General features: G+C 45.9%; 2 protein-coding genes across 2 annotated transcripts; both read left to right on the top strand.

Annotated features, from left to right (window-relative positions):
• The first annotated feature begins 37,852 nt into the window (after nt 1-37,852).
• Nucleotides 37,853-46,055, top strand: LOC119432510 (beta-1,3-galactosyltransferase 9-like). Its single transcript, XM_037699677.1, has 3 exons — nt 37,853-38,055; nt 38,265-38,437; nt 45,931-46,055. Exons 1-3 carry the CDS (start codon nt 37,853-37,855, stop codon nt 46,053-46,055), a joined length of 501 nt encoding a protein of 166 aa, XP_037555605.1.
• A 19,368-nt stretch (nt 46,056-65,423) lies between these two features.
• On the top strand, nt 65,424-67,968 carry LOC119432509 (neprilysin-1-like). Its single transcript, XM_037699675.2, has 2 exons — nt 65,424-65,663; nt 66,256-67,968. The coding sequence occupies exons 1-2, from the start codon at nt 65,424-65,426 to the stop codon at nt 67,966-67,968; spliced, it is 1,953 nt and encodes a 650-aa protein (XP_037555603.2).
• Nucleotides 67,969-72,089: the final 4,121 nt, after the last annotated feature.

Below are 72,089 nucleotides of genomic sequence, written 5' to 3'. Positions count from 1 at the left end.
AAACATTAGCTTGGTTCTGTCCACCTACGTGGCATTTGCATATTTAAAATTTTGGAGCATGATAGTTGGGACACCCTGTATAGAAAGCGACTGCCGCGCGAATTTACTGCAGCTTCTGAAGAAGGTCAGTCCACCAACCGGCAATGTGGGCAAGAGAGAGAGAAACAGTAATTAAGACTCCTATTTTTATTCATCTTAAATAACAACTGTATAAACTATAACGTTTAGGTGACTCGCGACAAACTTTCCATTTAACTTACCAAAGTGTATTGTTGCGATGGAGAGCGTTGCCGATACGGTATGAGTAACTAAATTTTATTTATCGATTTAGGCGGCATGCTGCAATTGCAGTATTGAAGGTAGCCAATACGCAAAGCATAACATTTTTCAGGAAATTTCCGGCCCAGCACCAGTTTATAAAAATGTGGCTCCTACACATGCTTAGAAATGCTTGCCATTTCCGCTAACAGTTTTTTGTTCGGCACTTTTTCGCTCTTTGAGAGCATAATAACTTGACAGAGAAGCACTACTAAACACGCAATTTATATAGGTTAAATAACTTCAAGTCTTCACCTAGCTGTGAGTTATGATGTGGAGCTAAGTAGGGAACTCTATGCATACGATGCTTATTCAGGCACGAATCTACGAGGTAATCTGCTGTGAAAGTTAAACCTAGGCCGAGAAGTACAAAAACAGAATTTCTGGTAGCAGTTTTAAAGTTACTCACACATGCACAATCATACATTTATATACAGGGTGTCCCAGCAATCACGCAGCACGATTTAAAAAAAGAGGAACGGCGTTACGCGAAGCAAACCCAGTGCGTATTGTTTCCAGTACAGTGGAGTAGCTGCCAGTAATTTTTTCGTTACTGAGATTCAATTAATGAATTGTAATTAATTATCGAACTTGAGAAGTACTGTCCTAATATCAAAGTGTCAATGAGAAAGTTGTAGAGCAACATGAAAAACTCCGATAGAGCTTTCTGCTGCTCAATACGTGCTACATAAAAGTGTTTTTCCGAGTGTGAAAGAAGCCCGCGAATACACGCAGAATTGCCACACGACTGGCCGCTCGAGGCACTTCGCGTGTATTTACGGGCTTCTTTCACACTCGGAAAAACACATTTATGTAGCACGTATTGAGCAACAGAAAGTTGTATCGGGAGTTTTTCCAAGTTCTCTGCAACTTTCTCATTGACACTTTGATAATTAGGACAGTACTTCTCAAGTTAGATAATTAATTACAATTAGCTAATTAAATCTAAGTAACGAAAAAATTACTGCCGGCTACTCCACTTTACTGGAAACAATACGCACAAGGTTGGCTTCGCGTAACGCCGTTCCTCTTTTTTTAAATCCTGCTGCGTGATAGTTGGGACACCCTGTATATATAAAGAGAGAGACAGAGAGAGTCAATTAGAAGTCCACGCTGAAGCCCGAGAAGATATTTTGAAAGAAAGGCTCGCACGTTTAACAACAAAAAATTATTTTACTGATGTTTTGGCCGGTGGTCCGGCCTTCCTCGGAGTGCATGGGCATACACAAGACGTTCGTTCCCAAAGAGTCAGAAATTGGAAAGACAAATGCAAAGTGCAAGTGGCTCCAAACAAACTGTAAGGCAAAACGTATAAAAATAAGAATAAAAATAAGCAACAAAACACACGTTTTTTGTTCCTTTTTTTAATTAGTGATTAACGCATGGACAGAGCAAAACACATAGATGGCTGCGATGAGTCACGGACGAGGAGGCGTTGTCCTAACCGTCGAAGAAGCGGAAGAAAGTCGTTTCTGCGGAGGCGGAAGGGGAAAGCGCGTTCTCCAGTCCCGAGGGACCACCATCGTTTAAGATAAGGAGACTGACACTCTACCGCTGACATGCTTTGCGAAGGGGGCATGCGACACAATAGCGGCTCCAGAATGAAAAAAGAGAGAGGATCTGCGGACGTGTCAGCACGAAGCAAGGCCATTTTACATGCGTCGCAGCTAGATTACAAGGAAATTACTTTCGGCTTTAACCACATTGTTCTAATCTGAAGGAAAGCACGTGAGTTTCCCGGTGCTTTCATTAATACCCGAGACGGTGGTATTAAACTTATAGATAAGATTCGCGAACTTCCCGCTCGTGATGTGAGCGAAAGCCTGATTCCAATATTGTCGCTTTTGAGAGATTGAAAGAGCAACCGGGAAGGTTTACAAGTTGAGATACGGGAAGGTTCAAAAGAAATTTTGTGTCTGACCTGTGGGTGTTAAATCTTATCCTGAAACGTGTGTCTGTATCACCAATATACTGTGGATTACAAATTGTACATTGGAAAAGGTAGATCACATTGGCGGTGTCATATGTAAAGTTTTCTTTTGTTTGAGCAGTGAAGTTGGACGCGGTACTGATTGCTTTCTGTGTAGTCCTAATGTGAGGACAAAACTGGCAACGTTATTAGTTGCAAGGCATACAGCCTGTGCCACGGCTAGGATTTAGGGTTGGCCTTTTCAAACCCTTGCGTAAATTTTTATTTTTGCTATTCACGGCGCGGGGCGGATCTACAAAGAAGCGCTTAGAGCGATCGCTTTGCGCAAGGATGTTATGCTGCTTTTTAAGAATAGCTGAAACCTTCAGCACCGACCCAGAGTGTGTAAGGGTTAATTTGCACATTGTTCACTATTAGGTGGTTTAGCTTTAAGTATATCATCTGCAACCTTCGGTTTGCAGATGACATTGTCCTATTCAGCAACAATGGAGACGAATTACAACAAATGATTCAGGACCTTAATCAAGAAAGTGTAAGAATTGGGTTGAAGATGAATATGCAGAAGACAAAGATAACGTTCAATAGCCTGGCAAGGGAACAAGAATTCAGGATCGCCAGTCAGCCTCTAGAGTCTGTAAAGGAATACGCTTATCTAGGTCAATTACTCACAGGGGACCCTGATCATGAGAAAGAAATTTACAGAAGAATAAAATTGGGTTGGAGTGCATACGGCAGGTATTGCCAAATATTGACAGGGAGCTTACCACTGTCGTTGAAAAGAAAGGTGTACAATCATAGCATTCTGCCGGTGGTAGCATTTGGGGCAGAAACTTCGAAGTTAAAAAAGAAGCTCGAGAACAAGTTAAGGACCGCACAAAGAGCGATGGAACGAAAAATCTTAGGAGTAACATTAAGATACAGAAAGAGAGTGGTGTGTATCAGAGAACAAACGGGGATAGCCGATATTCTAGTTGACATTAAGCGGAAGAAATGGAGCTGGGCAGGCCATGTAATGCATAGGATGGGTAACCGGTGGACCATTAGGGTTACAGGATGTATTCCAAGAGAAGGGAAGCGCAGTCGAGGTCGTCAGAAGACCAGGTGGGATGATGAAGTTAGGAAATTCGCAGGCGCAAGTTGGAACACGCTAGCGCAAGGCAGGGGTAATCGGAGATCGCAGGGAGAGGCCTTCGTCCTGCAGTGGACATAAATATAGGCTGATGATGATGTCGGCACGGTTGAGCTTGCCAGCTCACCTTACAGTATCATCAATTTTCTGCTCCAGGTATTTCTGCTTCGGAAGGACGTCTTCCCTTAACGCATAAATAGCACTGATATCTTCTTTGTTCGAACATACATACGCCTAAAGTGCTGTGCTTGGCAGTATAGAATGCTCATCTTACAGTATCTGACATGACTGTTATAGAAATGCAAACACTGCTGGGTGTCTTTTGGCTTCCTGTAAAGTTTCATACTTAATCTGCCTCCAGACAGTGAGACGCTTACATCCAGAAAGTTGACACTGTCCTCCGCAAGTAGCGGGTAGAAAAGGAAATAGTGGGATGAGCCGACTGAAGGGACATAAAATTTAAGGCGTGAGGCCGAATAATAAAGATGACATCAATAAAACGCTTGTAACACACTGTACTTAAGCTGCGAGACGCGAGTTCTTCTAGTGCAGCGACCAAAAATTCAGAGCCCTTCCACTACTGTGAAGATGTGACTGTGCCAGCAAAGGTCAGTGAAGCTGTGACTATGTTGGGTCTGCTATAGTGAATTTATATATTACCGCTATTGACTACATTAAGCGCCTTCGGCATGTTCGTGAAAGGGCAAGGACACCGGCGTATTGTTTTCGCCTGCTGCGATGGCAAAGGAGTGCGTTTGCTGCGCCAAGTCCTCCCCATCGTCATAGAATAGTGCATGAGTCACATCGTTCATTGTCGCGGCACACTGCACAGCATCGTCAGGATCCTGACGTCAGAACCCTCGAAGATGTGTTTAAAGAAGCGTACATCCCATAGTGAGTCCAAAGGGCAACTGCTCATAATAGCGCAAGCGCGATCTCTATTTCACGAGACAAAGGGACACAACGATTGGTGGGACGTGGCACCGCCAAGTATCGCGACACTTGTGAAAGAGGCATCGACGGTGCGGAGGGGTATAACACACGGGTCATTCAATCATCTGTTTTGACACCTGCGCTAAGGCACAACCGGCGGGAAACCACCACGCAGATGAAGCCAAACCCCCACGAACATGGAGCCGGAGTGTTGTTCTACGCATCGTTTTGTCCGCCGACGCGATCCGCCAGAACCTAGCCATATGAAGCTTCGCTGTAATATATTGGCGTAGTTAGAACAAATCCTGGTTCCCATGGATATTCCGCTTACTTGCTCGTAATGTACCTCGTTAAACTCAAAATTGTTTAGTTCGAGAACAAATTCAAGAAGTGTCCGTAGCGTATAGCAGTCGACAGGCTTATCGTCTTCATATGCTGATAGCAACGCCATGGCAAGAGCTCAGTCAAGCGCCGACAAAGCAGCTTTTTTCTCTTGCCACCTATTTTCGTTCTATCGTGTACACGAAAGACGGAAATAAACAGATTGATTGATTGATTATCCCATCAGAATGAGAGATATTTGTGTACAGAGAACAAACATCGAAAGTAACAAGTAAGCATTCTGGAGGTACTTCTATGTCCATGATGCCAGAAAGCAAATTGTTGCAATCCTCTACAAAAGTCGTTCATGTAATTGGTAATGTGTGAATTAGGCTGTCAACGTAGCGTGATATGTTTTCAGTAACAGTGCCTACACCGGAAACAATGTGTCGGCCTGGGTTGTGTTCTTTATGAATCTTGGGTAACCGATGAAATCTTCCCGCTACGGGACTGAGCCGTATTAGAGATTCACCGACTGCTGTTTCCAACTTCTTATCTTTTACAACTTCGGTGATTCTATCATTTATCTCGAGTTTAAAATCTTTTTTTCCCGTTACGTCACCGTGGAGATGACGTATTCCCGCTTCTTCGAGGGTGAAGACAACTCCTCGTGCGTGACTCATCAAAGCCATCCATGTGTTGTGTTCTGTCAATGTGTTAGTCCCTCGTTAAAAAAAGTGTGCTGATGTTGTTTATTTTTACTTTTTATTTTTTCCCCTTACTCGTTGTTTGGAGCCACATGCCCTTTCCACATGTCTTTTCACTTTCCGACACTTTGGGAACAAACGTCTTGTCTATTCCGGTTCACTCCGATGAAGGCCGGACCACCGGCCGAAACATCTGTAAAATAGTAGTATTTTATTGCGATAGCAATTATATGGACACTTCAAGCGGATTTCTGCCGTCGGCGTCGCCGTCGCCGTGAGGTTCCGTATAAAGTCCAAGGGCGATAAAATCGTCGCCGCGCGCCGTATGCGCGAATGAAAGCGCGCGAGGGACTCGCGCTATCTCGGAGTGCGAACGGACACCGGAGAGCAATCGCGACTTCCGTCGCGCGAGAGGCCATGGGGGTATGGGAGGGAGGGGGGGCGACGCAGTTCGGCGGCACCAAATGCGTATCTTGCAACCGGGCGCAAGGGGAATTGGCGACACAATCTACCACGCGAAAGGGGGATAACGGGAAGGCAGCAGGGGAGGGAGGGGGACGGGGGCTTTACTCTGCCAACAAATGTGTTATTTTACTTTGCGCCGGCGGCAGTGGGACGCGTAGAGCTGCCGGCGATGGCGTTTCCCCGCGTTCGCACCGAACTTACCCGGTGTCCGTGACTGCAGCCGATGCCTCTGGCGGCGGATCAGCAGGTTTCGACCAGAGAACTGGACACTCATCGCTTCTGAAAGACAAAAGCGAGAGCAAGGGAAGCTGAAACCAAGCGTCGCAGAAGAGATGATCCTCGGGTTTAGATTGAGGAAAGCCGAGAGTTCGCGTAGGTGACATGAAGATTCGGAGGCTCGTGAACGTGGCCGGTTGAATTCATCGCGATACTATCCACAACATCGCGAAGAAATCCTCAGCGCCAGGAAACAGAGGAGGCTGGAAGATCCTGGGTTGTGGGCGCTAAGGAACTTTCGCAACATGCAACGACGCGGTTTGCTACTACATTACTAGGCTTTGCCCAACTCCGATGGTCTCTGGTGTTCGCGATAGTAAAGCCAAGCATATAGTATTTTTTTGCGCGTTAGGGACTCCCAAATGAATGAACAGCCACTGTGCCTGGGGCTAGGCTGCCAGGGATCCATCGCTGGAGGAAAATCTTCCGAGATCCCCGGCAATGGCCCCGGCCCGCAGGAGGGCCCAGCGCTGGTGAACTACTTCGTTCCCTATTTCTCTGAACTAACTTTAAAGAAAATACAGACACCCACGTAAGTTTTCGTTGTCTCACTGCAATCGGAGCACGTTACCACTTTCAAACTCGGTTATCTACTGAGCACGCGCCAACATTAGGAAAGTTCTGAACTCTGCAGAACTGACGCATACTCACTGTTTCTTCCAAACAGTGAGGCGCCTGCTCTGCATTCCTCACGGTAGCTACGTAAACAATCGCACGCTTCCCTGATGAACTAAATAAGGCGTCACTTCGATCATTTGGTTTGCCAGCGTTTCGGCGCAGTCTGTATTTCTAGCGCTCAGGAAAACAGCGCAGATGCTAAATGTTGCCTAATATATTCTGCGCATTCTATCAGTAAATATAACATTTATAATGGAAATATTATTGTGAAAATAATTCTTACCGTGTAAACGTTCTAGTGTGTATAAAGTGAACGTTATAAAAAAAACTCGAAGGAACACAATCAAGCTTTGTCCATTTAAATATGTGCAAGACGCTTCTCGCATTTCAGGAGTAATCGGACAGAGGAAAATTTTTGGATTTCTGAGCACGTGACTTTGTTGAGAAAGTTCTCACCGAAACTGTGATTTAAGGCTTGCGTTAGGGCTAGCTTGAATCACATACATGTATTTATAAAGCACGTTTATATGTGTGTTAGGGCTAGCTTGAATAGCATACTTGTACTTATAAAGCAGGTTTATATGTACAAGTATTATAGAGTTGCTTTTAGCAAATTAGTACACCAGCCTATAAAACTAGCACCTTTTCAACGCTCGAAATACCACCTGAGCGTCTAAGTTTACCGTAAGCCGCACTTATCGTGGCAAGCACTGAAGAGCAAAAGCTCATACGGCAATATTCACTTCAATTTTCACCAAATAGCTAGTTATTCGACGCTATCTGTTACTCATGCTTACTTAATCTTTTCAAAGTTGTGAGCTTTGTTATGCCCAAAGTATCAACGGCAGACTGTCTGTACGGACAAGCCGGTGCGTTTTATGCATTATTAAGAACAACCACTGCTGGCAGGCAGTGTGCGTTTGCGTATACTGTACGTATAAAAAGCAAAAAAAAAATGAAGCTTAATGTTTATGGATTGCGTGCTACTCTGTTACTTAGTTACCATAACGTGAATTTATGGCTATGTGTGAAGTAACTGCTAAGATTAAAGAAAGGTCAAAATGTCCCTCGTGTGAATTTATTCATACAGGGCAACCATATTTGCCACTCCGGATCATTAGACTGTCTTCCTAATCGTCACGTTGATTCAGATTACAGGTATTAGGAACCCGCTTTTCTGTACGGTGTGGTGGCGACCGAATGAAAGCATAGAAAAAGAATAAAAATTCGCAAGGGAGCGTTTTTCATATTCAATTGGAATATGTTTTCTTTAGAGGCAATATTTTTCGAGTCTGCACTCTCGTAATCACTGCACAAGATATTTTCAGAGCGTTTCACCAACGAGTTCCGTACGTTAGGCATGAAATGTTGAGTATTGGTAGCAATGAATTAACCGGTCGCCTCGTAATATTTTCAGGCGGGAAAACACTCCGTCACTAGATGCTAACAAAAATGCGTTAGTCTAAACTAATCCGCTTCCCGTGCCGCGTCAACGGCTGCTTGTAAAAGAAAACGGCTCAGCCGTGCATCATCCACACTCGCCACACTTTATTCTTGCTTTGCTTGTCTTCTTGTCAGTCTACCGAACATTCTTTCGCATCGCTAGCTTTAATAGTCTTGTAATGCTCAGGAAACGTTCTTGGAAAAGAGTCTCCTTAAGTACCTGAATGTTATGTAATCCTCACAGATGCATTAGCCAGAGCGTACGAAGTGAGTGCACTCTCGTCTAGCACTCCGTAGTGAGTGGTGGGAATTCAAGTACGGCAAAAGATGAAAGGGCAGTGGATTTAAGTAAGACGCCGTCTGCTCATGGAACTCCTTAAGGCATAAAAGCATGGAAACTCCCACTGTACACCTACGGTACAGTGGGTGCTTTCTGCATTGTAGTTTCCAGCACAAAAAAAAAAAAAACTGGCCTTAAAGTCCTGTATTTTCTTTCACTGTATTAATATGTGTATCGCCATAACGACGCTCCCTTTGTTCCACAACACTGCAACAAGCACACGAGCCCGAAATGGCTAACGCTCATTGCAGGATATTCAATACGATAACCTCGGCATCTTCCTATCAAATTTGCCTTTTGTGTGTGTGCGTGTTCCTGGAAAGAACCTTCCGTTCTCAAGCCGATATTTTGATTAAAACTCTAATGTTGACGAGGCAATTCCATTTAGGCTCTAGTAGAAATTATCGACAAAGAAAGAGAAATATATTCTTTAATATACCATGTATGCGCTGCGATCAAAGACTGCTGCGTGTCTTAATGCTGCTTGTGGAGGGTAAGATGAATGGAGTTAAAAAGCCAGCGCATTAAGAAGGTATTAAGGAGGCCCGTTCGAGATGTACATGCAAAAGAAGCCGCTGTTCATTAAAGTTCCGCAAGAAACAGCAGACAGTGCAGATTGTTGTCATTTGCATCTTTAAGTAAATATAAATGAATGTGGCTAAACGAAACGTTCAGAAGTAGCCGGCGCACCATACCCTGTCGGCAAATTATTTGTGTACAGCGACGTAAAAGCAGAGGAGGGTTTGTTGAGCACGTTATAGTAGGCTAATTACTTTGACTAACATGTAAAGTGGTTCGCTGTCAAAAACTTAGCGTATTGTTTTTGTAACAAGCAAAATCTGAAGTGTTGCTTAATTATGAAGGATTTCATTAGCTAATTACAAGCTCAATATTCCTTATCACCACAATTTCTATCGGCCTATCTTTGTCGGAAACGTACGGCTTGCTACATTCAGCGTGTTTCGTTGTAAAAACATTGGCACATGTCTGGCTTTATGGTTCATCCGCCGCTCCATGCTTGAGAAACAAAGGAAATCGCGAAGACGGCAAGGAGGCCTGGAATTCAGGCCGTTCGTGAAACTGAAAATCCTGTTGCAAGCTCTATTGCGCTTCGTGACATCGACCACCCTGTGTGAACGCCTTTAATTCGACCGCCTTTTCTGCTACATGTTCCTGTTCCTGTTTTCTTTTTCTCTCTCTCTTTTTGCCCTCTTTCCAACCCCTAGATACCCGACCCCAGTGCAGGGTAGCAAACCGTAAACTTGCCTCTGGTTAACGTCCCTGCCTTTCCTCTCTCGATGTCTCTCGCTTTTCAAAGTGTGAGACAGCCTCCCTAGCGGAACAACGGCGCAACAAGCACCGCAACGTTGTCTCACATCATTGCGCGTATGTAGGATCAGATATTTAGGAATAAAGAAGGAAAAAACAAATTTTGTTTTCTCCACGCCCAGTGTTTCTTTCAACATCATAGACTGTTATCAAATGAAATATTAGGGGGTTTTACGTGCCAAAATACGATCTTATTACGAGGCACGCCGTAGCAGGGTCTCCGGAATAATTTTGACTACCTGGGTTTCTTTAACGTGCACCTGAATCTAAATACATGGGTGTTTTCTTTTCACCCCATTTGAAATGTGACCGCCGTGGCCGGGATTTCATACCGCCACTTTGTGAATAGCAGCCCAACACCATAGCTTATTTAACCTTGATAAAGGTGTGGCCGTAACGCAGTTGTCCGACTATTCTCAATTTAATATTGGAACTAAGACCGCAGGGGTCAGTATGTTAATCCATAGGAGAAACCTTCTGAAGGGTTGGAAAAACCTGGGGTGCTACGTCGACCAAAGTAGAGATTTAGTAGAAAGGACTTTTCGGCTCCTCTATACTTTGGTTGGCGTACCCCGGGTCATTACTACCCTTCACGACCTTTCATTCTCACTAGAAGGATTTCCGTGGAACCTTGAACATCGTACGAAAAAATAGGCCTCTCAGCGAACATTCCTCAAAATTTCAATTGGAAGTCGCTACCTTTAGGCCCCTCCCACTGGCAGCGACCACCGTTTTGGCGAAGACTACGTTACGTTTTGCGACTCAGAAAGACTGGGAGCCCATGTTATTCTGTCACCACTCAATGTTTCCAGACTATTTTACGCTTGAACACTGATATAAAGAAATTGAAATACAAATTTTCCACACCACCGAAAGTGTCTAAAAGTTGTCTGCTTGCTGTGGGACGTTTAGGGTTTCATATCCAATGCGTACTTCAAGCTCGTAAATTTGGGTGATGGCACCTTTAAACGTAACCCTTGATATCGTCATTCAATGTATAACGGGTGCTGATAACGATGTATTGTTTTTTTTCGCTTGCCTACTTATAGCAATGAGAAGTGCAATATTTAAAACAGCAAGCATTGTCCGTGTAGTGGTAGTCATTATATTAATAAATGTAAAAAGATGTGACACCTGCGCTGCGTATAAATTTTGCTTGCGTGTGTCGCTCGTATAAAGCAAGGTTTAGGTCTAGCGAAACAGAGTTACAACTCTCTAACCACCACCATTGCTTCCCATGAATGTGAAAACGTGTGCCTGTAATAATTTACCCTGATATGATGGAATAAGAAAGTTGAGCGCTGAAATATTGTAAATGCAATAAATCTATGTTGGTTTTCAGCCTCTTTTATACACGCGGCTTCATGCTTAATATATTCACTCCAAACTACGATGGGTGCAATACTTCGATATTACCTAACATGCAAGGCCTGCGGTTACTAATTAAGGATCGTATGACTAACGGAAGCCTCTATCCTTTGCTCCCATTTTTATCATTGAGTATGAAACGTATTAGCGCGCCGCTTGAAGGCGCCCGTTCGTGTGGCGAGCGTCGGCGTCGGCGTGCCCGAACGAACGAGCGCCGCGAAGGATGAAAGAGCAAGCGCGGAGCGCAGCGGGGGATGACAGACTCGAGGAGGAAAAGCGGAGAAGGAGGGTGCAGCGGAACCATGAGGCGGAATGCGGAGGAGGAGGGTATGCCGAAAGTGTGAGAAGAAAAGCGTAGTAGCGGCGGCGGCGATGGCTACGAGATGGCGCCAGATTAACGCGCGACGTCTGGGAGGTCTCTCAGCAGCGGTTGCTGTGAATCGCGCCCACACGTCACCCATGCGCTGGCTCTCGCCATCTCCAGATTAGCGGGGCGGTCGCGCGACGCTTCGCTCAGTCTGCAACGTGTCTGTCCGGGCGAGCCAATATATCACGAAATGAAAACACGTGTAGGGCTGCGTTCAAATTTCGCATTAGGGAGTGTTGTAATCGTCGGTGAATGTTTTATACAGCGACAAATTATTTTACCGATTAATGAAGTATGGTGCTTAGCGAGATATATAGTCGTTGAAGCGTATTGCAGATGTTTTTGTGCTTCCTTTACCACCAGATTACATGCTCAAGCAGCACCCCCCCCCCCCCGCCCCATTTTCCCTTATGCGCTACCCTCCACAGAACATATTTTTATACCCTTCACGGTGCTTTTTTGCCCCATTATTGTACTTTACCATTAAGTAACATTGAAGAAATAGTAGATCAATCTAAATCCGAAAATGTTTCGTACAGAAATCTATCATTGTTTTCTCTGGGCCCATATATTACTTTGTTATGCAGAAAGTTGTCTCCGAAGGTCCTGCTGCTGCTGCTCAGTTTGAACCACCCTCGTGTAGCGGCTCGGAGCAGCGTTTAGGCCAGGAACCCTCCAACCATAGGCATGAGTACGTACGGAAGCAGAAGCGAAAGAAACAGCGTGAAAGCTGGGGACGTGCGGAGCAGTGATTCGCCGGAGTTTACCTTGTGTTTTCCTTGTGTTTATCTTGTTTTACCCTGTGTTTATCTTGTGTTTAGCAATCTATCATCCGTTTTGACACATGTGCTAAGATACAACTGGTGGAAAACCACCACGCACATGGAGCCACACCTCTACGCTTATGCAGCCAAAGCTTTGCTGATGATTGAAGCGATTTTAACGAATTTCTGTTCATTAATATGCTTAATGCTTGATTATTCCTGTCTTTTGAATTATTCTGAATCGTGATAGTTTATTTTAAACCGGTTTGGATCAATTCTGCTCGTGTTTTGACCCTGTTTTGAGCACTTGTTTTTGAGCGTGATCACGCGACAGACGCCAACAGCCCGGGCCCTTAAAGTGTTTGGCACTTGAAAGAGTTTATTTTGTATATTTAGACGGGCTCCAGATATGGAAGCCCACTCCATCTAGGAGTATGCCTTAGCTCACTACATGTCTGAACCCACATCAGGACACGTCAGGACATACTTCACAGCATCAACGTTGTTCGCTTTTAAAGCAGTTCCTTTCCGTAGGTGACCAGACGAGGAAATCTGAGGACCGTGTCTTGGCCAATCCTAATCTTCGAACTATTCTCAAAATCCCTCTCTTGACGTCGGACCATTCCGCCGGACTCCCCCTCTAATGTCGCGCGATCGCCCCCGCATACGAGGCAACTACGTGGCAATTTGGGAACATGAAGTTGACGCAGTTCACGTCGAAGTCGTCGACGTTGTCTCGTTACATGAATGAAAATCTATCATGTACAGAAATGAGCGGGATCTCCATGACGGTCAGCTTGTAGCCACCTACGAAGCCTGGCCTCCACGGTCGTTACCGCGTCTACAAAATCCGGTGGTCGTTGTCACCTTGAGGGAAGCTTCTTTGTTGACCCGTCAACAGTCGGCGGCAGGGCTGCGTCGACGTATGGGAGGGTGCTGATGAAAGGGCTGCCTCGTTGGAAGTACCTAATGCCCTTTGCCGTTTTGAGACGTACCACCTTTCAAAGCAGACGAGTTGACGTCATCCCCACGTGAACTCCCTCTAAGCCTCCTCGGTGATTCAGCCAGTGTTGAGGCCACAGGTGGCACCGCAATTTTTTCATCTTTTTTAGTTTCCCACTTAACATAGCTCTGTTCTAGCTACAAATGTCGAATTCGCTATCACAATAGCGTAATATTTTGTTTTAGAGTCCCCTTAAGGTGAAGATCGAATCTTTCCTTTATGGGACTAATGACTCTTTTTTTATTTCTTAATTTTTTACTGGGCAACTATGCATACAGCAACCTTGTAGTGGCGTGCGCCAAACATTCATAGCATAGGCGGAAGGCAGAACGCTGCCCTGGCTTAGCCTTCGCCGTGATTGCGCGAAGCTTTGGCGGTTTGTCGACTTCGCTTCTTCTTTGTTGCAGCCAAACGTACTCCCCGTCACTGCAAGCCCCTCATCACACCGCGCGCGAATCGCGCATGCGCCGTCTAGTGGCACAGCTCGACAACGACGGTGGCGACCGCATTTTTGCGTGTCCAGGGCCCATATAATTGCTGCCATAATATTAATCTCGGGATTCTCAGCCGGCCAGTGCTGTTTTCATGAGCGTCATGGGCAACCTAGTGCAAAAAGAAAGTTGTGAAGCAGAAACTTTAGTGTATTCTTCTTTACCCCTTCACTATAGACTCCGTCTGAATGACCTCTACAAATGAGGTGAAAAAACAAAATCAAGACATTATCAAACCGACAAGTTGGAGCCACTCATAGCATGCTAGATGGTTTAGTTTTGTTGCTTATTGCTCCTTTAAATCAGTTTTGGCCCCGCTGATGCCGCGGCGCGTGGTCGCAGATTCACGTGGAAGTTTTCGCATTTCGCGCGCTGCGAGTAAGGCATGAAAAAAAAATGATTACGCAGAAAAGCTGCGCTGATAACGACTGAATGCGTGGTTTTAGGCTGTGATAAGAGCTTTCCCAACAGAAGTCACGTCCTCACTTTAAAGAAAAATAATGACTTGCGTCTAGAGAGAAGTTTATTAGAAGTTTATTAAAAGTTCATAATAGAGAAGTTTTATATTTAATAAACTTCTCTAATATTACAATGAGATGAAAATTGTCAATGATAAAATTGTGGAGCAGCATGAAAATCTCCCGATACAGCATTCTGTTGCTCAATACGTGCTACATAAAAAAATGTGGGCAGCTTGCATTAGTGGTGCAAGGCTGGAGTAAACAGCGGAGCTGGTGATCGACCTAGCTACTTCCAGGTTTTCCTAGGCTTGGCTCAGTTTTGCTAGGAAATGGTAAGTGCTGCTAGGCACGGTATTCAGAATCGGCTCGCCGCTGACGCCCAGATTCTCGCTTGGCGTCGCGACGCGCTTCAAGGTGAGCGTCTTCTTCCTCGGGTGTCCGGATCTTCTTTGGTCGTCCCATGTCAAGGCTACACGTTCGCCACAGAGTTAACGAGAGTTCTGCCGCCATCGCGGTGGCTCCGAGCTTTATCTGCCCGGTGAGGTCGCGGCCACGCTGCGCCTCCATACTTGCTGGGACTTGGCTGGTCGAAACCTGGGGCCGTATTCTGAAACGTTCGCCTAGGCGAAATTTCTTTTTTCGCTTTCAGGCGTGCGCCAATTGGCTGTTTTAGCAAAATTGGATGAGCTGATTGGGTAGTTGAGCCCGACGTCATTCAATTTGCTCAACCAGCCAATCAGCGCGCATGCTGATTTCGCCTAGGCGAAATTTCGCCTAGGCGAACGTTTCAGAATACGGCCCCAGCCGAGCCGCCGCCAGAGGCGCCGGCTGCAGTCACGGACACTGCGCGCGTTCGGCGCGAACGCGGGGAAACGGGGAAACGCGGATGGCGTCGGTAGCAGCTGGGCGCGTTGCCTCGTTGGCGCTGCTATTATTTCTTTCTGTCGCTCTCATTTTCTCTTTCTATCTCCCGAGCATACCGCGCGCCACGCGCATGCTCTCGTTCCCTCTCCTTAACGTCGCATGTCTAGGCAACATGTGCACGGCACGTAGAGGAGGCGAAGCACACGCCACTCCGCGCGGAGGTTTGACGCGCGGTGACGTCATCGCCCGGAGCAGTTTTTGTTTGCAATCTGCGGCGCAACCAATAGCTCCAACAGCTCGGCTGTTAAAAGGTATTTTCTGAGCGTAAAAGAAGCCCACGAATACACGCAAAATTGCTGCGTGACTGGCCGCTCGAGACCCTTTACGTGTATTCCCGGGCATCTTTCAGTAACTATCTTCCGTAGTAGACTTAGGAATGAGCTCCAGTTTACAACTGCTGCAGATATATCTGCACATCAGGCGTGATGTGCAGAATTTTTTTGAAGTGTGTAGTCTATTAACGACAAGAGACAGTGGCGAACTCGGGAAACAGAGTCATCCTTAGCACTTTCTTGAACACTCACTTGCCGGGTATTTTTGTGTTTGCTTATACGGCGAAAGCCATACCTGTATGTAACAGTGCGCGAACTTTACCGCGAACTAAAGCTCCACAATTGAATAATTGAATGCCTCCGTCTTTATTTCCGCTTGGCGGTGCACTGCCACCTCCGATGCACGACCCACGTTGCGACATCTGTTTTTCAATTTGGTGACGGCTTGGACAGTGGCTTCCTACTTGCACGCTGAGCAGAATCTATTCGATGATGTATAGAATATTTTAAAGAAAATACGTAGAGCCACCTCTGCATGCTTCATTTGCAGTGAAAGGGCGACACCACTGGAATTTCGTGAGATCTGCATTATTAAAGAAAAAGTGAAATTTGGAATCTTGGGCTGATGTCTTCCGAATGAATTGTCCATTTCTATATATGTCTGTCGAAATCTGTGCACTACTTTACTTCGTATATTTCAAAGCCATAAGGCATGCAGGCCTTCTTTCTATTCTAACACGTGTCACCCATGTAGAAAAACGACGCTTTTCGATGATAGTAATGCATTGCGAGCATTTTGTTTTTAAGAGGCACGCCGTAGTGAAGGGCTCCGGATTAATTTTGACCACCTGGGGTTCTTTAGCGTGCACTACAACCCAAGCACACGGGTGTTTTTGCATTTCGCCTCCATCGAATCCCGGCCGCAGTGGCCGCACTTCGATGGAGGCGAAATGCAAAAACGCCCGTGTGCTTGCGTTGTAGTGCACGTTAAAGAACCCCAGGTGGTCAAAATTATTCCGCAGCCCTCCACTACGGCGTGCCTGATAAGCAGAACTGGTTCTGGCACGTTAAACCATAGAAAGAATTGTTTTCAAGTTTGTTTTACTATTCTAAAGTGTGATGTCCATGGCGATAATTGAGCATGAAATTGACGCGGCATCAAACTTCCCGCAACCAATGAACCAACGTGCTTGGAAATACTACTCAAGGCCTCAGTATGATCTCATTTAGTACCGTGCTATATACACTGCTCTCAAATGATCTAACAGTGCACGTCAAACTAGAAAGATCTCATGCTTTCACTGGCTGCTAACAAGGCCGACAAATACTCCGTCGGTTGCATTTTGTGTAGCATCCATGTGCGACGCCTGTAACACCACTTCCGGCGTGCCTCATTGCGCCATCTGGAGAAGATTCGTTGTATTTGCTTTGACACTGTGCATGCTGCGCAGCAGTCATGGTCTCGCGTGCCGAGCCGCAACATGTCGCCTCCACGTAATGGGAGAACGCCGTCCTAGGAGCTCTAGCTCGAAGACAACCTTGCTATCGCGGTTCAGTGTTCGAATTTCTGGCGAAACTGCCACTGTTTTTCTCCTGTAGATAATTATTGCAGACTCTCATTGGTCACGTTCCCTTTTCGTTAGGTAACGTCGCCTTAAGCATTTGGTATGCAGAGTAGCAACTGTTGTTGCTGCTCATTCTTCATCTTATACACGTCATCATTTTAACGTGACATCATTAAGGGCCCCGTGTCGCAGAAAATCCGGCGTCGGTGTCGGCGTTCCGTGGCTGAGAAAAATCATGCCACACCACCCCAATCACGCAGGCCCTCCACGTGGCGCAGAGGTATTGGTGAACTTAATAATAAATTTCTCACAGTACAATCCGTCAGAACAATCGTAGAGTACGACGTAACCACAACCTACAGACATGATAGCCTCGGATTGTAATTTGAATGCACGAGGAAACATAATTCTGTTACGAGAAACCTCAAACACAAGCCCCTTTTCCAGCATTTCTACCATACCAAAAGCGGCGCGACCGGGTAGGTTACTTGCAAAAACACCATCCAGATGGCGTTCCCCTCCTCGGCAGCGTAAAATGGCAGCGACTCGCAAAGACGAAGGTGGGGAAAAAAGAAAGCTGCAGTTGCCGGGAAGCCTGACAAGCATTCAGGGATCTTTGAATGCTATCGCGTTCCACTCTTAAAGGCGAAGCTTAAGTGTTCTCGATTAATATATACAATGACAATTTCTTTGTCGAGTGTGTCAATTCTGAGAGGAGTGCAGTCGTTGCCTGCACGCTAACCAACATTTTTTTTTGTTTTTGTTTTTTGCAAGGCGGAAGTTGTCCACTAGTACCATTCAGCAGTAATAGACATATAGAACCGTCAATCACGCGTTTCGTGTTTTCTTATTTTTGTTTATTCGAAAGTTGTAAAGTCCGCTCACTGATGAATATGCCTGTAACCAAGACACCCTCGTGTATTCCCGGTTTTCGTGCGAGTATTCATATAAAAATAATGGTTCTGACATTCTATCTATTTCAGCTGTGCATGTTTGAGCCCATAAAACGGGCATTCAAGTGGAAACATGAAACAAATTTTGAAGACCACCGGAGCGCATCTGCCAGGTTATAACTCCCTCTACAACTCAAGCAGCACAAAAGGGCTGCAGCAGCTGCGTATATGCGGGCCGAGATCAAAATCGTTTTGCTGAGTTTTCGCTCTTGCATCGCGTTGATTGTACTACATCGGAAGAATGTGGACAGCTTTGGAGGAGGAACAGACGATGCTATATTTTTTACCCTGTTATTGCTAAACTCTGCGAGTTCTTTTCTTCCAATACACCGAGGAACCTGAATGCGCTGCTTCTGCGGCGATGCAGCTTGCCTTAAAACCGTATGTTGCTTTCTTGAAGCTTCTATGGTTGCAACGTTGCTGTGCAGAAAGAGAACCACAGAATGCGAGCGCTGACGCCAGATTGTCAAAGTTGCTTTAAGACGATCCGTGGTTTCCGCTTTCGATGCATAGCGTGTCAGTGAGGCCCTCATATAAAGTCAAAAAGGTTTGCAAGTCAGCATAAAATGGGATCGTTTTATTTTTATATTTCTTACGATACACACATATCGGCTATCATGAGACAGACGCACGTAACCGGGTTGCTCATAACATTTTCGCTATCACCCTATTTTTCAGAAGGCTCTGGTTTCAATTTTTTTTCGTGCACTAAATCTGACTTGAGTTCGTTATTAAATATCCTGGTACGTCTGCAAAACATTTTATTAGGTACTCCTGCTGCAAATTTTGTTTGTTTTGGTCCTTCTTTTGTAACTTTTCAAAGGACAGAAATTGAATAATGCATCCTTTGCATTGTTGCGAAGGGAGGCATCCGCTGGGCCCTTGCAGCAGCACGCTCACTATTGACGCCCCTCCCTTTACAAGCGTAGCACAGTCGCTCGTTTAATTGTCAATACGCCCGAGAAGTGCTGAAATAATCTTTATGAATTAAATAGAATTCTGCGGTTTTACTGGCGAAAAATGGTTTTATTATAAAACACGCCGTAGTGGGCGACTGCGGATCAATTTTGAACACCAGGGGATCTTTAACGTCCCCCCAATGCACAGAATACAGGCGTTTTTGCATTTTGCCCACATCGAAAAAGAATCTTTTTGTTTTCTATATTGAAATGCTGTCTTTTAGAACCCTGCCGCCACATAGACCCCACGTATGTGTTCATTGTACACCCTATCAACGCATATAGTAGTTAATACCTTAATTATTTATTTCTCTCTCTACTACTCTCATCATTTTCCATGATGAGAGGAGCAGGTATTTGTTTCCTGCGGAGCCGTGGGCCTAGCCGTAGTGCGCTTGACTCGGCTGCGGGAGGTTGTGGGTTCGATTCCCACCGCCGCCGGCCACCCACTGTTCAGAGGTGATACGCTTGGGAAAGGAGCCTGCGCCATAAATTCCTGTCGAAACCCTCGTGAGCACAAAAAAATTACGCATTTGATCCTGCTCAATAGACATGGGCAACTGAATGAACACTTCTGCGCCCATTCTCTAATATGTGTGTAATGTGCAGGGAAATGTTCTCAGAATTCTGAGTGCCGCAACAGCATCCGACTGTGGTACGTAGGATCCATTAACTCTCAGTTGAGTAAGGTCTATTCTTCCGGCCCGCATTTAGCTTGAGCACTTTGCATGAATCCCCACAAACGTGCATCAAGTATTGTGCGCGTCCATGGCGCCCCGCCAACGTACACACACATGTACCCGGCACCGCAAATGTTATTGTAGTAGGGGCTAGTCATAACACTATAAAGTAAAGTAACTTTCTTGTCGGTGTGCTCATGCACGCGAAAGCGCGCTCTTGAACTACAGTGCAATCCCTCACAAACAAAAGGAATACATGTTCAGTGCAATCTTACGTTGACTGAGTCAAAGCTTTATCTATAGAAGCTATTGAGAGAAAATAGGTGTAGCCTGGAATTGTCCATAAATCCATCTTGTAATGTTACCAATATGGTTAGTGCCTCACCGGCTGATATTATTCGCTGTGTTTAGCCCGTTACGTATCGTGCCATTTTCGTCGCAGGCGACGCAAAATACCGGTCTTAGACGTCACTACCTAACGTGACTGCTCAGTAGCGCTATCATGCAAGATTTGCGCGAGTTCTTTATTCCAAATGTGGAAGCATATCTATGCCTGACCAACGAGAAACCTGTCCGTCATCTAAGACGAATGCAATGGCTCATACCCCTGTAAGGCTGAGGCTGCAAGCACTCAGCAAAGTGAAGTGAACAGTGCATACATTCATTGAAATCACCCATACAACACACAGAGCCGCATACGTTTAAATCAACAACAAGCTCAAAACAAGTATCCGAAGCATCATAAAGCACTGCATACCCCCCTCACCAGTTTTAGTGGTGCTTTTGCAGCACCTTTGCTGGACATCCACTTTCGGAGGTCGATAACAACCCATAAGGGTCGAATCGAGTACGATAAGGGTGATAACAACAGATAACGTTTGATAAGGGTCGGACGTAGTCCGACAAGATTGATAATGACCGATAAAGCTTGATAAGTGTTTACTCTAGTCGGATCAAGTTTGATAAGAGTGATAATAACACCGCCCTGCGTGGAGATGAGCAAGTGGCACAATGCTTACGCATGCTTGGACAACTCCAGTGGACTAGGGGCACACCATGCAGTGGGACGAAAACACAAAATGACACGATAACCTGCGCTCACTTTACCTACTTCTACTGATAATGAAATCATATTTATATATGTGCCTCGTGTGCTGATGTCACGCTAAAAGAAAACAAGTCTGCAAGATTGAATGCAAGAAACAGATAACATTAAACAGACAAACACACCAATGGGATGAAATGGCCTGCGCTATGAATACAATATACTGCATAGGTTAACGATAATCTACTCTTTTTTTCGGAGAGCAATGACAAAGGTGTGCATACACACTTATCGCCTGTCGCGTGCGTATAAATACAGTTTTGGTTATCAATATTGCTAGTTGGAAGTCAGTGCTCGTCCTCGTCAAGTGTGTTTTCGTCTTCGGTTACGCATTCGTAACAATGCCCGCCAGAAGACTCGCACGTATCTCAAGCTAGCAAAGCAAGCATGCAGGTGTCGCCTCTTGCCGAACGTCGTACTATGTAGAAAATTATACGAACCGCAGAGCAGAGAACAGGGAACGTTGACGCAGGCAGTTTTGCTTACTTTGCATAATGGTGGACCGTACTTTCCGGTATACTAGTCTGAATAACGACTGCAAGCATCGCTTTGCCGTCGGGTTTCTTTTCCAGCACGCAGCTTCTTCAACGTGAGTGGGCGCTTCGCCCGAGAGGACCTCCGAAAGAACCCTGCCAGCTATTTTATCCAGTTCAAGCTTGCGTGCCATTTTAAGAGGACACGCAGTTCAAACGAGAACGTAAGAAAAAAAATAACGTTGGTATAGAGGATACGACGTTGCAACCGAGATGCCTGCTGTGCAACACTTGAGCGAGCATCGAAGGAGTTGAAGCTGGCCTGCCAGCGCGCTCTTCTCATCCGCGAGTCGTTTCCCACTCGAACGTGCACCGCGTGTAAGAAATTTTTGGGAAGTGCTTGTTGTACTTTAGCTTCCGTGCTGAGTGGCCATCAGCTGGACCTCGTTTTTTTTCTTTTTTAGCCTGAAGGAAGGCTGCTTCAGCCGTACGCACGCCATACAAGTGGTTATGTTTGTCTCGTGATAGCCTGAAGTGAATACTGCTGGCCAGCAAGATGAAAATTTGTATCCATGGGAGTTCTTCGAATATACATTCAACTTTTAAGCTAGGGAATTAAAAATGTTAAACGTAAATGAATACACAGGCTTCCGAGGGCGAGAGTTAGGCTGACGGTGCGTCGGAAAGAGAAGGAGGAATAAACATTCATTCAAGGGAAAAGTTTAGCTTGGGAAACAAACGGGAAATTTCGCCGCTAGACACGCCACCGGCTTTTTCGTTCAATGGGACATTTGACGCTTTCGCATCAATACCTTTCACATTTTTACCATCAACTTAGCCTTCCCTGTCGTCAATGTCTTGAAGCCGGGGTCTGGCAACATTCTTTCAGAGGCAGAGATGATAAAGGAGCCAGGGCATATTAATATGTTTGTTGACGTTTAAGAATAGGCTAGGTTGTTTTCGTCATTCTATTTTCAGGGCGTCTAAACTATCCTTCAAATGGAGCAAGCGCTAACGGTGGACAGCTGCATTCTTCACGACACTGCAAGAGACCCCACTTTCCTCACATCATTTTCGTCACACGTTCACAACACGGTGCGTCTTTGTTCATCGCCTTTTGTCCGAGGGCCACCCCCTGAAAATGTCAACGCTTTTTGACACTATATTAATTACGGCTAGGCGCCTGCGCTGGAAAGCCAGTTATACTTCGCGTGACGGAAAGGTTCTTGGTAACCTCCATCTGGCCATACGTCCATGTCAGAAGCAGTAAGACGCCATGCACACGAATTCTTTTTGCCATGTCGGAAAACCGTTATACGGCGATTCTTCTTTTTCTCACTGTGCAGAATATATCACAGAGATAGGGCTGCGAGAAAAGTACTATTTCAAACGTACATCACTGCAAGCATAATTGGGATAGCTATACCGGTGTTATCAGTATTAAAGTAGCAGGATAAGTATGAGGTGATGAAATGAGGAAATTTTCAGGCGAAATTTGGAATCAGCTAGCGAAAGACATGGGTGATGGGAGATCACTGGGAGAGGCCTTCGTCCTGCAGTGCACATAAATATAGGCTAATGATGACGATGATCATGAGATGATGATAATAAGTATTATGTTGATAAGTTTATTAGAGTCCGCCGCGGGAGTGTTTTTAACAGTAACGGTTGAGAGCAGGAGAGCAGAAGTATGAAGCCAAAACTATTCAAATGGTGAGCAGACTCAGTGCAGATCATAGTAGACCATAAAAAAATGTTTCAATGATATCCATAGGGCAGTCTATATTAAAAGCGTTACAAGAAAACTTTGACTGCATTGAACGTGCTAGCAGGCCGCTAGTAATTCACGGTCAGCCAACTTTGTTCTGGATATTTGCCAATACTTCCAAAATGTTATTCTTAGTTATCCTAAGATGCGTGTTGATGAAGGTGTAAATTAAACCTACACAGCTTTCATTGCGCGTCAGTAGTGGCACGCGAGCGCGTATCTATTTCGTATTTAGATGTTTCGCATGCTTTTGTTTTTTTCTCGGAAAAACCAATAAGGCAAAGCTGAGCACAAAACAAATGCTTGATTCGGACGTTATTTGAGGTGCCCTACAACTGTGTATGTGTGTGAAAAGTTTTCTCAAAGCGAGCCGGAGGCTCCGATATGTTTGCGATTCCTGCAATAATTAAAAAATTCGCTAATTAGAAGCAAATTATTATTTAATACTCCGTGATAAAAAAAAAAGTTGTCGCAGTTTCACCTGAAAGGCGAAGCATCAATTGCGATAGCAAATTTGTAGAGAGCTATACGGAGTAATGATATTAGCTTTATCAGCTGTATAAACTTGGACATGCAGCAGCACCGGCAACACGCAAACTGTTGTCGACGCCGTCGGTGTTTTGCCCGCGTTCGCTCAAAATGCGTGCGGCGTTGGTGACTGTTGCCGGAGCCTCTGATATAAATAGGCACTTGGTGTCGCAGCTAAACGTCGCCTTCCTTCCCTCCCCCAACCCCCCCCTCCCCCACGGCCTCTCGCGCGTCGGAAGAAGGCGCGTTTGCTCTACATATATGGTGATTGTAAATGAGGAAAGAGACGCCTACTTCTGCAGCCCTTCAGGGAGCACGGCGCAGAACGCGCGTTTGTTCTCCGCCGTGCGTTCACTCCCCGTGAAAGCGCGCGCCCCTCGCGCCCTTTCACTCGCGCATACAGTGTTCGGCGCGCGGCGACGATTTCATCTCCATTGACGTCATACGGAACCTCACGGCGACGGCGACGCCGACGGCAGAAATCTGCTTCTGAGTGTCCATATAATTGCTATCGCAATAATACTGCTGTAAGTACACACGCCTGCGGCTATATACTATGCATTCGGTGGTTTCTCGAGAGCTCTTTTGTTTTGTTTTTTTCGTTTGTTTAATCTTGGCCCAAGTTAACTGGGACATCCCGTATATTGGATCAAGAGAAAGTGCATGGCGTGAGTGACGTGTCGATATCTGTGTATGAAAAGCGAGAAAATGCTCTTGCGTGACCTCTGGTAGTACCGCGTTTGTTACAATAAATACGTTACTTACTGCGCATGTGCTAGTTTGTGCTTATAATGGGGGGTATGACGAAAATAAATTTAGTTGAAAGTTTGCGCTAGTCTATGTCCCTTGATCTCTCCTCCTTGTCTGCGTTGCGCATTTTGTACTTCCTAAACTTTTTCATGCCGGTAACCTGCCGAGAAACAAGCGATGTTCCCGCGTGAGAGTGCAAATGGGCCATTGTTCATGACAAAGTGTTTTCGGAGCCCATTTGCGCGATGATCTATGCTCTATAAAGTGGGAGAAGCCTTTTACTGCGGATTATGTTTCGGGTTGACGATTGGTTGGTCACCACGCGTGATGTATTACAGAACGCAGGACTAAATTAAGTGAAACCTTGTAGCGTGCACGCATGCGCAAATTTCTTATATGAAAGGAAAATTTAGAAGGGTAGTGGTTTCGGCGAGTAGGTTTCCCTTATGGTAAGTGGTGCAGTGCTCGTCTTCGTCTTTTCGGCGTCCCTCTGTGCTGCTTCGCGCATCACCACTTAACTATACGAAACGAAAACCCTTCATGTAACCTGAAACCATCGTCTCACAGTTTCGACACGTTAGTTTTGCGATAATAGTTTTGTGTCCTGTGACGCGTGTACTGTCAAACTCTGGGTGACATTTACCATTGTTTGCAACAGTGTAGAAATTTTTATACAGAATATAGTGTCGAAAATAGACTCAAGCACACATAGAATGACCCCGCGCGCAGGCGCGAGGGACTTTTTCTTCTTCTCGAAGACACAGGCTTTTTTTGGGAGACAAGTCTTTCGGCTCCTTCTCAAGTGCTCCCGTGATACATAAGTGATGTATGAATAGAGAGCCCTCTAGGTGGGCTAATGCACGGCGAAGTTAGAAGGAGGGCGTGCAGTAAGTTGCACGCCGGTTGAACTTAGTCCTCACTGTTAAACGGGCCCTGCGTGTCTTCTGACGGACTTCTGACTCTACCTCAGAGATGACTGGTGCTCAGGCGAAGCAATTGCCAAGAGCCCTCGCGAGGCTATGGATATGCTAGCAGCTGTTAGAGTTCTTACTTCTGCTTCTCCTACAATTGCATTGCCGCATCATTATACACATATCTAGCAATACCCTCGACTTGTGCGTTGTTACTTTCACATTACAAAGCAGCATATTTCTTAATATAACAGGTACAAGCACTTACTACAGGTATGAGTGTGTGCGAAATGGTTCTCCGCTTTCACGGGCTTCCGTGTTCTACAAATCCCGCCCAGAACTCGGACGCTTCCGAGCGAGGAAACGCAATTCGCAGATATCACGCGAAAGTGTGCAATAGAGAGAACGACCATGTCGCGTGACATCAATGGCTCTCTTCCACCTCTCCCTCCATTGTTTACTCGTCTATCGGGTTCCCTGCACTCGAGAAGTGCACACCGACGATCATCTTGGTACGCCGGCGTCATGCTTACCGATCGTTTGGCCCACGGGTGCTGCTCGTATTTCTGTCGCGTTGTATGTTCATCTGAACGTAGCCTAATCTAATCAACACTCTTTCTCTCGTTCATACCGGGAAAAAAAGGAATCCTTTTACTCGATCAACGCGCTAGGAGCAAGAATAGCACTGGAAGGAACGTGCCGCATTCTTCTCACCCCTGCCCAAACAGTGGGTAAACCAGCTGATGTTTGCCGTCACGTTCCCTCAACACGCAAAGGAATTCATTACTTAAGTACAAAAACTTTCCCCTCTTGAATTTACCGCTCTTTACAAATTAGCGTGGGTACCTCAGTGCGAGATTACGCATGTCAATATATCTTTCACGTGATTTGGGCTCTTTGTTTTGCTGCTGGATGTGTATTAGAAATTCGCTGGTTTGCGTCATTGGGTTTTCATGTCTATTGGCCCATAAAAAATGCAGCCTATGTAGCCAAAACTAAACCTATGTTACTTCTGGTAGAATGCATGACGTCATGGCGAGCTGGAGCAAGGGCTTCGGGGAAAGTTTTACCACCATGCTTACCGCCCGTCTGTTCTTTCCTATTTTCTGTTTTACCACGACTCTCGTCACCGTACGAGAAGCGGCTTTAGTATTGTCACGTGTACTTATTTATCTTTTCCGGTGGCCGTCTTTCACCGGCTCACAATTGTTCAAAGCCTCTCAAAGACGAACCTTTCTGCTTCCAAAGTTTCTCGAAAGTTATCGCTAGCTCTATCTTTTGTTTTTGTTGTCACCGAGCATAGTGTAATCATATCGCGTGCGTGACGGGAACAGCGGTGTACATTCAAGTACTTATGCGAGCACCAACGATTACGCTGGAATGTACATTGCGTGAGCCAAATTATCCAAATAAAATTGTTCCTCCTCCCTCAATAAGTCATGTAGAAATAGGCGACGCATCTGATTCTCATCTAATTAATATAATAAAATGTGGGGTTTTGCGGGTCAAAACCATGATCTGATTACGAGGCACGCCGTAGTGGGGGACTCGGGAATAATGTTGGCCACCTGGGGTACTTTAACATGTATCCAATCCACAGTGCACGGGCAGTTTTGGATTTCGCCCCCATCGAAATGCGGGTGCCTTGGCCGGGATTGTCACCTCGTGCTTAGGCAGCGCCAGCGACAATACACACACACTAAGCAACCACAGCGGCTATCCGCACATCAGATTTAGACGAGTGTGCTTGCCGCTATCATTGTGCTGAGTGTTACTTGCTTGCTGGGCACAGGTTCACCCAATAGGTAGTTTTGTGCCTCACCGTGGCAACACGGTGTGGTTATATACCATCACGACCACGCAACAATATTGTGCGAATGTAATTTACGTGGTAAAGCTCGCTCGACGTTATATTATGCAAAGCGCAAACAGTTAAGAATTCGTTAAAAAAATTCCGGCATACTTCATCTGCGTTGGCTTGATCTGCAAAGAGGAAACATAAACGTGTGACATATACCTCTCGTTATTTATACTGATAAATATACTGACAGCGTCACACGTTTGAACGTTTTGACATTACCCTTGACTGCGACAATACTTCGTTCACGATGTCTTTCTTTTTCGCCTTTCATTTGTGCCGCATTAATTGCCCATTTATCGAGGTATCATGTTCGCTTATAGCGCTTTCGTACATACACAAGTAAAAATGGCGTCTCTGGCACACTTGGTCCGAACACCCCCATCAGATCCCCTAGCATGATGCATATATCTTAGAGGAACGCAACTCAATAGGCCTAGAAAGATTTTATTGGTTTACGGCATCTTCAATATTTTGCTCGCTCCGCACACATGTCCAGTCACAGCTTAACATTGATCCGTGACGTTTTACAACCCGTCTTATGCCATTGCATCTCATGCTCCTCTCTATTGATCTGCAGATAGTTCTCGCATTGCGGTGCACATTTAATTTTTCTTATTATGCGTCTGTTATAGAGAGTTAAGAATCATGTATGGTGCCTGCTGTTCCATCACGCTTAGCCAAGCACGAAATGTCAAAGTTTTGCTGCGTCAAACAAACGATCCCCACTTTCTTTTTTCGTGCACACAGTGTCAAGCTTCGTCAATGTTCATCACAAACTCATGCCTTACAACACGTAACAAACCCGGAATTTATTAAGGGGAGGGGGTATGCTATTTTCGGCACTCGCGTTTTTACTAATGCTTAAGTGCCAAGAGTAAATTGTTAGGCAAAACTTTATTATTGATTAAGGCATTTTGTATTGAGGTCGAAAATGCTCGGTTCCCATGTAGTAGATGTGCTGAAACGATAAGGAAGCGTGGTAAAAAGAAAGGCAAAACAGGGAGATTGGTTAGTGCAAAAGCTGCTGGCAAAAGGTAAGATGCGTAGAACAATAAAGATTATAGGCCGAGATACGCAAGGAAACAGACAGTGAGAGTAAACAAGGAAATGTATGCATAATTAGACACGTGAACACTCAAATCCTCTCCCAAAGTCCACTTGGCCAGAACTACTTATTGTTCATTATACGTCAAGAAGGAGCTGTCGGTACGTGCGGTTTGCTTGTTTTCGCGATTTCCCGCGCGAAACAACACGTGCGTCTTCTACCAATAACGGGTGTGTGTCCAGGAACAGCACTCCGCTCCTGCCTTCGATGTGTTTTCCGCATGGTGTACTACGTGCGTAGTGTTGGTAAACAGTCCCTCCCATGTCGCTTATGCTGGAACGCTGCCGTCGAGAATCACACGTTCCCGCACACGACGTGACGGCACTGCGCAACCGTTACCGTCGTTCTCCCCCTGATGTCCACGAGTGCAATATAGCTAGGCATGATGTGGTGGAGATGTAGATCACTCGCGGCAAGGCCAGACGATGATACGCCTAAAGGCGTCTTTTTCTGAAATCATGCATTCAAGCTGTCCACGAGTGGTAATAATGGAGTAAGTAAACGGATCCTGTAATAACTGTCGTGAAAGGAGAGCGCCTTGATTCTGTCTTAAGATTAGGTGGCTACTTCGCTACCCCAGTCTGTATACATATAGGAATAGACTACCGGGTTTTAAATGACATAAATAGAGCAGGAGATAGAGTGGACAACGCTCACGTCTTTGCCATTCTGTTGAGGGACGCACCGGTGGGCGGTGAGATGCTGGTGGGAAACTTTACTGCATTCCATGCATTTTTTCCCCCGATTGCAGTTTAGTAGACATTCTTCTACGCAATTATTTCTGGCAGGCAAGTCTTTGCACTGACGGCGCGGCCGAAGTAAATTGGATTTCAGTTATCGGATTCATCTAACCCATTTCTTGATTTCGTTACTTTATGACGGGCCAACACATATATGCGTATAGAAACTTTCTCTAAAGAAGTGAGCGCTTCATATTACACGACAAGTTGTCCGGCGCAAGTCATGAGTGGTAGCCTGCAGTAATAATGGAAGTGAAACAAACAATACAATTATTACATTTTATTTGTACTATTCTACAGACCTGCAACCTGTCAAATAAGTATAACAGCTTCAAAATCAACCATAGACCACGCGACATGCCATAGAACAGAATATTTTATATGTAACGTAAAGAACAACATAATATATGTATATTAGAGTGTAAATTGTTGGGTATAGTTGATATTCTAGTTGAAAGTAGGAATTAGACGTAAATGATAAAGCGAGTTTGGCGCGCCATGTAATGCATCATCACTACATTGAGCGGTGTTCTATTACATATTCACGGTCTTCTATTATCCCGTTCAACCACGGCGCACCCATTTGTTTTCGCAAGTTATTATGGCAATTTCTGAGCAGTGGTGGCTAGGAAATAAGAACCTACCTTATTTGACATCCTTGAGAAAATATACCGCGAATATTACATGCTTAAAATAAATGGAACATTCTGTTTGCCTAAAGTACCTTTACTTCACTTCTTAGTGAAGTGTATCGCTACAGACGACAGATTTGGTGATAGCTTTACTGTGTTTCACGGGTTATATGACGTGGGGAGTTTCGGTAGCAACTGGGAAATATTTTGTATTCTTTTCTTGTAACACTTGCGGCGAATAAATTACTTGTAAATGCATTTCGAATGGGTGATTCATTTTTTATCAATAAATGTTGCATACCTGAGTTTACAATAAGTAGTTGTTTTATTACTTTGTAATTATTATGAAAAACGATATATAAAGTGCACAGAGTCAATATACCACCTTGACTTGCTTTCAATGGAGTATGTTGCACGTTTCTATATGATTATGTCAATTTCGTCATTTATCAACCAGCGATCATGATTCTTGACTTTAGAGTAACCTATTGGGGTGTCAAGAAAAGGGACCCCAATCAGCGACGGTACAGAATAAGGTGTTATCACGCGATTAGGCTATTCCGACGTACAGTGAATACAATAGGCTAATGAAGACAGAGGTAGTTGGAGACCGTATGGAGAAGTCTTCGTTCCACAGTGGACACAATAATGACGTTGTTCTTTATGACCATGACGATGATCGTAAATGTGCTGTTGTGTCAGAAACTTTGTTGTGACATTGTACACTCTTTTACATCATAATTTCTTTGGTAGAACATGCCCTCATATAGACACGGTCACCTATATACGAACACACAGCTACCTGGAATGTATTATGTAACTCCAGGCCATTGCGACACAGGCAAAAGCATAAAACATGGGTAACCAATGGGATTATGATGAGAAGAGGCACTGCAGAAATGGCGTTTCTTACGGTACCTTACGCGATGCGATATAGCCTATAAAAATGTCCAACCTTTTTTATCTACAGGCATAGATAGGTCATAAATAGGAACATTAGATCTCGCCAAGCATTCACACGTAGGCACACAGAGGAATGGCGACACAAAGACACAAACGCACGAGAGCAGCAACGCTGATGGTCCCAGCAGGAGTCCCCCCCCCCACCGCCTCCTGTAGTTACACCTGTGTCGACGAAGATGAAGGTCGAATTGTAGTTATAATAATATTTGCTCGTTACATTTGAGAGCAAGTCTCATTATGCAGTCAGTCACATAATCACTTGCTCGTGGATGCGGCGCCCACGAACGGTCATGTTCGTGGTGATGGCCTCGTGATCACACTCTTATTACTAAAGCGGGCAAACGCCCCGGCAGTTGTAATGGAGAAGAGAGCGTGAAGGAACGAAAGACGTGGTGTTTAACTTTGCGCAGTTTGCTACCCTGCATGTGGGTAAGTGTAGTGAAACAGAGAGAAGACATCAGTTAGATCTTAGCGAATATAACTTTTCTAAAGAGGGCGGAGGACATTACTCAGCTCATTCTACTTGGTTTTCCTCGCTACAACTTTTTTCGGATGAACTAAATTATTTAATGTACTTCTAATGCACAGTGCAAGCAGCAAGTAAAAGCAGACGGGCGTCCTGTCAGACCAACTTGCCTTTTTACGAGGCGCGATAAAAAAAAGAAAAGAAAAACAAGTACTTTCTCAAAAGAAAAAAAAAAGAGAAAATAATTTCGTGTCGGACAAAAAGCATTTTGTTTCTTGCAACATAATTTCTAATGGAGTCAATCAATATAGTAGACTAACCTTTTTTTCGCGCTGTTCGAAGCTACTCTGGAGCTTTTCCAGTTTAATGCTGTCGAGTGCCTGCCTCTGCGATGTTCTCTTTACCCGGTGCATAGGCTTAAATCATCGTTAATTTGCTGAACTTTCTTTAAAAAAAAGAAAGAAGTCGCTAGGAGATGGGTCAGGTGAATAGGTGCACGGGGAACACCGGCTCATACCTATCAGGCTAATTACCACGTCCTTGCAAAAGCAAATGGAGTTGCGTCACCGTTTTGATGGAGAAACCAATACTTTGCACGTTTCCTTATCACATTATTTCTTAATAGCCTGAATAATTGAAGCACAATAGGGGATTGGCAGTCTTTCCCAGAAGAGTGAATTCCTGCTGCACAATTCTACAAACGTTGAAGAAGAAAAAAAATTAAACGATAATCATAGCCTTCCCCCGAGCGCACTTGTCACATTATTTCGATATAGCTGAAGAAGACGTCTTCAAAAGGCTCGAAACTTGCTTGGTTTCAGAGTCATACCAATAGCACCAGCTTACTTGACCCGTGGCGAATCTGATAAAGAAGGACTTGGTCACTTTTGACGTGTGTTTCAAATTTCGCCATAAAATCAAACGACTATTCTCTTGTTTGGCGCCCTCTGATAGCAGGCGGAGAATAAATATCACGGCCATGCGTCTCATGGCTAATTCCCCTCTAAATAGCTGCTCGCATGAGCTCCAACTTACGCCAACAGTTTTTGAAGTCTTATCACTTCTGTGGAGGCGACTCTCATTTTTTTTAATTTTTTTTTCTCTTGCAACCTCTTGTCTTATATACACGTGTACGAATTAGTCCTTTTTCCGTGAGCGTCATTTGAAGCATTTGAAGTGTTGCTTTGATGGTTCTTTAAGGAGGAAGCAAATTCTCAAGGAGATTCACCGTTCATTACGAAGAGCCCTTACGATTTTGCAAGAGTGACGTCGGCATGGCTGCTGACTGGTGAAGTCTGCCCTTACACCTACCTAGTGGTAGAACGCAGCAATACAATTACGAAGAGGCCTTCAGCCAGTACGTTTTTTTTTTCGTCTTTTTTTCGTTTTTTTATACCCTCTTATACTCAGGAGTCAATAAAGGAGCCGTGGGTGAGCACTTGCTGTAAAATAAATTACAAGTTTATTGAAAAGGGCTTAATTTTTGTTTATTGACACAAACTAATCCACTGAGCTCGCACATATATGGCGTATAGCCCACCAAAGAGGAGTACACGAGATAGGTTGGCAGATACCGCTGGAATCTGTCACGCTGTTTCTTCTGATCAACTTGAATAACAGAACTTATGTGATAATGAATCGTAGGCTGATCTCTCCATCAGTAGTTCACCTACATTCAAATATTATTATTTTTTGCTGCCGGCGCCTCCTAGAATAAGCGACAAAGCGTCGTCCATGCATCCGCTTCGCAAGCTTCCTTTCACTTATTGGATTAACGTATACCTCATTGCGCTTCACAAATCAATTCAGAGCTTAAGGTAACGGCTGCCACACCTAAACTTGATTGATATATTTGCTTTTAATATGGCACAGCTTCTTATAATGTGGGTAAAGTTCCACGTAGCTTTTAAATTAGTTCACCGAAATTCAGTTCACCGGCCCCCATACGCGCGCCATGACTACCGCGATGCGCGCATACTATTGGGGTGCGCTTAGGAATGATATTCCTGCCTGTCGTGAGTGGCCACTGGTTCCTCCAGTAGTGAACAGAAAGCGCTTTATAAGTGCTGATTACTTCCCTCACAACAAAAACGGAAAGTTGGGTGCTATGCCAGGTCGACCTACATACAAAAAAACTCTAACCAGTTTGATCTTGTATTGTTTTTAGCTCAATCCAGGATGAGTATGAGGGAAACTAGAAGACGACAAGCAACAAAAGATGACAGGTTAGCTTACATTCTCTGATTTCTTTCTTGCTTGCTTTCTTTTATCTTTTACCCTCAACCTGAGTTGTGCGAAAAACAACACAAGATCCTGCCATACCTACTTACTCAATCTGCCACCCTTGTGATCTCCCCAGGAGCGCATCTGACCCAGAGGCCGGTGGTTAGACAACGTGAACACCTGCTCACGTGTCCATGATGCACCAAGCGACGTATGCGCGTGTTGACACCAGCGCAAACGCTGCAGCTGTGTGCGGACTGATTGCGTAACTCGATAGAACATCTCGTGTTTGCAACTCAGTGGCTGTTAGCAGCGGGTGGCGTTCTAATTTACTGATTGCTGCTACTAATTAGCGAAACCTAGCCATTCAGAATAGAAAGAGTCATCAGTTCGCGGCACTTTCGCCCTTGCCATTGCAAAAAAGACAAGTAGAAAAAGGAGGACAAAAGCCAGTTTTCTCTCTCAATGAACTGTCGGCAATTCTCAGTACTGTGCTAATACATTGAGCAGTAACTGTAGACACAAAGGTTTACGGAACACGCGAACCCTTAATTACTTAGATACCCACTTATTATACTTCAGCAAGAAGTTTTCGCGTGGTAAATTCCTCCGTAAATTATCTGTTGACCTAAAGTCCTTAAAATTTTCAGAACCCTACACAACACGCATGTCCGCAACAACCGCTAGTCTCAGATTGGGGCCCGACAAGAATTTTTGCTTCTAGAAAGGCCGACAGGATGGGAGTAAGCCTTTCTACATACGACGTCAATTCTCGTTGAAGTACCAGATAGTTTGGTACTTGCCACTGCTCCCACGCTTCTGCAAGCGCCGGCCAAGAGTGCGCACCGGACGCCACCATTCCTTGGTGGCACCGCAGTACCGACGGGTACTATGTGCACTTTAGAAGCTCCACCTGGCCTCGGTTCTACACCCACACGCACGTGCACCCGGTAGCAGTCCGGCTCGCAGCGTTAAGCCGGTGTGACTGCAGCAGCAGTCTATGTCTGACACCGATGGTACGAGTCTCGAATGGTCGGGGTTCCTTCTGTATCCTGTACGAAAATGGTGAACAATGCGCAAGTTGTGGTTGTCATAAGCACCTTTTATCGGCGTTTGCTCTTTAACGAAAATGGCAAAATGAAAGCAAAACAAATGAAACAATGAAAGCTGCTAAAGCAACCACATGGATTCTGGAAGAAGAAAAAGGGAAATTGTCAGTATTATGAAGACGCTTTAAATACATGCCAACACTGAAACACTTATGTTGCTTTTTAGCGTTGTTGGTGTATTCAGACGATCACCCTTAGTATTTATTAGGACCTTTATATGGCAATATAATGTCCGAGGATATTCTTCTATAATGCTCAGCGCGAAATGTGCCTATCTTTGTTAATACGCTCAAGGCAACATTTTAGACACGGTGGCCATGGGTGTTTTTCACTGCGCTATGCGGTAGCTTGTACATACACACATTTACGTAGTCGAACTGAATCTCGCTTCTGTATACCTCCTAAAATGGTTTAGCCCACCCCCAAACCCCGCGCCCTTTTCCTCACTCCTCCTCTTGCGCGGGGACATTACTAATGTTTCCTACTTTCTTTCCTTTCATACTAGAAACTATAATAAGATAGCTGCTACATCCTATGCTAACGCTCTCAACCGCTGCTAAATTCAATTCCTTTCACATCACACTTCCAGTTTTGTATATAAAATATCCAAAACAGTTTGTTTGTTAGCGCAGTAAAGCCGGTAAAATCAAATATTACAATAGTAGCGGCAAATCATAAAATAGAAAACAAATGTCGAGCAAACGACCGACATCGCAACACGTATTAAATAAAAGGGGGAGGGCGACCGTAATATCTACGTCAGCCATCTTTTATTAGGTGGAGCTTTATTCAGGTTGAACAAACATGAAATGTTAATAAATTTACAATTTTTGTCAAAACCGTCTTTGTGAAACTTCAAATTACTTTTTCTTTCTGTTGTCCCCCAGTCGCTTCCTCTATCGAGGCGTGATACAGTTTTGTTGTGCAATGATCGACTTCTATGAATGGCAAGACGGGTGCTGCCATTGACCTGTCATTAAAGGGGGACAAGGCCTGTTCCAATCAGAACGTGCGCGTCGCGTTTGAATCAAACGTGCCGTCGAGTCGTAACGATGGTATTACAAGTATACAGATGGCTCTGTTCATTCAAGTTACAGAAACGATGTAGCAGTGGCTGCGTCGGTTTTGGTGGGTCACTTGGTTTCTTTGTTGGGTAGGTGATTTTTAAAGCAAATTTCAACCAGAAATTCTGATGGAAGCAATTAGGCCAGCGTGACGATCTAATCCCGCGGTAATGTTTACTGTGTTTTGCGTAAACCTGTCATAATGGAAGCAATAAAACCCCGTAAGATCTGCAGCAGATATCATTATTATCTGGTGCATTTATGTTCTATCTCTTTCCAAAAACAAACAGTTGTGAGAAGGCGCTTGTCTGTCCACCTTCACTGTGTCCTTGTCTATTGTGCGCGATGCAAATTTCACCCTGAACCCGTAATATCCTTTAAAATTTTCCACAGAGACAATTCAGTATATCTAATTCAATACACATCACAGGCAGTTACGTGATGTGCGTCACGTTTGAAGTCACAACGATGTATACGTAGCAGACAAAATGAGGAACAAAATGGCATTAGAGGCTGGTGCAGGTAACAGTTTCGCAACTTTAATTACGCTAAAACGAGGTACAGCGTTGAAACGTTACATGAACGTTTATGTGCCGCAGTCACACAGAAGACGCTGAATTTAGGAGTAGCCGAATCGTGCAACTTGCAATGGAGGACAGGCAACTTAACTTACTCGCTCGAAAATCTTTCACTATGCAACAGCGAATCCAACATAGCAAATCTAGGCGACGAAGTAAAACGATGTTCGGACATACTCTATAGGTTTAAACTTCCCCATTACCCGTCGTGGTTTCGCAGTGGCTATGGCGTTCTTCTACTAAGCACGAGGTTGCAGGTTTGATTCCCGTCGCGGTGGCTGCATTACGATGGGTGCTAAATGTAAAAACGCTCTCATATCGTGAATTCGGTGAATGGTACGGAACAACAAGTGGTCAATGTTAATCCGTAGCCATCTATTACGTCGTATCCCATAGTTCCAATTTCGAAGCTAAACCCAGTGATTAAATCAATCCAACTTATCCCTTATTGGACACATGTATAACTTCACCCAGGGTATTACCAAAGCAACGTCGGTTTGCACACTTAAGCACCGCACCAGGACAATTCTTATTGCCGGCTCGCACTGACACGGTGTACAGAAGCCGGCATCTACTACGATTGTACTTCCGCCGCATCCGCTGCGGATAAAAGAAAGAGCACATATGTCGTGGTTGTTGGGGTCACGTATAACAGATGAGACAAAAGCAGAGCATCAAACACAAAGGAAGAGACGCAGAGAGCGCCGTTGATACGTGCCAATCGTTGACGCGTGCCAAGTGGCGGAGATCTGCACCGCCAAATCTGTGTGTACGGACGCCGGCATGCGAACAATGGTCGAGCAGGTATGCGCCATTAACCACCGTTGTTTTGATCCGGCAGATGTTGCCCTGATGACGATGTAGGACCGGCATTTTTTTAACCAGCGGGTGAACCAATTCTCCTCGTAAGAGTTCTTTTTCTTTTCTTTTTTTTTGTCTGGTGATCTAATGTTTCCACCAGAGCGCTGCGCTTGCCACGGTAACAATGTGAAGTGATGCGCGTTGTACCTTGTTATAACGCCCTTGCAAAGGCTACGCACCAAAAATAAACGTGTCTAACAACCTCTGGGCGCTCATGGCTTCGGCTCCCTTTCTAGATGTGTAACCGCTTAGAAGGGAGCGGTTGGTATGTACGGAGTAGATAGAAATAAACTGCTAGAAATCCTATTTTTCAAGAGATTATACGAAATGATGGAGTCACGTCATTTCTATTAGTTAAATCTATGAAACGCGAACTTATCCATTACCCGGTCGCCAGCTGAGTAAAAGAAAGCAGCTGAAATATTTCTGTCTACGCCACGGTTTTCATTTCAACTATCTAGCATAAAAAACAAGTGAAGCGTTAGAGTTATAATACACTTGCCACGTTGCTTCCAGCTGCGGCGTCTATTCGTCGCCGAAAGCATAAATACTGTCAAAGGTGCAGTACAGACGTTTTTTGTGGTACAAGCAACTGCCTGACAGCTCTGTCAATCTCCACTTAGCCCCTTTTGTATAGCGAGGATTCTTCCGGGCGTTTAGTCGATGTAAACAGACGTTCGACTGCATGTAGCGCAGACAGGTGATGGTGTCTCTTATAGGTGCAGATTGCTGTGACAGCCGACGGAAAATGTGTGGCAGCTATGATCTCTCCACCTTGGACACCTCTGTGCAGCTACTTTCATCGCAGAAGCTTAGCTAACCTATGCTCACAAAGTTCACGTAAAGCTTCTATTCTGCATTTGTATTTCTATTGCGTCGATAGATCCCGTACTCGAAAGATATGAGGCGCATCTGATACGACACTTCCTGGCTAGCGACACAGAATACGGTTGGCTGGGGCCCGTCAGATAGCTACACCGACACCCTGGCTGTCATAGCAGTGTTCGCAGCGAGTGACCACTTCGAGCATCGCTCTACCGTGCGAAGCACCTGGGTGGCGCATTTACCGAAATTCGTTGCTTCAAAGTGTTTTTTTTTTATGCTTGGTAAACCTAGAAGCGACGCCGTTCAGGAGCGCATCGCTCAGGAGGACGCCTTGCATGAGGACATTGTGCAGGGCATCTTCGTCGACACTTACAAAAATCTTGCCTTGAAGTCTCTGATAATGCTGCACTTGGCCGCAAGCTTCTGTCCGAATGCCAAGTTCGTGCTCAAGATTGACGACGACGTGTTGCTCAATGTGTGGGACTTTGCCGCCACCCTTAAACGTCCGTCGGCCGTCCAACTACGGCGAACCATATGGGGAACGATGTGGACACAGTCGAGGCTGTCGGACGTTACGGCAAGTGGTACGTCCTGAAGTCGATATTTCCAAAAGCGACGTATCCGGACTACGTCAATGGGCCCGCTTATCTTATCTCGGGCGACTCTGTGTCGCTATTGCTTCGCAGCGTGAGTGTCGCGCCATACTTCTTCATCGAAGATGTCTACATCACGGAGCTGCTAGCCGACAAGGCTGGTGTTCGTCGTGTGAATGTCAACGGGTTTGCATCCGAGCGCAAGCATGACATCCACCCCTGCGGAAGGCCAAGGGTCGTTACGAGCCACAGGTGGAATCTGCGAAGTCTGCGCCTTGCGTGGAGAAAGATGGTTGGCAGAATAGATAGGCAACGGTGCAGGTCCTTGGGGCTACAGGCTTGGTTGGAAGGTATTGATACACTGTCATCGATTGTGTCCGTAACGTTCAGGCAGAAGTACTGCGAAAACATTGGGAAAGAAAGCTTTGTGCCAGCTTTCAAATATGGTAATTTCGTCTTTAAACCCAGCCAATTGCTGTGCAAGTTAGCAAATTATGAACTGAAGTCACGATAGCCAATAAAATGGAAGTTTAGTGCGTGTAAAACTGGAAGCTTTGTCAAGGTAGTATTTCCCAATTAAATAACCCCCCCCCCCCCCCCCGCCACCTCGAACCATTAATTCGTAGCGAGGAGCTGTGGGAGACTGCCCTGCGCAGCTCCGATTCCACCCTGAAGGACTGAGTCCTGAGGTGGGCTGAGGAGGTAGCGGAGGCCTACCACAACTGATAGGCGGACGTCTGGCAGCAGAAGGTGCTAACACTGCAGAACACAGGCCTCCCTCTCTCCCCCCCGGCCCCTTCCTTTTCTTAAAAAGGGAAATAAAAGTTCATTCATTCATTCATTGGTCAAGGTAGTATGTTTGCAGTGCAGTTTCACTCTTTGCCTACGCCTTATCTCTTAAGCCTGTGTGCGCTCCGGTAGTCGAATGAAAATTCACTGTTCGCGTAGACCCACAAGGTTAGTATCAAGCGCATTCGCCAGCAAGGAGGAAATACGGGAGTCCATCAGTGCTGCACACTTTATCGAACGCTAACTATGAAGCTCAAGATTAGAAGCATCGACATTGCTGTATTTATTAACGCGGGAGACGAAACGCTGATACACGAGCGATTACGCTTCTTTGTAAGGCTTCTGGAATTCCTAAGCCTTCCGCGACTTCACTAGGCCAAGAGCTGCTACAGGACTTAACAAGACGCAGCTGCACCGGCTCAATCAGGAGCGTATTTCTTGCGATTTTTTAGTCTCTTGTTAATGCATTGCCCCATTAGACCAATGTTAACCATGCGGAACGTCAAGCGTTGCATTCTGAAGATTTAGTTCTGAGGTTAGTACTGTTCACGAGGGTGGCTTTGTAATTGTTCGACATACGCGAGGCACAATCTGAACAGCTTGTACAGCGCATAAAACAGATAATTTATGCTGTCGTATAGCGCCCTAAATTTATTATGAAATGCTAGACTTATTCCTCGCAGTGAAAGAAAGTGTTCCTGTCCTTCCAGTGAAAACATTCCTATGTAATCCAAGGAGGGATGAATAGCTTTAAAATAAAAGTGAAGACCCCCTGTCTGATGATGGATTTACATAGGAGCTGTTAGGAGCCGCATCATAAGCGGTTCTGTAGATAAGCAAGGACATGACAGAGCAAAAAAAAAAAAAAAGAGAGAGAGAATCCACCAGAGCAGCGTAAATAGGAAGAAAGGAAGGAAAGAGTGGAGAAGGAAAGGCAGGGAGGTTAACCAGTTCAGCACAACCGGTTTGCTACCCTACACATGGGAGCGGGATCAGAGGGAATGAAAGATGGGGAGGAGAGAGAGCACATAGCACAGCACGCACGTCAGTCACAGTCCGTCACTCTTGTATGGTACGTGACATCACTGTCACAGCCACTTGTCCAAGCCCGTTTCTTTTAAAAACCTAAGTAGTCTCTTTGTCGCCTTCAGCTGCGATGTCTTCTGTCGACGACACGTCATAATTCGTTTCAATTGGCATTGGTCTAATGTCAAGGCGCGCTAGAACGGACGCCAGGAATTGTCTCAGGAACATTACGTTCAAGACAGTCGCATAGAATGTGTTCTAGCGTCTCCTCGCAAAGACAGACATTGAAAAAAGCGTTGTCGGCCATTGCAATGAGAAATGAATATGATTTCGTGAATGCCACCCCTAGCCATAAGCGGTAAAGTACAGTGGCCTCTCTTCGGCGGAGTCCAGTTGGCATACAGAGATGCATCAAAGAGGGCAGGTGGTAGTGACGATTGCTCCGCTTGGTCTGGCTGCTTGGTGTGCACCATAGAGAGAGCGTGATCTCCTGTGCAAGCACTCGAAGTCTGCTGGCTGCGTCGGACCGTGAGAGCGGTATGGCCTCTTCCTGTGTGTCGTCAAGAGCTGCCCGAGCGGCATTATCGGCGTCTTCGTTCCCTATGACGCCGCAGTGACTTGGAAGCCACTAAAATGACACGTGGTGTCCTTTCTCATGTGATGTATGGAGTAGGTATCTAATATCAAATACGAGCTGTTCGTATGGCCCGCTACGCAGAGCTTGTAGGCCCGCGTATGGCCCCCGACGCAGAGCGCACAGATTGTAGGGCTGCCTTTGAGTCACTGAAGATTGACCATTTTCGAGGTGGTTCCCGATTGACGAAACAAAGTGCAGCGCGAAGAGCAGCTAGTTCCGCAGATGTCGATGTCGTTGGGTGGTCAGTCCTGGAGCTGATCGTAATAGCTCTTGCTGGGACAACCACAACACCGGACGAACACTGGCTGTTTGTGGAACCATCAGTATAAATATGTACACTGTCCGCACACCTCTCGTCTAGAAGAAGCAGAGCCAATTGTTTCAGCACAGGTGACGACAGCTCAGATTTTTTCTTGATTCCTGGTACACTGAAATGTCATCATCATCATCATCAGCCTATATTTATGTCCACTGCAGGACGAAGGCCTCTCCCTGCGATCTCCAATTACCCCTGTCTTGCGCTAGCGTATTCCAACTTGCGCCTGCGAATTTCCTAACCTCATCATCCCACCTGACTTTCTGCCGTCCTCGACTGCGCTTCCCTTCTCTTGGTATCCATTCTGTAACCCTAATGGTCCACCGGTTATCCATCCTACGCATTACATGGCCTGCCCAGCTCCATTTCTTCCGCTTAATGTCAACTAGAATATCGTCTACCCCCGTTTGTTCTCTGATCCACACCGCTCTCTTCCTGTCTCTTAACGTTACTCCTAAGATTTTCGTTCCATTGCTCTTTGTGCGGTCCTTAACTTGTTCTCGAGCTTCTTTGTTAACCTCCAAGTTTCTGCCCCGTATGTTAGCACCGGTAGAATGCAATGATTGTACACTTTTCTTTTCAACGACAGTGGTAAGCTCCCAGTCAGGATTTGGCAATGCCTGCCGTATGCACTCCAACCTAATTTTATTCTTCTGTAAATTTCTTTCTCATGATCAGAGTCCCCTGTGAGTAATTGACCTAGATAAACATATTCCTTTACAGATTCTAGAGGCTGACTGGCGATCCTGAATTCTTGTTCGCTTGCCAGGCTATTGAACATTATCTTTGTCTTCTGCATATTCATCTTCAACCCAATTCTTGCACTTTCTCGATGAAGGTCCTCAATCATTTGTTGTAATTCCTCTCCATTGTTGCTCAATAGGACAATATCATCTGCAAACCGAAGGTTGCTGAGATATTCGCCATCGATCCTCACTCCTAATTCTTCCCAGTCTAAGAGCTTGAATACTTCTTCTAAGCATGCAGTGAATAGCATTGGAGAGATTGTGTCTCCTTGCCTGACCCCTTTCTTGATAGGTATCTTTCTACTTTTCTTGTGGAGAACCAAGGTAGCTGTGGAATCCTTGTAGATATTTGCCAAGATATTCACGTATGCCTCCTCCACTCCTTGATTACGCAATGCCTCTATGACTGCTGATATCTCTACTGAATCGAATGCCTTTTCATAATCTATGAAAGCCATATAGAGAGGTTGATTGTACTCCGCAGATTTCTCGATTACCTGATTGATGGCATGGATATGGTCCATCGTAGAATATCCCTTCCTGAAGCCAGCCTGTTCTCTTGGTTGACTGAAGTCAAGTGTTGTCCTGATTCTATTGGAAATTATCTTGGTGAATATTTTATACAATACTGAAAGCAAGCTAATGGGTCTGTAATTCTTCAATTCTTTAACGTCTCCCTTCTTATGGATAAGTATAATGTTGGCGTTCTTCCAGCTCTCTGGTACACTTGAAGTTGTGAGGCATTTCGTATAAAGGGCCGCAAGCTTTTCAAGCATGATATCTCCTCCATCTTTGATTAAATCTACTGTTATTCCATCTTCTCCAGGCGCTTTTCCCCTGGTCATGTCTTTCAAGGCCCTTCTAACTTCATCGCTAGTTATAGAGGGAGCTTCTGTATCCGGTTCATCACTATTTCGAATGGAAGAAGCTTGGCTGTTTTGGCTACTGTACAGGTCAGTATAGAATTCTTCTGCTGCTTTTACTATGTCATCGAAATTGCTGATGATATTACCATGCTTATCTTTCAGTGCATACATCTTGCCTTGTCCTATGCCTAGTTTTCTTCTTACTGATTTCATGCTGCGTCCATATTTTACGGCTTCCTCAATTTTTCCCACGTTATAATTTCGAATATCCCTTACTTTCTTCTTGTTGATCAGTTTTGACAGTTCAGCGAATTCTATCTGATCTCTTGAGTTGGACACTTTCATGTTTTGTCGTTTCTTTATTAGGTCCTTTGTTTCTTGGGAGAGCTTCCCTACAGGTTTCTTTGGTGCCTTACCTCCCACTTCAATTGCTGCTTCTGAGATCAGCCTAGTTACGGTTTCGTTCATTATCTCTATGTTATCTTCATCTTCCTGTTCTAAAGCTGCATATTTGTTTGCGAGCACCAGCCTGAATTGGTCTGCTTTTACCCTTACTGCCTCTAGGTTGGCCTGTTTCCTCTTGACTAATTTCACTCTCTCTCTCTTCAAATTGAGAGAAATCCTAGACCTCACTAACCTATGGTCACTGCACTTAACCTTACCTAACACTTCTACATCCTGCACTATGCTTGGATCGGCAGAGAGTATGAAATCTATTTCATTCCTTGTTTCTCCATTAGGGCTTTTCCAGGTCCACTTCCTGTTGCTGCGCTTCCTGAAGAAGGTATTCATTATTCGGAGCCTATTCCTTTCCGCGAATTCTACTAACATCTCTCCTCTTGCATTCCTAGAATCGATGCCGTAGTTGCCAATGGCTTGCTCACCAACCTGCTTTTTCCCCACTTTTGCATTGAAGTCGCCCATGACTAAAGTATACTGAGTTTGCACCTTTCTCATTGCTAGTTCAACATCTTCATAAAACTGTTCAATTTCTTCATCATCGTGACTGAAATGTACTGTGGGGCTAATAAGACACCAAGGGGGTGTCGATGGTTTAGATGCAGCGGTGAAACCCGAGGGAAGTTTGTCGTTGTACTTGATGATAGTTTTAGAGAACGATGATTGGCACCTGTCTGAAGGTCATGTTGCAAGGTGGTGATAGGGAGCACGTGCAACACGTCTGATGTGCGTTCTCAGGGCTTCCACTGTAATGTGAGTTTGCATCGGATGGTCCCGAGCAATCGCAATAGTTGCCTCTGTTGACGTGCATCTGGGCAAGCCAAGGGAAACCCTGAGTGCTTGAGCTTCCTCTGCCTGCAGAACACGAATATTTGTCTTGTAGGTGTTGTTCAGTACAGCTAGACTATATCTTAAAAAACCGAGAAAAGAGAGCTCGTTAGCGTTTCAGCATTGCGTCTACTGACATCCCCCCGTCTTTCCTGCCAAGTATTTAAACAACTGGGAAGTTGCTGTAGTTCTTTGTTATTGCAATAGTGAGCATTGTTTCTTAAAGTATATACCTTTCGGGCTCCCGTTGTACTTGCGCGTGCTCTTGGTGCCAACCATTCAAAGGTAAGTGGCCGATGAAGTTCACTCGATAGGCGGAATAAACGTTCTGTGTACTTCTAGAGCATAGGTGTTGCGTCTTGCTTCGGTGGTGAAAAATCGTCTTGCGCCATGAAACTACAATATCTTGGCAACTCGGTCAGCTTAAAGGACTAACTGCAACAAAATGTTGGACGGTGGAGAAAGTTCAAGATAGTGATTATACTGAGTAGCAGCTATGCAAAGTTTGACTTTTGAAGTATGATAGAACGCGTGGACGAAAAGCTCGCAAAAAAAGCCATGTTTGATGTCAAAGCTGAAAAAAAAATTCAGAGCCCTACCTCTCTGCGAAGGTGGATGACCGGCGGAGCTGTATGTGTGGTCTATACACGACCGATGAGGCGTCGTGGGCGCACTGTTCTTTGTGTAACATTTAATGCCGAACCTTTCCAAGAGAAACGCCACGAACCACTCTCCCGTCTCGTTGAGACACGTCGATGTTGAAAAAACCCACAATTAAGATGGCAGTAGAGTCGGTAGGGGTGATCCAACTAAGTTACATACGCTTGGCGTTTGCGGAAAGATCTTGCTCCGTATTACGTGCCGCCCGCCATCGCCGCGCACATTCCCGCGTTTGTTGACGACGATGTTCTTTTTAGGCGCGCTGTCTTTCCGCAGTCCTCATCGCAAGCAGTCTACCCATTGCACGGGTGGAAGGGAACTTAGATAAGGTTACGATGGTTTGTCTATAGAGCCCGTGACGTAAAACTGCAATCCATAAAAACAGTGTATCTTCCGGTTTTACTTTTTTTATTACGAGATTTCTTTTTATCACAGTGCGTTGTGACACTTCTCGCGATTAAACGCAGCTGGGCCATAACCGGCGATACGCTTTTACCACCGTTTTTATCACCAAGATCGGCCGGTCTTTAGCTCTAAGGCGGCCGCCATCTTTTTTGCCTACGCACACAAACCAGCAGAACCTAGCGTATAGTGTGCTGTAATAAGCTGTAGTATAGTCCGCTGTAGTAAGCCGCCATTACCGCTATCCCGAAGGGATGCATGACCGAGAACGTGCGGACTTCTCCGCATGGCCTCTGAAATTAAGCGGCGTCCGCGGCTGTACTTCCCCGGCTTTAAATATATTGGAGGTGACGCACTAGAACAAAATACCTGCAGACCACTAGGTGCACGTGTCGTCTCCTTAGGTGCTGTTTAGAGGTTCCTAGTAAGAAACAAACAGGATACATTTACCGACCCCGCCGCTTCGCAAAAATCGCTTCATTAATATAAACCACTAATTCAATTCGAATTCAGTGAAAATAAAACTTTGTTAGAGTTGGCTTTCACCTCCGTCTTAAGCTTTAAATTTTGTGAGAAACTGACCGACGATTGTGTGTGTTCATTCCCATATCGCTTTAGCAATGGTCTGGCAGCTATGCATCATCAGCTGGCATCAGTGCTGCTGCTGTTGTCACTTCTTGCGGTATTGAAGTCTTGATTTCCTGCACCATTTCTTTGCATACATATGCCTCAAAAGCAGAAGAAACTTTTGTTGTATGGTGACTCTACTCCGAGTCGCAACTGCTTGTGCGTGTGGGGCTCAGCCGTAGCGGATTGGCGACGGGGTGATCGTCTCTGGGGTGAAGCGGACATGGCGCACGAGGAGTAGCCCTGGAGTTAGGCACATGTTTTCGGGTGGTGCGGTACAACTTGTCGGGGTTTAAGGCATGGGCGGGGGACATTGTCACTTGTGTGACAAAGTGGGGTGAACAGACAGATGGCGCAGCGATATTCCCAGTACGTGTGTACCACGCTGGGATTCTGCACACAGCCCTGGCAGATTGGATGGCCTGGTCTACGTCCAATGTGATGAATGATTGGATCACTAGGGAGAGTGAGGTTGTGTTACTGTTGGATGAGAGGTACGCGTACGTCGGCACGTCGAAACACGTGTGAGAAAGTCGGCAGAAAAATGCGCGATTCGCGGGCATCTTTGAGTCGAGCGCGCTGGTGCATGCAGCGCGCGCTCAGTTCGACAAGCTTTAAGGCCGCTTTACACTCGAGCCGCACCACACGCCTGCCGCACGCGTGTGGTTGCGCCAAAAACAGCGCATGTCGCACACAAATTTCGGTTGACACTGAATGTGGGGACTCAGTTTACTGGCGGGGCTCTCTGCGGGCCGCGCAGAGAGCCGCGGCCCGTCTTCTGTCTACTGTAACGACATCGCCTGGGCGATGTCGTTACATGCCCTTTAAAGCTTTTAAGGGTTACAGAAATGATGGCAAAACCACGTATGTCGCGTCCGCATTAGTCAGACCCGCGTACATAGTTAGAACACCGTCTTTAGAAGTTCAAGCGTAACGCTAAACCTTGTTATCACAGTGAGTGTATCACCCTTTGGCGAGACTGCCTATTTTTTAATGCGTTAGCATTCTTGGGATATTTCACAAACCTTTAGGGGGCTATCTATTTATCTACATATCTATCTATGTATTTATGTACGTTTGTAACTAACCATATTCCCGCCTAAGTTAACCGTAGAACAGACTGCACCTAACTTTCATAAAGCACATGTCCACAAATTCTGATGGAAGTAATTAGGCCAGAATCATCGGGGAATTAAAGCAATGGAACGATGTAGACAGTTATGATTGCCTGTGCTTCCACCCTGTTGTCAGACTAAACGCCGCACGCAACAGCCGCGTCACATCAGGGAGGAGCTTTGCGCCGATCCTCACTCTCTTGCATGCGTAATCTTGCGCACGAAAATTAAAATTTGGAGTCGGATATCTCGGAGCACAGACATGCTAGAAGAAGTCTTCCAAGTGAAACTATGTAGAAACAGAACTGACTCTAACTTTTGAATACAAACATACACACTTACTGCAGTCAACAAAAAGTTAATTACTCAGTTTTGTTAATTCGGCTGCTGACAGTGATAATTATCATCTCACTTGGTGTCCCCCTGGTCACATATAAGCCCAGGTGGTCTTTGCGTGTCTCCCAGTGCCTAACTTTAAGAAAACCATCAAGCTTAATTTTGAACACCTGGTATATTGTTACTGTATTAGTTGCCTTAGATGCGCTGATTGTTTCTCTGCTTCCCGCTTCCCGACAAAAGTCATTTCGGCTTCTATTTTGTTTCTTCATGGGCGCGAGGCCTTTTATTTCTCTCTACTTAGTATTTCGTTCATCAACACACCTTAGTTAAATATATGATATGTTTTTCCGCTGTCCTTACCACGTGCTGCTATGTTTAGCGCCAGAATGTGAGAGCATCGCCAACGCAGGACGCGAAATCAGTATTAACTCCAATGCTAACTTGGCCGCGCGTCTATGGTTATCGCCGTCATTTTGAGAAGTTGCGGAGAAGAAAGCGAGGCAATCTGTATTCTGTCTGAAATTTCCTCTCTGAAGTTTTCCTACGCAGGTCTCGTTCGAGGCATTTCGCCCTAAAGGCACGTTCACACCGAAGGCGGAGCGGGCAAACAGACAGGCGGATCCGGCCAAGCGGCCGCGCATTTTCCGGAACGCGGAAAATCCGCTGCCGCTTGGCTGGATTGCGCACGGACCGATTTTTGCCGCACGGAAAAGTTTGCTGCTTCTGCCGCAGCCAATCAGAACGCGAGGTGGCGGAAGCGCTGGTGAACGAATGTAAAAATCCGGCCGAAAGAATTCAAATGGCGCACCCCATGTCGGAACCGGCTGTGTTCTGTGCGGAACTGCTGCTCGAGACAATCAAGGAGTACGCGGTCCTGTACGACAAATGTAACCCAAGGTTCAAAAAAGCCGACTACGGAAGAATATTGCGCAGGATTTAGGCAGGATTGGTAAGTATGAGGTGGCAGCATTGCAGGATGCTCCGCCACCCAGGCGGTGCGGGCAGCTAGACAGCCCCGGTTGGTCTGAACAGCCACGCGCGCTTGCCGCCTCGCCGTTTTGAAAATCCGCTTGGCCGCTTGACCGCTTCGCTTTCGGTGTGAACGTACGTCACGGAGCGACATAGTTTCGAGTTATCTACATGCCCATTAACGGGTGCCAAAAACGTCGTGGTCTCATGGTGCAGCATATAGCTTCGAGATAGCGACTCGCCGATTAACGGACCCAAGTAGTGTGTGTGTGTGTCTGTGTAGTGCCGTGCGGGGGGCGCGACCTCGGACAGCTGGGAGGGGAATCAACTGTTCCCTCACCACTTAATAAAAGGGGAGCGGCCAAGACTTTTGGGAGGAGTCATAAAATAATTAGGTCACCTCTGCATACCTGCAGTTCCCCGACATAGGGAACTAGGGAAAGCAGAGGCGCAGGTTTTTGGCCCTGCTAATCAGTCTAGAAGCTGAACCTATGAGCTGCTGAGAAGCCGACAGGGGGCTAGTGCCGTTCAGTATCGCCTTGCCCGCCTAGCCACGTCAGAACTGAGAAGCCGTCGGGGGGCTAGTGCCGTCCATTATTACCTGGGCCGCCTAGCCGCGTCGGAACTCCGAGTAACTAGTTGACGTATGAGACGACAAACCAATGTTTGCAACGAAGCTCACGGTATTTCGCCTCAAATTAGCTCAACCTGCTTGAGGGAAGTCGTCAGATCTAGACTCCCGGGAAACCCGGCCCAGCAGTCGCATCCACCTCAACAATATCGGGTCGCCGGCACTCTTCGGGAAAGCTCCGCGCGCCGACTTCACGGTTTATGGACTTGCTGCTGCTGACCAGTCATGCGTATGACATCGTTTGTTTCTTTTGAACTTTGTTTTCGGTCGAACTTTGTTTTAGGGAACTACTGTTAATTGTTTTCTTGTATAATTGATCCGCGCCCTGTTTCATTTTTATAGCTACTGTCAATTGCTCGTCATATTTATTTGTCGTCATCATTGTGCTATGTTAAGTTCAAGTGTGTGTTAGTAGTCTTTTTTATTATGTTTATTTTATTAATTTGTGTATCGTTATTAGTCGATAAATATTTTGTTTTTATTGCGATAGCAATTATATGGACACTCAAAAGCAGATTTCTGCCGTCGGCGTCGCCGTCGCCGTCGCCGTGAGGTTCCGTATGACGTCAATGGAGATGAAATCGTCGCCGCGCGCCGAACTCTGTATGTGCGAGTGAAAGGGCGCGAGGGACGCGTGCTTTCACGGGGAGTGAACGCACGGCGGAGAACAAACGCGCGTTCTGCTCTGTGCTCCCTTAAGGGCTGCAGAAGTAGGCGTCTCTTTCCTCCTTTACAATCACTTTTCGCCTATTTATATCAGAGGCTCCGGCAACAGTCACCAACGCCGCACACATTTTGAGCGAACGCGGGCAAAACGCCGACGGCGTCGACAACAGTTCTGCGTGTTGCCGGTGCTGCTGCATGTCCAAGTTTATACAGCTGATAAAGCTAATATCATTACTCCGTATAGCTCTCTACAATTTTGCTATCGCAACTGATGCTTCGCCTTTCAGGTGAAACTGCGACAACTTTTATTGCGATAGCAATTATATGGACGCTCAAAAGCAGATTTCTGCCGTCGGCGTCGCCATCGCCGTCGCCGTGAGGTTCCGTATGACGTCAATGGAGATGAAATCGTCGCCGCGCGCCGAACGCTGTATGTGCGAGTGAAAGGGCGCGAGGGGCGCGCGCTTTCACGGGGAGTGAACGCACGGCGGAGAACAAACGCGCGTTCTGCGCCGTGCTCGCTTAAGGACTGCAGAAGTAGGCGTCTCTTTCCTCCTTTACAATCACCATATATGTAGAGCAAACGCGCCTTCATCCGACGCGCGAGAGGCCGTGGGGGAGGGGGGAGGGGGAGGGAAGGGAGGCGACGTTTAGCTGCGGCACCAAGTGCCTATTTATATCAGAGGCTCCGGCAACAGTCACCAACGCCGCACGCATTTTGAGCTAACGCGGGCAAAACGCCGACGGCGTCGACAACAGTTCTGCGTGTTGCCGGTGCTGCTGCATGTCCAAGTTTATACAGCTGATAAAGCTAATACCATTACTCCGTATAGCTCCCTACAAATTTGCTATCGCAATTGATGCTTCACCTTTCAGGTGAAACTGCGACAACTTTTTTTGTTTACTCCCGACTCTGACTCTTTCACTGTGTTCGCTTGAGTACGAAACGAACTGGCTTGTATGCCCCGTCGATCGACTTCGCGCCGACGGCGAACGGGTGACAGTCGTGACAATGTAGCTTAAGTGGTTTCTGTAATGATGAGGAAGCATGAGATCACTTCTTTCTGTCGTGCGCCGCTTTACTATACAGAGGCAATGAATGTTCGAAATTCTTATTTGCAAAATTGGCCTGGATATTACAATTCCTGTTATACATTCATTTGGAGCTTCAACTCTCGTACAGTCACAGGTATGCTTGCGCTGCCGTCCATGACTTTAATGTTCATACCAAGTGATGTCACAGAAAGCCACGAAATCCTTGTTGCACTACCTCAAGTCGACAGGTCTTGGCGACCGTCTGTAGACTTCGTGCGAAGTTTCAAATGTGTGCGAAACTGTGCTCTCTCTATTTGCTTTCTCTCTCTTTTCATCCCTATACCCCTTTCCCAGTGCAGGGTAGCAAACCGGACGTGCGTCTGGTTAACCTCCCTGCCTTTCCTCTCTTCTATTTCTCTCTCTCTCCAAGTGATTGTCAAGCTAAATCTGCTTCTTTTACCATATCAGTTTTGGTGTATATAAATTTAGAGTACGTCATTCATTTTGTTGCATGTATCACAATGAATTGATTTATCTCATGAAATTGCAGCTGACATTCAACTTCCTTATCCACCCGAGTTTTGGCCGATCCCTTCCAGTGGGCATGAGCCAGATTGTATGACAACCACAATAACAAGTACAAACAAAACGGTTGCACCACGAGGGAAAGATTGAAGATGAAATTAAGAATAAAACTATTACAGTTTCAATTTTGTTTCCTGTTTTCTTTTTATCTTTGCGCTCTGTATCTCACACTCCGTATTTATTTTTTGAGCGGGTATTTATTTCTCATCTATTATTTAGATTTTATTGCTTATATAGAGTTATTCAGACTTCGCAATTACGAATTACACGTACATGTCTGGCACGTTTGCTGTTGCATATTTTTCTCCTTGTAGTAGTCGTTGTTTGTTTCCTCAAGCCGGCCCTGATTCTTAATCTATAGTCAGAAGTGAGTACGCGCCATATTTTAGGACACTTTCTGTCATTTTCATCATTACAATCACCATCATGATCTCTCGATTGGCCCCGTGCACACGTTCGAAACCGTTCGCAGCTTGCAGTGCGAAGCCTCGTGGTTAGGCCTTCCAGCTGGCCTCACATTTCTTGCGTGCTGTTCTTGCTGCCGCTGCCACCTGTACATCGTAATTGGTCACCCCGTCACCATGGAAGGGTTCTCCGGCGAGAAGTCGCTGAGCACCAAGCAGCTACGTAAGGTAAGACCCGTAGGACCCAGCCGGTTATTCCATATGGGAATCGCAGCTCGCATCGCGAAACTATGGAGCTGACAGAATGACTCTAGCGGTAAACACACCTGTGACAAAGCTGTTCAATCTGTTGCGTTCTGTCTGACGACACGTCCTAAGACTAGCTGGGCAGACCTCAGGCTAGCTGTTGTAAACCTTTGAAGGGTTGAAAACTTAGATCCGTTGGTGGCACTAGTTGTACAGCGTATTGAATACGTATCATTGCGCATTGATGGGCATTGGTACTGCGTATCACTTGCGTTTTGCTCTTCTCAAAGGTACAATACAGCGGCTGCTGGCCATTGACCTCGGACACACTCGCTACGCGTTGGTTCTAAGCCGATTGCCATAATTATGGCAATCTGCTTAGAAGCGGAGTAGCCAATGTACACAATAATGTTTTATTTTTTTCTTGCGCGAGCCATGCTTTGTGGAGTCGAGGTGTAGGAGAAGGTGGGGGACAAAATTTATAATTTATTAGTGCATTCTTTTGGAGCTAAGTCTTCTGGAATATAGTGATGTGTATTTGTGAAACTATGGACCTCGCTTGAACGCTATTTACTTGGCGTGCCTTATGACATGGCCTGATCCATCCGCCCATGACAAGCGTTACTGCCCCTAAAACAACCTCTCTCCGGCAGGTGATTCTGCAATAAAACCGCTTGCTTGGATTTTCCATCATCATGAACGCTGTTAACCAGTGTGAGTGTGTGTGTTTGTCTGAAGGGGGGGGGGGGGGGGAGGGGCTCCTTATAGCACAGCCGCAGCGTCATCGGCGCTTTCATACGGCTTCGCGTTACCTGCTCACGCTGGGCAAAGATGCCAAGCTTAATGCAGTGGTAGCTGGAGTGGAGCATGAAATGACTTTATACAACAAGATGTTGTGCAATCGCCGTTTGAGTTTGTGCGCATCGTGAAAAACTTCTCAACATGTTCTTTCTTACGGCCGAATCACTGAACGCTTTTCCCCAAGAGGTGCAACCTCAACTTCTCAAAAGCGAAGAACAGCAACAGTCATCCAATAATGCTCAGGCAAATGAACATGGCATGACCCATATTGCGAGAACTCAAGTATAGTTTGTTATCCTGGACTTGGCAAAATTGTGCCAACAAAGGTTGCATGCTTTACTTATAACGCCACTCATGCGCGCCCTTTGGCATATATGTATGTGCGTATACCGACACACAAGAAATGTATTTTGCGCAAACGTACGCAGGAATGCTATATATGTTAAAAATTTTAAGCCAGTCATCCACCTTGCGGTTGAATGGGACCTTCACCACAACCAAGATAACACTTCAAGCTAAGGTTTCCAGAATGACAGCCTATGTGACGTAGACCACAAGTCTCGACGAATCGATTCGTTTCAATTACTGTCTGAAAGAGAAAATAACATGAACTAAACTAACGCCATTGTACTGAACGAGTGGACTCAGGTTCTCTTCGTCACAAAATTAGATGTGCAGCCATAGTTTCTAACGTTCCATTTCCCATGGACTGTTTTACTAACGTCATTAAAACTAATAAAAACTACTGTGCGATTGTCTACGAAAAATGCAAGCAGGACGATTTATCGAGCTTTTCATATCACAGTAGAAAATTAATATACCTTAACATAGTCTTTCGGGCTTTAGCACCGTTCGGACTTTATACTTTGGTCATCTCCAACAAAACATTACTTTATAAATGCAACAAATCACTATGTATCTGAATGTGCGCAGAGTATTATTGCCTTATGCGTTTAGAAAATTAGGATCGCTTCTTAATTTAGGTCAATAGTCAGACAAAGCATAACAAGCAAAGTCACAAGAACGTATAAAACGCAAGCACGAAGAACAGACAAATCCCTGTTCTAACGTTATTTCCCATAGGGACATTTTGATGAGGGCGAACTGCAAAAAATTGTTGGCTCTCCCATGATCGAGAGTATATGTAAGCATGAAATGGCTACCGGCAAAGCAGATTAGTTGGTGATGATACTAGCCACAATGTTAAAATAGGTATAGTGCATGTTCGCAACGGCATACCGTACCGCACCACACCGCAGCACGCCATACTGTGCTCTGGTCCATGTGGACGTTGCCCAGATAGAAGGAGCATTGCGCCATCTTTCGAGGCGACGCGAAACCCGCGCCGCAAAACTCACGGATCACTGGCTTTCAAACGAGCACAGGCAACCCAAAACCCAGCGCCAAAAGACGACAATCAAGTGTATGCATGGTGCCCGGTATCTGCCTTTTGAACGTCGCTATTGGAAATGACAAATAAAACTTCAGCGTACTAGAAGTTATAGGTTGAGTGATGTTATGAACAAACAATAGAAAGAACTCGGAAGCAGTTTTTTTTGTAACTTGTTTGGGCCGTAACTAGCGTATGTAATGTGGTCTGTACAATGGGTTGGGGGCGAGAGACCAGATTTTGTTACATTTGACTGGCTTCCCGGAATATCTTGTTTTATTGCGATAGCAATTAAATGACACTCAATGCGGATTTCTGCCGTAGGCGTCGTCGCCGTCGCCATGAAGTTCCGTATAGAGTCCAACGGCTATGAAATCGTCGTCGCGCGCCGTATGCTCTATGTGCGCGAGGGACGCGTGCTTTCACGGGGAGCGAACGCACGGCGGAGAGCAAACGCGACATCGTCCGTCGCGCGAAAGGCCGCGGGGTGGCGGGAGGGAGGGAGGGGAGGCAATTTTTAGCTGCGGCACTAATTGCGTACTTATATAAAAACGTTGCAAGGACAGGAGGTGGTAAAGATTTCTGGCGCTCCCGTTCTGATGTCGAAAACCTCCCAGAGGCACCGGCAAGTCACCAACGCCACGCACGTTCGGCGCGAACGCGGGCAAAACGCCGACGGCGTCGACAACAGTTCTGCGCGTTGCTGGTGCTGCTGCATGTCCAAGTTTATACAGCTGATAAAACAACTATCCTTACTCCGTATAGCTCTCTACTAATTTGCTATCGCAATTGATGCGTCGTCTTTCGGGTGAAACTGCAACATGTTTGTTTTTGCAACGATGCCCGGATGTTCTCGTTTGAGTGCCCGGATAACGGCTGTTGTTTTTTGCTTAAAGTCACTTGTAGGTCACCGACAACGGGAGCTAAAAGCATTTCACGCTTAAAACGACCTAGTCCCGTGCATTGGGGGCACGTTAAAAATCCACTGGTATAAAAAATTAGCACGGAGTCCTGCACTACGGCGTGCATGATCAAATCGTGATTTTGGCATGTAATACCCCAAAATTCCATTTATTTCTCATGGAAGATCAATGATCGGGCTGCCATGGTTTCAATCGCCGTTCGTTATTGGCTTGTATACAATTCACACGCCGCCTCGGCGCTGTTATCGTAGAGATTGACCATAGTACGCCACCTGAAATTGCAAGACTTGAAAATATACACTGTACTGTAGGGGCTATGTATCACCCAAACAGTTGGTCCGCCATTTTCTTGGGTACATGGTACGGGTGCGGGCAGGTTGAAATGTGCACTTCCAAAAGATAACTTGCTCTGGGCAGAACATTGGTCTTTATAATTGGAATAATAAAGGAAAACTAACTGAAGATAAAACCTGTGGTTTTAAGCTGTTATGTGATCTATTTACGCATGTTAACTCCTTGAGACAGATACAAATAATCTCATAAGTAAATTTGGAGCAATACTTCTGCTATTTCTTCAACACTAATGGGAAAGAATGGCAAATCTGATGGCTACAATAAATTCGCGTATTATGTATAAATTCTTTGTAAATTTATTCTGCAGTATACGCGCTAATAATTACCTGTTTTCGTTGGAAATGGGCCATCCGTGTGCCTTGTTAGCAAATACACTTGTACCGGCTCCAGTTGTTCTTATTTTGCACAAGGTCGAAGCTCGCAAATTCCACCGCAAAAAAAGAATGTTTCTTGATGCGCATCGCGCGACTAGGCGCATCGATTTTTTGGTGCGCTGCAATGCATTTCATAAATTTTGTGTTGACTTTGACTAAACACTACCCCAGTTCGCGGTCTCTAGAGGTGCGACTCGGTCATGACCGCAATGTATTTCTTCTGAAGGGCGATGACAGATTTTGTAGAGCCGTGTGAAGCAAATATCTGTTGCTGTGCCTATTTTTCACCGCAGTCCCAGCGAGTATCGGTTCTGGAATACGCTGGCTGTAGCAACTATTGCTCTCAAAATGCCCCCCACGCGTCCGGAAGTTAGTCCCACCACCTCGTGTTCTGCATTTGAAACTGCTAATCACTCTTCTTGAATGTGACAGCTGAAAAAAAAAACAAAAAAAAGCGTGGGGCGTGCTCGAATGCACAGAAGCACACACAGACACACACATGCACGCACGCACGCACACACACATACGCACATTCATACGCAGGCACGCACGCACGCACGCACACACACACACACACACACACACACACACACACAGACACGTACTCGAGACCTTGAGCACCGGATGAATCGTTTGGAAAGTACTGCTAATCACGCCCTCTTTTCATTGCAGAAAAAGAAGCGGGGATCTCCAGTAAGTGTTTTATGTGGACCATAATAATATAGACAAATGTTATACTTCGCCAACTTGCTCGTATGTTGGTGGACGATTTCTTTATGCGATTGCCACAAAAATGTATTTCTAGCGAAATCATAGCTGCATAAAAGTTTAGCTTTCTCGTTCTAAGGAGGAACGAAGGGGAAGGGTCCATTGAATAGCTTAAGTGGATGTTCTTCCTGCGAGTGGACTCCAATTTTCGTATTGTGATACCTGAGAAACGCATAAACTCTCTTATTAAACAAGCGCTGACTCGATTTGCATGATGTTTGTTTCGTTTAATATAGATAAATGTGAACACAACCGTGAGCAGGAAGCACAATTTTATTGAAGGGCTTAAAGAAAGTTCACAAAAGTTGCACAGATTTGGTAAAGTAAAAAAGAAATGAAAGCATTAAGTTTACGAAACCATCCATCTTTACCAAAAGCATCTTGCTGTTCTGTTACACTGAACCTGTTTGTTCAAAAGAGAGTAAATGTGATATGCGACCTTATAGCCGGTCAGCGAGTTCTCACAGGCCACTTGAACAGGTTTAAGCTTCGTGTGTTTCAGATTGTTGCTGTCATCGTTCTATTTCTGGCGCCGCGCATGTTCAGCACATATCTAGTTCGTTTTTTCCCTGCAGAATGATAGTCACCTGCCATCCCCCCTACCACACACACACAAACAATGGCATAGCCCACGTTGAAAAGCATTTTTTCTCAGTTACAGTGCCTACGAGAAAGATTTTTCTTTTAATTTAGTGTGTTACTGAACCGGTGAAAACTTTATTTTTGCTGCGATTGTTAGGACCTGTGTGTAATTCCGAAGTATGGTATTCTGACATAAGCAGCCATCGTCAATATCCGTTGCCACTGCAAATCTTGCGGCAGAAGTCACGTCAAACTACTATGTGTAGCAATCTTCTATATTTTTTCCCCTTACTTTATTATCGTTTCACAAGCCCCACCCAACAACACTCAATTTGTCGTTTCTGTAACGAAGACGTACTACAGGAACCACAGACAGGCCGCAGATCCTGTTGGAGAAACATTTGTTGCGTTACCTGTATTATCGCACAGCACAGGGCTGTTGTCTTGTGTATCATTTGTCTTGTGTATGAGCTTGTGTACCGGTCTCACCGTACACAAGCTCATTTGTAGGCCTTCACGCAAAATAGATGTCCAACTCTTTTTCGCTCCGATTCTCTTTGTCCCAACCCACCTTAGCACCCTAGAGGTGTCCAACTCCGGCCTACATCTCCGTCATTTTTGAAATAAACTAATGTCACCTATTTCTGTCCTGGCCAGACGAGGAAGCGGCGCACTGCCCGAATGCCCGTCACGTCGTCTTCCCGAGGAGGCATCCCGAGTCGCGGAGGAGCCAGCCAAGGCGGCCGTAGCAGCTTGGGGGAGGAGATCGGGTCCCCGTACACTCCGCCCATGTCTATGGGTGCCATCTCGCCGCCCCAGCTCCCTCTCGCGCCACTGTCTCATACCGGACGCGAAGACGTGGACAACGGACTCGAAGGCGAACCGTACGGGGCCACTGAAAATATGGGCACGCGATCCATGGCCAACACGACTGAGCGGTAATGTTCGCACAATTTGTAACCGAGCGATTGGGATCACTTGTCTTCTTTATTGTTAGCCACACTCGCAGCAAGTGAACATACGATGGCGGAACTAGCGCAAGCCTTGAGCTGCGGAATCATTGTCTTACTGCGTGCAAACTTCGGCTCGTCCAAACTTCGTATCACGCAGAATAAAAGGCACACAAAAAGCAGGAACGCACTCGTGGACATTCTCTCACTATACAGAGCAGGTCCTATACTGCTTCAATTTCCCTTTTTTTTTGTTGACCATGCAAATTTACACAACGAAGGCACACTGAAAAGATTTGCAAGCGATTTCAGTGACCTTTCACGACACCAGTATACAAGAAGCCTCTAGGACTGCTGCTCCATCACGTAACAGACTTAAGGAAGCACTAGTTCATGTTTGGACACAGTCTGGCTTGCTACGGTCAACAGTGGCTTTTACTTGTTGCATAGTCTACGCGTAATTGTATTTCGGGTCAACGAGTCTGTGTTATGTGGAACTTTAGGTTAAGTTGATAGAATTGAGTTAAGAAATACACTGGCTACACGTAAGCTTTCTTTATTTCACATTTAGGGTGCACATCCGTGTACTACAGAGCGGGTCCACGTCCAACACCACTGTCAAAGCTCAATTGACACGCGCATGCAAGAGCCCGCGGATATCCCTAGTTGCTACTTGTTTAAAAAAAGTCGCAGTTTAGCCCCAAAGGCGAAGCATCGATTTCGATAGCAAATCAGTAGACAGCTATACGAAGTAAGGATAGTAGTTTTATCGGTCAGATAAAGTTGTAAACATTGGTTATCCAACTAAATTGGTTATCTAACTAAAGATGGTGTCACGCGCGTACAGGTAAACATGAACACATCTCGCTCGATCATGGCGGAAACTGGCAGTCAAAACGCGGGATTCAGGAAGCGCGGCAGCAGCAGCGAGCGAAATTACGTTCGTGCTGGCTCTAGCTTCAACGTGAACAAAACGATGAAAGCACAGCGCATGCAAAGCTACCGGCATTCGGACAATTTGTGCGCATCGCATATCGCCTTAAATATGAGGCCTGCGCGGGCGCGCACGGGCGCGCACTTTGACCACATAGCGGATCGCTTTCAAGAGACGGCGACCGCGCGACCGCGCTGCAAGCAACAGTACAACCCCCCCCCCCCCCCTCCCCGATCCCTCGCCTGCCCCCTGTTCCTCCCACGCGAAAGACGACGGCACGCCTTCCTCCCGCGTGCGCGCGAGATTGAGCTGCGATCGTCGGTTTACCCTCGCTAGATTTCACTCGCACATGGCACGCATGGCGTGAACGATGATCTTATCGTGCTTGGACTTTATACAAAACATCATGGCGACAGCGACTACAGAAATGCGCTTGGAGGGTACATATGTTTGCGATCGCAATAAAATGCAAGCAGCTTGGATCGAAATAGCAATGCCCGTGAAGCGTACGCACCTTTTATGGCTGGCTATATCAGCGGGTTGCGCGGTGGCGACGCGAATAGGTTGCACCAAAACTGAGTCACGCTAGTCACCGCTGCCAAAGACAAACTTAAAGTCATCGAGTGCCTCGAGACAGTTCTCATGCAGAAGTTGGGAACGAAGCTGAAGGCGTGTGTTGCTTAGTCCATTTAAAACAATGAGCACCAGTTCCACAGAAGCAAATGTTAGCAATAAGAAGCTGCGTACAACGTAGAAAGATGCACAGTAGCCAAAGCATGATTCGAGATGCAAAAACAATGGGTTCTGGTGATAGCACAACCTCAGAGAAGATGTGTTCTATTAGAAAACACGATCGGCAAGGGTGGTACAGCCCCAGGGGCGCCACACAGAGCGGCAGTTACGAGCCACAAAGTGTGTGAACTAGGTCCAACTGCAAGAGTGTTTTTAACGTTGCAGATGTTTCCAGCATTTTCGAATTAGAGGGCCTTTGAAGTATGGGCGCGTACATGTGCTGAAGTAATGCGCGCAGTTTTGCGATTTTCAGATTACCGATCACTGTAGGTCAGATGAAGGAAACCGGACAAAATAATTGCGAAGGTTTCTTTTTAGTTTTATTGCGATAGCAAATATATGAACTCTCCAGACTTAATACTGCCTTCGCCATCGCCGTAAATCCAAAGGCGATAAGATCGTCGATGCGCGCCGTATGCTGCTTGTGCGAGTGAAAGTGTGCGAGGGTCCGCCGACGATGGCAGCTCAATCTCGCGGGAGAAAGGGTGCAAAGCGGGGAGGAAGCGCACCTTCTTCCGTCGCGCGCAAGGCACCGGGTGAGGGGAGGGAAAAGGGGCGTTTTACTCCGGTGGTTGCTGCTGGGTATGCGGATTTTTGGTTTCTTTTGCTACTCGGGGGCACAAGAAAGCAAAAACGTAAGGGGCGGTCACGCGCGCCCGCGCGAGCCTTATCTTGAAATCGATCGGCGACGGGGTCCTCTGTGTGCTGTGTTTTCGCCGCTTTGTTGGCTTTGAAGCGAGAGGTAGCACGAAGGTCAATTCTGTTGCTGGTGCTGCCATGCTTCCTCACTCCAGCGTTTTGACAGCGAGCTTCCACGGTCATCGAGTGAGATGTATTCATGTTTGCATGTGCGAACGTGACATCAGGCTTGTTAATTTAGGTAGTGAGCGAATGTTTACAAGTATATACGGCCGGTAAAACTACTGTCCGTACGCCGTATAGATGTCTACTAATTTGCTATCGCAATCGATACGTCACCTTTCGTGCGAAACGGCGACTTTTTTTGTTTCTAACAGTACTGCCGATTGCTTAAGGTAAAGGGATTCAATTCCATTAATGTGCAACAGGTAACTAATGAAATCGCCTTTCCGTTGGACAGAACTAAAAATGCGCCCCAAATAGAACGTAGACTCAGCCGCATTTACAACGCTTCCTTCTTACATCACAATAGGTGGAGATGGTAGTCACGTAGTATCACCATCCATTGGCGCATGGTAATTCAGCCTAGTGCAGTGGTAAAAAGCCCCACCAATTGCAAATCGTATGATAATACCTTTATTTATTTACATACCCTAAGGGCCCCTAGGGGCATTACATAGGGGGGAAATTTACACAATCCAAATTTGCATCACATACAACAGAAAAGAGAAAGGCACGCACAGATAACCGGCACATCATACAGTTCCAAAAAAGGGAGATATACATCACTGCAATGCCACATGCGGCTTGGCATAACGGAATTCGATAATTATGTACTCTGCTAAGACGAAATCTTACATGAATCGCGTCATAGTCCTTACATTCAAATTACTGCACATTTCTTGGTTCAAGATGGGTAAGTAGGGCTGTCTGGAAAGAAGCAGTTTCCCTTAATGTCACAACGCTTTCCGGTAACGCGTTCCATTCTTTAATTGATAATAAAAGGGGGGAAGTTTGTTACATTACTGTTTTTGCAAAAATAGGTGATAGCTTGTGTATGTGATCGGTGCGTGTGGAAATATGATGCGCAGGAACAATGCGTGTAGCCGCGAATCCGGTGTAACCCAAATATAAAGAGTGGAAAAAACACAAACGTAAGAACTTGCGTCTAGTGTCAAGGTTTAAAAGATTAAGTGAGCGCTTTAAAAAGGGTAACGCTGGCGCATGTTGAGTACAAAGATCAAATAATCCTAGCAGCCTTATTTTCAACAGATTCCAGGCGTTTTGTAAGACTAGCGTTATTTTAATGCCATATGATTGATGCATACTCTAAAGACCTTATCAGGGATGCGTACGCATGCATTCGCGTTTCCGAGTTTGCGAGTGATAGTCGGTGCTTTTTAAAGGCTTTTTTCGTGACATAATCTACGTGTTCGTCCCAAGTTAAGTCGGATGTGAAAAATACTCCCAAATATTTAAAACACTCAACCTGTTCAATCAGAGTGTTGCCAATCGTATAAAGATTACGGGGCGTGTTAGTGAGAGCGGGAAAAGAATCGTGTTTCGTTTTTCCTATATTAATTTCCATCTGCCATAGATGGCACCATTCGGTCAATTCGATTAGGTCGGCCTGCAAGGCGTTTACGTCATGTTGAGAAGGTATTTGTCTATAAATTACACAATCGTCTGCAAAGAGTCTTATAGTTGAGCTAATATTTAACGCGATATCATTAATATAAATGAAAGAAGATCCAGCACAGATACCTGCGGTACTGCGGACAAAACAGACGTGGTACTTGACCGCCATTCAATATTTATGATACGTTGGTAACGGTTAGATAAAAAACTTCTAATCCACGTAGTGATTTTTTGGTTTAACTGAAGTTTGCAAACTTTGCTTAATAATCGTTTGTGGGGTGCCATATCAAAGGCTTTCGCAAGATAAATAAAAATGGCATCGGAGTACTGTAAGGCATGAATGGAAGAATGAGGTCAGATACCAATTCGAAAAGCTGCGTTTGACAGGACTTCTTGTATCCTAAAACCGTGCTGATTTTCAAAGAATAGTTTATTCGTAATAATGTGGGACATTATTTGAGTGAAAATTATATGTTCCAATAACTTGCTGCATACAGAGGTTAATGAAATCGGTCGATAATTATTTGGGTTAGTGGGGTCACCTGATTTAAAAATGGGCACGACGTTTGCAATCTTCCATTCGTCAGGGACGCATCCCGTGTCTAAAGATTGCTGAAATATTTTTGATAATAAGAATGCCGATATTTGTGAAGTCATCTTTAATAATTTTGTGTTAATACCATCAGGCCCTGGGCTGGAAATTAGAGGGAGTCTGTCAATAGCCTTAACCACACCTTGTACGCTTATAGTAAAATCATCCGATGGGAACAGAATGTTGATGTCACTATCCCCAAGGAATTCACTTTGAGGCACTTCATCAGTAAAATCATTTCTGAAATGATCATTAAATATATCGGCAGTTTTTATGGGGGACACGATACACCCCCTGTCATCTCTTATCGACGGCACTTCCAGTGAGATCTTTGGGATTAACTACGTGCCAGAATTTTGTCGAGTTAGCTCTTAAAGTAGATAATGTGAGATAAAAGTAATAGTTCTTAGCCTCTTGTATAGCAATTTCGGCTTTTGCGACTGACTCTTTATAAGTATGACAATTGAGCGCCATGTTTGGTTGTTTAGCCTTTCGGTACGCCCGTTTCTTTTTATTTAGACATTTCCTTACCTTTTTTGAAAACCAAGGGGCGTCCACTCTGGTTGTAATTGATATTTTAGGAATGCATACCTGTTCAACTTCCTTTAATTTGTCACGGAAAAGCTCCGAATTTTCATTTGAAGAACGGGAATGAAAGCCGCGTTGAGAAGTGGGCGCGAAGTTTTCGAGGATATTGTTCAGTTTAGCTTCACTGGCTTTGGATTAGTTAAGGATGCTTTTTTTAGTGGTGTTTCTGTTTTTAACGGAGATGGAGAGTAAGCAGTGAACGAATCTGTGGTCATTTATTTCCTCTAAGACGTAAGTTTTCGCATTGTTGAGTAGATTAGTGAGTAATAAATCGAGGATGTGTTCACCTCGCGTTGGTTCAAGTACAAGTTGGGTTAAATGAAACATATTCAGGGTGTAAAGGAAGCGCGAACACTCTGTCCGGTTAGATGACCCAGTGACAGCAGTCGTTGCCCAGTCGATGCCGGGAAAATTAAAATCTCCACCCAGAATAATTATGCACCTTGGATACCGGCTAGTAATATTGTCTAATGAGTCCTTAAGATGTGTCAATAAAATCAGACTGCCTGCTAGGAGGACGATAACAGACCCCTTTAATATAAGTAACGCCTTTTAAACGAGTCATCACCCAAAGCAGCTCTAACGGTGTCGCTGTACAAAGTAGCACGGGTGATAATCACTTTTTATGGCGACCATCACCCCTCCTCCTCTGGTTTCCCGTCTATCTTTACGAAAAACAGAAAAGTGGTCAGGAAGCGATAAATCACAGTTCGGGACGTCATCGCACAGCCAAGGGTGCGATCTTGTACGCGTTCCAAAATGTAACGGAGGCGGTCCGTTCCATCGAGCCGCGCACGATTGGTCAATTTGAACCGTGAGCCGCACACGATTGGTCAATTTGAACCGTGACGATCAAATCGACCAATCTTGTGCGGCTCGATGGAACGGACCGCCCCCGTTCCATTTTGGAACGCGTACAAGATCGCACCCCAAGTTTCAGTGCCTATGATGATATCAGCAGAGCACGTGTCTATCATGGCCTTTACGGTATCGACTTTCGGCAGTATGCTACGAAAATTTGCAACAAGCAAAGAAAGATTCCAATTATCATATGATTTGGTTGAGGGGGTGTTGCTTGTCACGTTGTTGTGCGTTCAACAAGTTCGTTTAGTAGAACTACTTGTTTAGAGACGGAATCATATTTGTAAGTTCGGCCATGGAGATAAAGTTTCTTATATCGCATCATAAAGCTGTCCTTGTCTTTACGGTTAACTTTAGCAAGATCCCTTAGCTTTTTCCTAGCTAGTTGCGTTTTTGGCGAGAAGTCTTCCTCCAACCATATCTAAGTTACGTCATTTTTAAGCTTAGGCCCACTTCGGAGGACTTTGTCTCTTAGTTTAAAATTCGAGAACTTTACCTATTATTGGCCGCGTGAAATCGGGTCGCGGGCGACCAATGCGATAAGCTTGCTCAATGTCATTCTCATCTAGCGTCACTTCTAATCGACCTGAAGTGAAGTTGAGAATAATGATTATGGTTGAGGCGTTGTCCTCCTTGTCAGCCTCTGCTAATCCTTTTATAATCAAATAATATATTCCTGCTAATTCATTTATAATCCTTTTATATCTCTACTTGATAAGCACTAAACTGATAAGGAGAGAGCGGTACCCCGCTTACTGATGACGCACGTCGTGAGGTTACACGCATTTCAACTACGGAGAAGAGCATAATGAATTATGAACTTCGAATATGAGATTAGGGGGAGAGGGGGGGGCTTTTGGTTCTTGTGTTAATTCGCCAATAGACTGGCATGAACTGACACGAGCGTCAGTGGGTTGTCATAAAATGACCTCACCACCATCTCTGACTTCCATAATGAAATGAGTAATGCTTTTGATGCGCTTGTGATCCGTGACCCTGCCACACTTGGCACCCATTTTGAAGTTAAAGTTGGGAAGAGAATAAAATGAGACAGATGTGAATGAAAAGCTGTGAAGGGGACATTCTGAAACATAGGACATGTAGATTATGAGCAAAGCAAAGCATGATAGCAAATTTAATAAAAATGTTATTGTAGAGAACATGAAGGGAATACGCAAGAATAAAATTAACAGCAAGAATAACACAAATTGCAACAGCATATGAACTAAGGCTGGTACTTACAGTGTAGGTCCAGAACTTACGTAACCCCAAACTTTAACAATGCACACAGCATAAAAAAGCATTGAAAAGAAAATTTGTCAACACACCTAATGGCTATAGGGGTCCCAGATAAAAGACTGCCATGATTATTTCTTGCGCTTTCAATGAATTAATTCACCCACCTAGGTTAAAGACTCAGAACATGTCTAACAAAGCAAACAAATCTAGACATTAAAATTTCAGCACTACTTTAAGGTAATAAAAGAGCGATGGTGCGTGGGGTCTTATTCCTAAAGGGAAAAAAAAACATTGAAAAAAAGGTAAGGTGCTGCCCCCTGAATTTCATTGAAGCTGAAATTTTGGTGCACCATACAGGGCTACTCCCAGAAGGGAGCACTCGCCGAAGCCGTTTTCGGTGACCGCGGACGGGCAACCACATGGAGAAGAGCAACCACATGGGGAACAGAGCGTCCAGCCGGCGCTCGTGGTGCTGGCGGCCATGGCGTCGGCTTGCCTGGCAATCAGCCTGCTCACCCTGCTGGCGCGCCTGGCTGCGCCGGCGAATAGAGCGCGCCGCGGGGTCTGCCGGACGCGGGCGTGCGTGGCGCTCAACGACATGCTGGTGGCTGCGTCCAACGCCAGCGTCGACCCCTGCGACGACTTCTACGAGTACGTGTGCGGCCGCTGGACGGAGCCTGCCTCCGTGTACGAGAAACACCTCAGCCTATTCGTCGACAAGGTAACACGCTGCCCTCAGTTATTTGTCGTGCTTTTGCGAATGCTAAGCACCGCTTGATGGAGAGACCTCAGCTAAATTCATATAGTTGCCCTCGCTCCTACTAATAGCCTCCCAAGAAGAATTATGTGATTCCGCTTATTTACTAATGATACATTGACGATTTTTATTGCATGTGAAAACCTGCTGCTTTTCCAGAGAAATTAATAAATAAAGACAAACGAATGGGCGAATATGGCTTTTATTTTATTTTCCTTCGGCATAGAAGATGATGGAAAATAAAGCCGAGATGGACGAGTTCACATGGTTAAGATGGCACAAAAACGAAAAGGCTGGATGAAGAGGACTGTCACCGCGAACTCAGTCGGGCTGTTAAATGTCACAATAACCTTTCTCTCTTAATGTCTGATTCAGTCCTTCTGCGAAGCTCTAAATCAAGCACTGCTGTAGCTGCCGCGGGAGAGAGCGAGCAATCTTTTATGCGGCATTGTGGGTTCCCTGCCACATGCAGGGCAATAATGGACGACTGTATCCGTTTCAATTGGCAATTGTGTAGGCAGGAGTATTGTATGCGTGCTGATTTGTTTACCACTAGGTAATCGACGTTCTGGTGCGAGCCAGCATGAACAACCCAATGAGGAACCCGACGCAACAGGCCGCCATGCTGCTGCAGAGCTGTTTAGCCATCGTCGAGGACGGCAGGGACGAAGTGGGTGCCTTCAAGAGCAGGCTCACTAAGCTGGGCATCACGTGGCCGCATGTCAACAGCGAGAGCGAAGAGCTCACCGTAGCGGCAGCCAAGGTGTTCGAGGCGTTTCGGATCTCACCGCTGCTTACCATCCGCACGAGTCAAACCAAGGTAGGCGAAGTGTTCCTTCGCATCGAGCCTGGTGATGCACTGCCCAACTGGGTCCAGATGCGGGCACCGCTGTTACAACAAGGCACATACCGCACCTATTACGAACAGGCTGCAGCACTCTACGACAGCAACGCGACACCTACAATGAGTTTCCAGGAGTTCAGTGGGTTAGAAAGCGTGCTCGTTCCGGGATTGATGTCCGCTGACCGTGGTGACGCCGAAATCATCGAGCTAGAATCTATTGACCGGCTCAGTCATTACCTAAAACCCGACAGGTTCGTGCGCCTCCACGCATTCTTGAAATATGGTCTGAAACTGCCGTCATCGACGAGGGTGCAGATTCGCTCTGCAGACTACACGAAGCGTCTGCAGGGCTTATCGAAGCAGCTTGGTGAACAACGGTTGGAGTTCTATCTGGGCTGGTGCGTGGTGCAGGCCATGTGGCGATTCATCAGCAAACCATTCTCGCAGCTTTGGTATCAAAGCGTACGCTCCGCCCTGAACGCGGACGTTGAGCGACCCAGCCATGCAGACTGTATCGAGTTAACCGAGTCGCTGCTGGGCTGGACCGTGTACACAGAATTCTCGAGGACTCACGTGGACGCCGAAGCGCGGAACGACATCGATGAGATAGCACGGGCCATTGCTGCCCTCTTCATCAACCGCCTCAAACACAGTCGGTGGTCCTTTATCGCCGATCAAGTTTCGCTCGACAAGCGGGACTTCGAGGACATCCTCTTCCACGCTAAACGGTTCAACGAGCAAAGACTCAGTGACGTGTTCGACACGGTCGCTATGAACGTTTCGTTGCTGCAGAATTGGATGGCAGTTGCCAAGGCCAACGCGCGCATCCCAGATGAAGAGTGGCGGGAGGTGTCCTCTAGCTACATGAAGCAGCTCCGCGAGTCCGACGGTTACGTGTTCTTCGACTTCCAGAGGTCGGCTATTCGCATCCCTCCGCTCTTCCCTATGCTACCCCTGTACGACCACAACTCTACGGTAGCGGCCAAGTACGGAGCCATCGGAATGCTGCTGGGGGCGGCCGCCGTACGGCTCTTCGTGAGCCGCCTACCCAACAACTCGGCTGCGCTCACGAAGGTCGAAGAGAGGCTCGCCTGCTTCGCTTTAGCCCGCGCTTTGCCCGCAGCCCCGCCACGAGTCAGCCAGCACGCATACCTGGCCGCAGCAGTCGACCTCGTCTGGGACGCCTTCGCCTCGGCCGACGCCCAGGCGTCAGCGGCGGTCGGAGACCTCAGCAACTACAGCAGCAGCGCGACGTTCTTCATGGTGATGTGTCATCTCCTGTGCAGCATGGGCGCGTCACTCATGGCCGAGCTCAGCTGCAACCAGGTTGTCAAGAACAGCCGCGCATTCGCGCGAGTCTTTAACTGCGAAGTTGGCAGGCCTATGAATCCTGCGAAAAAGTGCGATTTTTTCTCGTATGCGTGAGGACGCTTTACGATTGGTAATTTCATGCTCATTGCGAAGACAAATATTCATACCCATTATGTTTGTCGCGTTTGCCTTGAGTCGAGACAGCATTGAATCGCCACTCATAGAGCATGTTTATTATTTCACTACCTAATGGCGCCGCATATATACGCAACTAGCATTGGTGATGAAACATGAACACCTTTACACATGCGAGTTTTAGTGTTACATCTGCAATAATGCTGCATAATGTCATTTTCATGGGCGATAGACAAGAAAAGAACGCTCTGCTCTGCTTTGCTTTGCTCTGTTTTGGTTTCAATTGCCATAGCAATGCTTTTGTTTCTGGTTTACCTTTGGCTGCTAAAATGTTCAACTACGTCATGTCTACTGGAGCGCAAGAGCTTTAATATTTCATTTTTAAGAATGCCGTACAAGTAACCGTACAGCTCGCGGATCGCAACCTTTTTACTGGAAATGCCGCCAAGCTTCTAAAAGAGCCTTAGCTAGGCTGAATCAGCTCATGCAGATTGGAAAAAAATGGAATCAGAGCTCTGCTTGTTGCGATTATTTTGCCGTTTTTTTTTGTCGCTTTAGAAGCAGTAGTTCCATACAAAAAAGTTTATTTCTTCTTGCTTACATTGGGAATTGCACATAAAAATATTTGATCACACATTTGATAAAGACAAACACACAGAACAAAAACACAAACCACAACAACAATGGTTTAGCCATGAGGAGCAACGCGTCAAGTAAAACTGGCTCTTGCGAATCGGCCCAGGCACATGTATTGTGCATATATCCCTACGGAAAAATACATATGCCCCATAACTCCCATATCCAATTATCCGATATGAAACATACAGGATCCCATACAAAAACCATTTTCCCCCATATGTCACATGATGTTATTCGATATAGGAGTTATGGGGAATACGGGGTTTTTTCGGTAAGGTATGCAGTGGGGTAAACAGCCTTCACAATGCGGTCGAGCCGTGCCAAATAAAAAAACGTTTGTGTGATGACGCGTATGAGCCACAGCAAACAAATGCTGTGCTTCCAACCGAACATTTTGCGAACGACTTTTCAAAAATTACGCGTTGGAAGCAATGCACACGGTCTTCCTCAAAAGACTGGTTCAAAAAATTACACCATCTTCCCATGAAAGAACCCTGAGAAGTATGCAAAGCAGCAATGGGGTTGACTCAAGTTCCCATTAGGCGAGCCCTCGTTGCATCAGTAGCAGCTTCTCGGCGGCGTTGCCGTTTCCTTTCGGCTTCGCGATCCCGAAGTTCGGGATCGGCCTGTCGCCGCTGCCGTTTCGTGGCAGCGGCTCGAGCCCTCTTCTCAACACCGCATATCCACGAAGTGAATGATTACTGGGCGAAGCACCGGGGGATCATTCGGGCAAAACGCCGGAAGCGTTCTCCGGAAGCCGGAAACTGGCTTCCGGAACCGGAAGCGGAACCGGAAATGGAACCGGAAAAGAAGCGGGAGCCGGGTTTCGGTTCCAGCTTCCGGAAGCCTGAACTTAGCGTACATGCGCAGTAGGGGTGTGGACGCCGCACGGCGGAGGGAGGGAGGGAGTGACATAGCCCCGACCATAAGCTGCTTCGCATCTAAAACACACGGGTGGCTGCACGTTAAACGGACGCCACGACTCAGATTCTATGCTACCCGTGCAAAATACGCTCACCCCGCATAATGTCTTGCTAACAATGTTCTTAACGCAGGAAACAGGAAATTTCGCTCTGCGGAGAAAAGGCAACACTTTGCCGCACCAGCGAGGCGGCGCGTGGGATGGGCGTAACCAAGGAGGTTAAAAAAAATTCTGGAGTGGAGCTGCCGTCTCAAAGTGAAGCCGGACCACCGCCTTCTTACCATAGGCAAGCAATAACGTTAGGAAATAGCGGGAAATATACGAAGCACTTTCTTCCCACTCCGTGCTGTTTTTAGGCGGATAATTTAGCCCAGCAGATATCGTTGGACGTCTCCCTTTCTGTCACTGGTTTCAGAAGAAAGCCTTAAGTTATTTTCAAATTTTATGGCACATCATGATGATAATACACAGCCAAAGGTTCGAGCTTTTAATTTCAAATTAGCCTAGCATTTGCAGTAACTGACCAAAAGGACGTGAGCTGCTAGCAGATTTCAGCTCTCGCAGCCCTCTTTCAGAGTAGAAGTATGGGCAAACTATGGCTTCACCTGTGCTGGTAAGAAACTGCGGGGGCTGCCACTCCAGATATTTTTTAAACCTCCTTGGGCGTAACCAGCGGTGCATGACCGGCGCCACATCACCGTCTCTATGGAAACGGGATGCATGGACGTAACCCCGTAGACTTATGATAAGCTGATAAGTAGAAGCTCACATCGCTACGCCACCTGGTGGGTGGACAGGCCCTTACTTACTCGGCCGCGAAACGGCTAGAGTGTCCGTTCCTTACGTAAGTATGTTTCTCTATGGCATCGCCTCGGGCCACGGTTCAAGGTATGTGACATGTGCGCCATGTAGTCTGGATGCCTGTGTTTACTCTTCGGTTCACGTTATGGCACCTCCTCGCAAGGCACGGACCTCTGCTGAAGAACAGAATCGTAGAGCTACGCGCCCGGCTGCAACCACGCAACGTCGGGCTCAGCCGACTGCTGTGCAGAGCCCGATGTGCAAGCTACATCTCGCCGTCGACACCGGGCGGACAGTTGAAATTGTTCTCGTCAAGACGATGCGAAGAGACTTCGCGCTTCTCCAGCTTACGCTGTGTCTGTGCTGCGTGTGCTCCGCTGGCCTGAACCAGTTTCGAGATATTAATTTTCAAAATATACGACGAGAGGCATGGGCATTCCAGTTACTTCTGTGCTTCAATACATAAACTCAACAAGGTAACTGGAACGCTCATGCATTTCGTCGGATATTTTAAAATTAATATCTCGAAACTGGTTCAGTCTTGAGAAGTCGTTCTAAGTGGATACTCCTTGTGAACTCAGCGGCTATAATTCGTAGATTGACAGATGTGCCGTAAAATATTCAATTAATTAGAAAAGTTAATTAGCGCAATTATGTTAAATATTCAGTTAGGCGTTTTGATTTCTCAAGGAAGTAATGGTCGCTTTATCGAGTAGTTTAGATTAAGGATTATAATTGTGCTATCTGCCACAGGCAATTGTTTTTTAATTTGGTGCAGTTAAATGAAACGCTCACCTGTACGTTTGTGCTACCATTTTTGTATACATATTAAACTTCTTTTCCTACCTCAAACCTTGTACTTTGTACCACAACATGTGCATGTGCTACATGGGTTGCCACCGGCTGTAATAATATGGAAATGCAATGCGCAGTGTGCACTTATCGACGCTACGCGGCGCTCATGTCTCATCGCGTGCCTGCTCGCGCGCTAGGGCGCGTTTATAGGGCATTTCCCGCAGCATGTTAGCAAGCAAAGGTTTGTTTTGTACCGTCGTCAGTAAACAGTTTAATCTGTAACAAACCGGAAAGAATAGAGCATATTTTTATAGACTGCCACGATGCCGTATTTCTGTGGGACGGCCTAAAAATAAAAGCCTTTTTAGAAACCGGTGTCTTCCACGTGCGGATACAAGGGAAGTGCTGAGTGATATGCTAATGTCGCTTTGCATGCATAGCGTGTGGAAGACGAGAATGGATATCAGGCATGCTCATATACAAGCTCGCTCAGCAAGGGACTATTTTGTTGAGGGTATGATCTACACCTGAGACTTGTTCAGATCACACTGTGAACCCCCAGAGCAGTGGGGTGCCAACTATCTTCCGAGTGGGGGGGGGGGGGGGGGGGGGCGCAAACCGCAGCCGATGTGACTACCTCTCTCTCCTCTCTCTCTCTCTCTCTCTCTATATATATATATATATATATATATATATAGAGAGAGAGAGATAGGGAGAGAGAGAGGTAGTCACATCGGCTACGGTTTGCCCACCCCCCACTCGGAAGATAGTTGGAAGATATATATATATATATATATATCGAATTACGATTACATTGAGTGACAAAACCGGGATATGCATCTGTCAGACATTTTTCTCTTTCGCAGACATACACCTATTTCTCAATCACGCATGGTGAACCATGGGCACTCGAAACATTACTTAAATTAGCATTCATTTCTTG

This window comes from Dermacentor silvarum, chromosome 11 (assembly GCF_013339745.2).
Source record: "Dermacentor silvarum isolate Dsil-2018 chromosome 11, BIME_Dsil_1.4, whole genome shotgun sequence".
Taxonomy (NCBI): Eukaryota; Metazoa; Arthropoda; class Arachnida; order Ixodida; family Ixodidae; genus Dermacentor; species Dermacentor silvarum.
Note: the sequence above shows the minus strand (reverse complement) of the source record. Positions and strands in the feature narration are given on the sequence as shown.

What these genes read in the sequence shown, in the direction of transcription:
- LOC119432510 (XM_037699677.1), top strand. Translation starts at nt 37,853, where the DNA reads ATGCTTGGTAAACCTAGAAGCGACGCCGTTCAGGAGCGCATCGCTCAG. An exon ending in GACGACGTGTTGCTCAATGT is followed by an intron (nt 38,056 to 38,264) that starts GTGGGACTTTGC and finishes ATTGCTTCGCAG; the next exon opens with CGTGAGTGTCGCGCCATACT. An exon ending in CCACAGGTGGAATCTGCGAA is followed by an intron (nt 38,438 to 45,930) that starts GTCTGCGCCTTG and finishes TTCTGCACACAG; the next exon opens with CCCTGGCAGATTGGATGGCC.
- LOC119432509 (XM_037699675.2), top strand. Translation starts at nt 65,424, where the DNA reads ATGGCGTCGGCTTGCCTGGCAATCAGCCTGCTCACCCTGCTGGCGCGC. An exon ending in TCAGCCTATTCGTCGACAAG is followed by an intron (nt 65,664 to 66,255) that starts GTAACACGCTGC and finishes GTTTACCACTAG; the next exon opens with GTAATCGACGTTCTGGTGCG.